This window comes from Mytilus californianus, unplaced genomic scaffold, assembly GCF_021869535.1.
Source record: "Mytilus californianus isolate M0D057914Y unplaced genomic scaffold, xbMytCali1.0.p SCAF_12, whole genome shotgun sequence".
Taxonomy (NCBI): domain Eukaryota; kingdom Metazoa; phylum Mollusca; class Bivalvia; order Mytilida; family Mytilidae; genus Mytilus; species Mytilus californianus.
In genome coordinates, this window is record NW_026262604.1 from 20,366,283 (window position 1) to 20,427,230 (window position 60,948).

Consider the following 60,948-nt stretch of genomic DNA (forward strand, 5'->3'; position numbering starts at 1 on the left):
GATTCCCACATAGCAATTCCTCCGCGGGAATCGGATCCACACATAGCAATTCCTCCGCGGGAATCGGATAAAGATTTTACCTACCAACCTTTACAAACTTTTTATTAATTGCTCCCCTGGATTCCGATCCCTCCGCGGTTTCGAATCGTGATACCTGGTGTTTTTGCAGTCCTTAAATTTTATGCATTAAAACTGACGCAGGGTAAACGATATGAGTGCCACTAACAAAGAACAATGAACATAAAGAAATCACAAAATTGTCTTTGCACAAGAGATAGGGACAATTTCTTCAGCGTTTATTTTTCACTAGCCTTAGGCGATTTTCTTTGTCCTTCGATCTTTACTAAAATTGTCTGTATCAAACGTTCATATAAGGTTTTAACATTTTGGCGCATTTTTTGAACAATTTATCAAATTATAAATAGCATGTTCTTCAAAACAACAATATTTATCGAATTTGGAAAAGTGGGCATCTAATTTGTGTAATCAACTCCTCCCAAGGTTTCTTGGACTTGGGAATTAAGTATTTTTTCAATGTTCAGTATAGAGCATTCGCCATTGTTTACGAACCATTTAGCTTTTATTAATCAGGGTGATCTATTGTTTTAGTATTATGACGTAGATTCCTTGTATTAAAATTCCGGTAGATTTTAACAACTTTGTGATTTTGACCCTTTGAGTGAAACAAATGCACATTTTGGGAAATTGGCACTACTTTGTTACAATAGGAAATTCAGAGGAAAACAATAAAATTTGACGTCACAACTAAATTAAGACCATGAAGAACTGAGATCAAATGAACCACATTTTGATTAATTAAAAAAAGTCAACAAGTCAGGAGAACGATAAATGGCTAAGAATTGGAGAAATATATTATACATTACATATGGAAATTCATATATTCAAACTGTATGCAAAAATCATGAACTTGTACTTTAAATTATTATCTTTTACAGATCTGAAAGATTTCAGAGGAAAGAAGGAAAAAACATTGAGTAAAATAAAGAAAAAATGTAAAATAGAAAGTTAAAAAAAAAAAGATACACTAGAAGAGGAAAGAAGAAAAAAAACTTGTAGAAAATTACAAAAAAAAAAAGAAAATAGAAAATAAATTAAAAAAAATGAAACGTGACTAATAGTCTTAATAATTTTTTATAGACGTGATCTCTTTATATATGTACACAATGGCTGGATTTATCCAGTTCGGCTGAAAAACTCCTGCTAAAGAGGTGTATCAGTTTGGATATTTAAATACGTACACACGTACACAGCCACGTCACGTCGGAAATGGGACATTAAATCCGCGCTGTATGTAGGGAGAGCACCAAATACTCCTTGTATATAAAGAGCTCTGGTTAATATGCTCTCAATATCCATGAAATGTTTACAACTGGACGTTTAAGGAAACAACAATCAATTATAATGGCGATGTAAAGTCTTGAATTTTATACATTTGTCTTTTGTCGAACTTCACAATATTCACAAATCCTAGGCTGTTCTCAGTTTCTTTTGTTTTGAATCTATATATTTATTGTTATCCCCGAAGTCCTGTTCATTCCCTCAGATGATACTGCATGACAGTTTTGTGAAGTTGAAACATTTTATCCTCCCAAACATGTATCAAGTTTGATCGTGTTCTTTCTCGTTGACACTATATTGTCACATCCAGTGTGATCCATTGTTCTCATTGACACGTAATTGTCATATCCAGTGTGATCCAGTGTTCTCGTCGACACTTGTCATATCCAGTGTTCTCGTTGATACTTGTCATATCCAGTGTTCTAGTTGACACTAAATTGTCATATCCAGTGTGATCCATTGTTCTCGTTAACACTGAATTGTCATCCAATTCGATCCGGTGTGGTCGCTGACCCTTGAGTTATATCCAGTGTGATCAAGTGTTCTTGCTGACACTAAGTTTGTTAATCTGACGATATGCAGTTTGATCATGTTTATATTGGGTAAACTTCTAAATCGTCGGAATAAAAAAAGCACGGTCAATACCATTAAAACTACTCGAGACCATATAACATTTTTATCTTGTTTTATGCCTTTAATTATAAAAAAGGCGAAATGATATTTCATTTAACTCTTAGAAGTAAACTTCGTCTGTTTTGTCATAAATCATTCAGTTGGGTTTTTCGTTTGAATTGTTTCACATTTTGACAATAGACATGTCGGACTATGGTTTTTTTTTCATTGTTAAAGGCAGTAAAGGGACTTTTTATTGTTTTTTAAGTCCACCTTATTTGGACTCGGGGTGGCTACTGGTCTCATTGGCTACCAAATCGCATTTCGATTTTTTATTTTGATTGATTTTATATTGGGTGTTTCAGACTGGGACTTTATCTGTTTTTCAATACCTGGTACAAAAAAAAATGTTATTACAGCCGATACTTGAAAAAGGGTAGTCGAAATTAAAAAAAAATGACGAAAAGATAAGACATACGTAAATGTAACCGATACCTACAGACGATTAATTGCTGTTAGCGCCACTTTCATCACTATTTATGCTACTTCATGGTGGTCAGTTTTTATAAGTAGAAAAAGCTGCCCGGAGAAAACTCCGACCTTCGTTAGAAAACTGACAATCCTAGGCAATTAAGATGGGAGTCGAGCGCACCTGCCATTGACAGGCTAGTGTTGCAGTAGTTCGACTACTTAGACCACTCGGCCACAGAGGCCCCTTCCAATGACAAAGACCTAGAACATCAAGGTCCGCATACAAGCTTCGAAAATAAGTTTCTCAAACTGCGTCAAACTTTTCGCCTTACCCAGTTGTCGAGTGGAATCGTGACTCCTATAAAGCTGAAATATTGTTAAACTATTTTCTTATTAGGGTGCTACCATTTGATTTTTATGGGGCTAGGATGAAAAATTTTGTCCTACATTTTTTTTTTTAGTTTTAATCTCTGTCCTGCCTTTTTATTTTCTACTCTATTCGGTCCTGCTTTTTTATTTAAAGTTTATCCTGACTTGTTTTTACCTAAATTGTCATCCTGACTTTTTTTTTTGCAAGTGTCTCATCCTGTCTTTTTTTTTACTCAAAACTCCTGTCCTGCCTATTTTTTTCAAATTTCATCCTAGCCCCCCCCCCCCCCCCCCTAAAAAATCAAATGGTAGCTCCCTTACCGACTTGACTCGAAATAGAAGTTAAATCAAGTTTGCAGTCGGTTCAATTTGGGAAAAATATTTACTGTTTTCCGATGATTTTTTCGTGTATAGAAAACATTAAACGATTAATCCCCCTTGTAAAAATAGTTTACTTATTTAAACTGCTCTTACTTTACAGAGTACCAGAATGTCCAACTATAGTGTAGTTAACCTGTCGAAAAATTATATACAGTGTAGTCGAAAGTCGATAATATTAAATTAGTCTATTGATCTTCGTTTTTGATGCACCTAATGCATAGTGATGAAGACTTGACCGCCAACATATATGTACCATGTACTGTACCAGCTAAACTTGTGATAAAGGGTATAAACATTTCTATAAAACTAAAAAGAGTATAAAATAGCTTTTCAAGGGATTATGGTTTTTTTGTCAGTCAGAATTTTTTTTTTTTAGTTTTCGACGCTATTTATCAAATTGGCTTTTTTTCAAAATTTAACACAGAATATTTTTTTCGTCAAATTGGGGATCAGAATATTTGTTTAGGAAAAAAACCCATAATTTTAGATATTTTTAGTTAATGTAGACTAAATTTACCATGAAGGGACGGTCACATCAAATAACTTAGTTTACATCACAATGTGAAGTTTTAAACTCATAAGCCAATTGCAAATAACGATTTTGACCCTGATTACATCTCGCTGAACATAGACAAGTGTTAGTGAGAAATAAGTACGCTTTTTGGTGAAAGTTTTTGTTATGGTAGTTGTCTTTATATTTTGGTTATGGCAACATCAACTTGGCACTTATATTCTAATTCAAACTAAACTAAGGGAGCTACCATTCGATTTTTATCGGGGGCTAGGATGAAAAATGTTGTCCTGCATTTTTTTTTAGTTGTAATCTCTGTCCTGCCTTTTTATTTTTCGCTCTATTCGGTCCTGCCTTTTTTTTTATTAGTTTATCCTTACTTATTCTACATAAATTGTCCTGCCTTTTTTTTTTTTTTTTTGCAAAGTTGCTCATCCTGCCTTTCTTTTTACTCGAAACTCCTGCCCTGCCTTTTTTTCAAATTTCATCCTACTCCCCCCCCCCCCCCCCCCCCTCCCCCATAAAAATAAAATGGTAGCTCCCTTGTGGTAGTTGTCTTGCTATTTTTGTCATGGCCACATCAACTTGGCACTTATATTCTAATTCGTAAACTCAAACGAAACTAAAATCTTAATCAAATAACCACAAACTTTCACAGATTTTGCAGAGATAATCCCGCTGCAAATGTTTGCACCTGTCCTAAGTCAGGAATCTGATTACAGTAGTTGTCGTCTGTTTATGTAGTTCATACGCGTTTCTCGTTTCTCGTTTTTATATAGATTAGACCGTTGGTTTTTCCGTTTGAATGGTTTTACACTAGTAATTTTTTGGGGCCCTTTATAGCTTGCTGTTCGGTGTGAGCCAATGCTCCGTGTTGAAGGCCGTACCTTGACCTATAATGGTTTACTTTTATAAATTGTAACTTGGATGGAGAGTTGTCTCATTGGCACTCATACCACATCCTCCTATATCTATTTAAGTACACATTTCATTATTCATACTTTTAACCACGCCAAATTCTGTGTGTGCCTGTTCCAAGTCAGGATCCTGTAATTCAGTAGTTGTCGTTTGTTGCTGTGTAACATATTTATTTTTTGTTCATTATTTTGTTCATAAATTAGGCCGTTAGTTTTCTCATTTTAACTGATTTACATTTGTCATTTCTGGGCCTTTCATAGCTGACTATGCGGTATAGGCTTTGCTTATTGTTGAAGGCCGTACGGTGATCTATAATTGTTAATTTCTTTGTCATTTGGTCTCTTGTAAATAGAGTCTCATTGGCAAACATACCACATCTTCTTATTTTTGTATTGTATAATAATATAGAAAGTTCGTGTAAATACAACGAACACTAGCAGCTGGTACTGGTTGCCGCATACTGGTGGTCAACAAATCTGAAAATGAATAATATAAATCATTATATTATTTATTTGGTAAAATTTTACGTCACACTTCAACTGCAATGGCTCGAATGACTTTAAGTGTACTCGTGCATTGAACACAATAACCTAACTATAAATAACCAAACACGTGTTAACTATAATGAACAAACAACAAAAGGTCCTTTTTAACTTTTTAAGTATAGAATACCAAGGGTTTGAGAAAACAGTGTCGTCCACTCTACACGTTAAAGTTAGTAATAGAATGATCTAAAGTAATGGTTTTCAGTTGCGGATCCAGAAATTTTCATAAGTGGGGGCCCACTTACTGCCTTAATGGGGGCCCGCTCCAGTCATGCTTCAGTTATTCCCTATATAATCAACCAAATTTTTCCCACAAAAAGGGGGCCCGGGCCCCCTCCCCCCTAAATCCGCCTCTGGCTTTGGGTGACTAAAGTCAAATATCTCCCACGAAGCTAGTTTCGATCATCCAGACGCATTATGAATAAAATCCAAGCGTCTGCTTAACCGAGATTACCTCTTAGCGTGAATAATTTAAACTCGCTTATAGAGAGACATGTTCATAATTATTAGCAAATGAATAAAAACCAGATAAAAAATAATTTTCGTTATGCCAAGCTTTTCTTAATCTGTAAGTGTGGGGTCGTGGGTGGCGGATCCAGTGTAGGGGCATAGAGGTCGTACCCCCCCCCCCACCCCTTTTGATCGCCAAAAAGAAAAAGAAAAAATATCATGTTGTTCACGAAATATATGCATTTTTAGTATAAAATCCTCTTCACTACATTCAATTAGCGGGAATAGCGCCCCCATTTTCAGAAATCCTGGATGTCCACTGATTCAGATTAGAACAAAGACATTTCTACTAGGAGTAAACATTAATGTGTCCGGGTAGTAGGGTGGCATGTCTTCCTGTGAACTGGTATTTTGTGACGAGCTCAGAGTATCCATCTAGTACAAGTCAGGTGATAATTATGTTCTCGTCCTGTTATGCGTGTAATATTTGTCGCTGGACGTTAAATACCAACCATTCATAAATCCCTCCTTTTTTCACTTTCTAAATTAAGAAATGTACAATTTGATTATATCTTGACTATAAATTATATAATGTGTGTTTTGAATATATGATACTTGTTTTTCATATTGAAATGCCTACATGTACATGTATTCCAATAAGGTTGGGTAAAACTTTATTCTATAATGCGTGCAATATTTGTCGCTGGACGTTAAAAAAATCCATCCTTTTTTAACAATCTAATTACGAAACGTACTGTCTATTTGATTATATAATGTGTGTGTAAAATATATGATAAAATTGAGAATGGAAATTGGGAATGTGTCAAAGAGACAACAACCCGACCATAGAGCAGACAACAGCCGAAGGCCACCAATGGGTCTTCAATGCAGCGAGAAACTCCCGCACCCGGAGGCGTCCTTCAGCTGGCCCCTAAACATATATGTAACTAGTTCAGTGATAATGGACGTCATACTAAACTCCAAATTATACACAAGAAACTAAAATTAAAAATGATACAAGACTAACAAAGGCCAGAGGCTCCTGACTTGGGACAGGCGCAAAAATGCGGCGGGGTTAAACATGTTTTTTGAGATCTCAACATACTTGTTTTTTATATTGGAATACCTAAACACTCTTAAGGTTGGGACAACATATTAGTATACATTTTGTTGTAAATAACAGGTGTTCAATATATCATAAATGCGTGAAAATCAATTCTTAAGTAAAAATATAACTACTTTCATTTAGAATATAGCAAAGTGCTCTCGACCAATGAAATTGTAGGATTGGGTGCCTCTTAATTGTGTACCTAGGGCTTAAAAGTCACAACATTATAATACAGGCTGAAAATTGCTCGAAGTGTTATACATTTGTCGTATGAAAATTGATATAATTTGTGCAGTAACATTTGATAACAGTTGTACAATGTTAAAATAATCCATAAAAGAAGTCAAACACGTGTAATGAAATTTCAAACTCCTGATGCCACTATATATAGTATCCCATTTATAAAATAAAAATATTTCCAGCTCAGGTGCTATCCTTTTGCTTTGCTATTTTCATCAAGTGTGTGTCACATATTCATACATCTTCCATTATTGCAACGCGTTCCAGAGTTTATCGATATCTTTAAAATTGCCATCAGGTATGCATGTACATAAAATAAAACATGTTGAAACTGACACATTCTAGCTGTAAGTGCCTGTCCCAAGTCAGGAGCCTGTAATTCGGGGGTTGTCGATTTTTTGCTATGTAACATATTTATTTTTCGTTTGTTGTTCTGTACTGTACATCAATTAGGCCGGTTTTTTTTCGTTTGAATTGTTTTACATTTTTGTTAATAGTTGCTATTAAAATGTAGCATGTACGACAGTTTTGTCATGAAATTGAATTAGTACTATTTTTTACATTACAAACCTTAGATCCGCTTTTGTCTGGCATGTTCGACCAAAATACCTATTGCTGAATGTAAAGTCACATATTTTATGCAGATTTAGGACAAGGTTATACTAGTATTTAATGATTCCCTTTAAGCAGATATTTCAAAGTTGACGATTAGGATGGATGGCTGCTTAACGTCCAGCGGCAAATTGATATGCATATTCAGGACGATAACATTTAATGTAATCTGAATATTTACCCTGCTTTGTACTAGACCGACACGCTGAGCTGGATTTTTATAATGCTGTTGCACAAGATAACAGTCCACAGGAAGACATATCACCTTACCCGGACACATTAGTCTGGCTCCAAGCCGACCAGTCTCTGCCCTTACTTCTTAATGGCGTAATTGAAAGTAACCAAACAGGAAACTGTGTATACAACTAAAACAATATAGAATATAGTTGGTGGTAATGCAGAGAAAACTTACTTGCAATACTGATTTATTGATTGTTTGCGTACAATGCCACTTCCGGTTTTTGGTGGGGTTCGTGTTGTTCATTCTTTAGTTTTCTATGTTGCGTTTTATATACTGTTGTTTGTCTTTTTGTCTTTTTTGTTTTTAGCCTTGGCGTTGTCAGTTTATTTTCGACTTTTAGTTCAAATGTCCCTTTGGTATCTTTCACCTCTCCTTTTCTGCACGCTTGGTTTTATCATGGCGGTCGGGTTTTTATTGGTAGAGGAAGACAGAGCACCCGTAGAAAACCACTAAATTTTGAGAGGAAAACTGGCTATCCCAGTCGAATACATTATGAGGGTCTGGATCGGAGGGGGTCCTCCATTTTTGTATTTGTTTATTTTTATGTTATTTTTCTCTATTCTTTATTTTTTTGTCAATTTTTGTCAATTTTTTATTTTTTTGTCAGTTTTTCTCTATTCTTTATACTTTTTGGCCTTTATTCTGCACTCTTGTCCATTAGTTTCTATTCTGTAGATCCCATCCAGATCTTCTATTATGGTTTTTAATGTTTATGCAAGCAGTTATTACATATGGTAGAGATTTCATTTTGATTTTATATATTGAGTGTAAAATTAAGATATGTAATAGCTAAAGGGTATATAACCCATAAAATACAGTCACTCACTGTTATCACTGATAACATATTTATAGGACTTTTAATCTTTAACAATTATGTATATGTCAAATGTCATTAGTAAGAAGTTATAACCGTAGGTATTTCAGATTAAGCATACGTGAAATAGCTAATTTAGATTTTTTTTTTACAAACTGTGGTTTCACGTAGCGTTTATCGTGGGAAATCATTTGCTCTTACAAATGTTATCCCTGTCGAGCAAAGGGCGAATTTTTACAAAACAAGACGATAATTATGTGAATATTTCTCACTAGTTTAACCCTCGCATATATCAATAAAGTATGCCTTGAGAAAAATATGATGAAAATGTTTTATATACACCTGAAAAAAAAAGTATCGCACCACCCTGATTTTTCTCATAAACCAAAATATAATAGCATGTGATATAATTTATCGCCCGAAAGTATATAAATTGTCCCATTTTGATATTGACAAGACCACAGTCATAAATGATTTAAAAAGGTTGAAAAAAAATAACTAATTTAAATAACTTTATTTTTTGACAAACAAGATGATGTCGTGGGTACTAAACATAGACAATACTTAACTTTGGATGCTTACAATAAGAAAACTTCAATATCGCAATTCTTTTTTTGTTTTTTTGTTTTTTGAAAGCGAGAAAATGATTGGTTCTCTCATTAGAAATTAATTTGTATAAGCTGTTTTCGCTAAATGTGTGTAATCTTTAAATTTATAAATCTTTTAATGTCAGTTATAGTTTTTGATAAGCCAAAAATTTTTGATATCAATCGTTAATTTTCCATTTGAAAGTGGTTTGCGGACTACTATTTTGCATTCTGGGGTGGGGGAGATGGGCAAGAGGATATTTTGCGGATTGACAATACATTTTTATCCGTTGATACGCATGTTTATATATGCATTTTGAGTTGCAGAATATTCATTTTCATCCTGTCTTATGCATGGTTACCACTTCCAGGTCTGGGCCCATATGCATAACACATCTTAACTTAAGTGTTCCTTAAACTTAGATTTCACTAAGAACTCCCTTAGTGAAGTAAAATTCTTAAGTCGTATGCAGAAAATTACTAATTAATAAGTCTTCACATAACTAAGGAATACTTCAATCGGAACCTTTCTCTAATTATCGTATGATATGTGTTTGCTCATCTCGTGTACTCATCCTTGTAAAAGTTTGTTTTGATTATTTACATTGATTAAACAATACATACCTTAAGAGCTGATGGTTAAATTGATGTTGGTATGTAAAACAATTCAATAATACGATTGTAATCCAAAAGTTTCCCAAACTTAATCTTTAATTCATCGTTGATGGGTGTTGCTGGATGGAGGGGCCTGTTTATTTTCTGGAAACAACAATATACTTTTAACTCTAACAATACATGATAAAGGTTTCAGTGGCGTAGCACTAGTGTAATGTGCTTACAAATAATTTTATAAAACATTTGTTTTTCAATAAGAATTTTACTATAATCGTTCAGCTTCTTGTGGGCTGCCCACCATCATCCCCTCCACCCCACCCCGGCCCCCTGCTTACAATTTTTTTCCGATGGATAGGCTGGAAATTTTACTAAAAGTCCTACAATCTTTACTAAAACACACATTATTAGATTCATATGATTACTGTAAGGTATTAAAAAAAATGTATCAACATCTTACTGTATTTCCGCATATTTCACTGGAAAGTTATCAATGCCTAAAGATGACTCAAAACTGCTTACATTCTATCTAGAATTTGGACAAATTTGAGCAATTATCCATAATGACAAGGCAGTTCTATTGGAAGTGATTATATAAATTTTCTTTCAGCTCGATAATTTAGTTAGGTGTAAAATCTTCCCTCTATGCCAAATTTGAAATGAGCAATAATTCGGTTTAGGTATCATAAATACGCTATATAAACTGCGAATTTAAGCACCCCATTTTTCTTAATTTTTTTGTTTCGCACAATATTTATGTATTCTTTGTTTTTGTCGAGCTTGCAACATTTATGTCACGAAAGCGAGACATATATATATAGTGATATGTAGTCAAACTTTCATGGAGTTTTAGGAAATTTGGTCAGAATCTTGTTTAGGGAGCTACCATTTGATTTTTAGGGGGGGGGGGGGGGAGGGGCTAGGATGAAAAAATTTGTCCTGCCTTTTTTTTTAGTTGTCATCTCTGTCCTGCCTTTTTATTTTTCATGATCACTATATTCGGTCCTGCCTTTTTTTTTTAAGTTTATCCTGACTTTTTTTAACCTAAATTTTCTTCTTAATTTTTTTTTTGCAAGTGTCTCATCCTGCCTTTTTTTTTTACTCGAAACTCCTGTCCTGCCTATTTTTTTCAAATTTCATCCTAGCCCCCCACATAAAAATCAAATGGTAGCTCCCTTATGACCAAAATACAGTACTAGTATTCAGAGCAAAATTTTGAAAATAATTATTTCCCGTATTTTACTGATAAATGGACTTAGACTAATAGTTTTTTTGTACATTCAACATCAAGATTTAGTTTGAGGTTAATGTTTTCAGTCATCAATAACTTTGTCAAACTCTATGGAGTTTAAGGAAATTTTGAAAGAAGCTTGTTTGTGACCAAAAGACAGTATCCAGGGCAAAATTTGGAAGATATTTATTTTCGTTTTTCTATATTTTACAGATAAATGGACTTAGTTTGTTTTACACATCAATTACTTAATCAAACCTTCATAGAATTTTATGAAACTTTAGTTAAGGGAGCTACCTTTTGATTTTTATGGGGGACTAGGATGAAAAATTTTGTCCTGCCTTTTTATTTTTCCCTCTTTTCGGTCCTGCCTTTTTATTTTTCACTCTATTCGGTCCTGCCTTTTTTTTTTTTTAGTTTATCCTGACTTTTTTTTTACATAAATTGTCATCCTGCCTTTTTTTTTGCCAAGTTGCTCATCCTGCCTTTTTTTTTACTGAAAACTCCTGTCCTGCCTATTTTTTCAAATTTCATCCTAGCCACCCCCCCCCCCCCCTCCCCCCCTCCTCCCCCCCCCTAAAAATCAAATGGTAGCTCCCGAAAGCTTTTTTTTATGAATAATAGGTAATGTCTGAAGCAAACTTTTAAAAATATATTTATTTGATTTTCAGTATTTTTCTGATAGATGAACTTCCAATTTTACTGCTCCTCAATGCTCTTCAACTTCGTACTTTATTTGGCCTTTTTAACTTTTTTTATTCGAGCGTCACTGATGAGTCTTTTGTAGACGAAACGCGCGTCTGGGGGAAATACAAAATTTAAATCCTGGTATTTATGATGAGTTTATTTACAACTCAAGGCCAAACTTGAATGATGGGATAGAATCTTTCCAATGTCACGAAACTCAGTGTAGTATTTGTATTATGGTATAGACGTAGGGAAATACAACAAACAGAAATGAAAAATAGAAGAAATCGTTTACAAAACTTTGAATTATTTCGAAATACTGAGTATTTTCTACCCCAGGAATAGATTACCTTAGCTTTATTTGGCAAAACATTTCGGAATTTTGGGTCCTTAATGCTCTTCAACTTCGTACTTTATTTGGCCTTTTTTAACTTTTTTTGATTCGAGCGTCACTGATGAGTCTTTTGTAGACGAAACGCGTGTCTGGCGTACACAATTTTAATCTTTGTATCTATGATGAAAGTATTGTTAGAACTCAATATTCATTTTTAAATTAGAGTTGATGAAAAGAGGCGAAAGATACCAAAGAGATAATTAAATTCACAAGTAGAAAAAAAAACTGACAATGCCATGTCAAAAAAAGAATTAAGACAAACAACAGTACACAAAACACAACCTAGAAACTAGAGACTGAGCAACACGGACCCTACCACAGTCAGGGATTTTTTCAGGTGCTCCGGAAGGATAAGCAGATCCTGATGAATATTTCACAGCCTTTCTGATAAAATAGAGACAAACTGTTCAAACTACAAAATGATTTTATGACTTCATAACATTAATTACTAGTATTACATTCAAAGTGGTTTAAGGAGTGAGAAAATATTGTTATTGACTCAATTATGAGGTAAGGTTGTTTTTTTCTTCTCTTCTCTTCTTTTAAGTTATCTCGCATATCTGTAAAAAAAACAATAATATTTAAAGTACATGAACATGATTATTGTGTTACGTACGATATTTTTACATTAATAAAGAGATGTTAAGTTTTTTTTTTTGGTTAAAGACTTATTTGATAATGATGATACTATAAAAGGGACAAGACAAATTGGCAAATTGTTGTGGGTGTACACATCGTTGTGATGTACATTTTCCTTATTGTTGTGGTTGAACACAGGTTTGTAATGTACATTTTCCTTATTGCTGTGGTTGAACACATTTTTGTGATGTACATTTTCCTTACGTGCGGGATTGGAACTCACAACCTCAACAATCTTGCATGATGATGAGTAGAAAAAATGTCACATGCCAATTTGTCTTGTCCCTTTTATAGTATCATCATTATCAAATAAGTCTTTAGGCCACACCAATTTGATTTATAGTTCTTCGGACAAAAGCTCCAAAAAATATGGGGCGAGCGAGCGAATTTTTTTTGATTGTATATATTTCTTGAAATTGAGTTTTGATGAGGCGGGTGCTCTACAAGTGGAGCGAGCGGTATAATTTTTTTTTTAAATTGTGCAATTTAGATTTTATGTTCATGTTAAAACTGGGTTACTTCAAAGAAAAAAGAGGAGAAACATGATCTTATGCATATAATTAGATGTATGTGTGCCTGTAGTACAGTCTATACCATACAAAACTTTCTGGTTCGCTTTGATTTAGTATAATTTTGATTATTTTCGTAAAATAAGCTTTGACTGTGTGAATTTTCATTTAGATTCATACATGTGTATATACATGTATTAAGGAAGCATAGCGGATGAAGTTTAGCAAGAGGTACTATATAGGTTAGGTAAATATTATTGTGTGGAATACAATTAAAATATGAGTATATTAAAAAAAAGCCTTGAAAAATATTAAATATCTTTAATATCGTTGTTTTCATTATATGGTAATGATTGCTTCTTGTCTGCTTGACATCTAGTTGGAACTAGTTTTCCATATTATGATCAACATAATGAGTGAGGTGAATAATATTTCAACAACATCCTGAGTAATAGCTGTATTGCTATGCATGTAGATCTCAGTGTAATGAAACATTCCCTTAAAATACCTCAAGTCCTTCATCCATATGCATATGAATTATTCTGACTTGGCAAAATACATTTTCCTTTTGCCCGTGAAACCTGCAAGGTATTTCAAACTGGAATTGATTGCACCAATAATACATCCCTAATTATTATTGAATCCGGGTCCGTTCGCCCTAGTACCTGTTCTCCCCGGGTCCATTCGCCCTGATTTTTATTTTTTCTAATTGTTGTCTAGTCGCATAATTTTAAGTATTTGAACAAAATATGTTAAAGTTTGTTGAAAAATTGACAGAATATTTATATTGCCACAATCAATTTATCATTTTCCCTTTGATTTGCAGAGTAGAATACTGGAATACAATGTATTTATCTTTATGGATATTTGTTAACAAAATAATTGTATTCAATCAATCACGAATGTATGCAGTATAACGGAGACTAGTCTCAGAGTATAAATAAATGAACTTGTAAATCCGTTTCATGATTTACAGTTCGTACATCATTGTTTTTATTAATTTCAAGCTGAATATTTTATCAAAACAAAACGTTTGTTTTTATTATTAATCCATCAAAAGACAAGTATCACAATAATCAGTGATCCGAATTATTTTGTCATTAAACAATTAATGATCCTAAACAAGCCATTAACTTTTAAATATTTCCATGTTTCCATAAATTTCAAGAATATATACCATATAAATATCTGAATAAGTTTATTCAACTTCAATGCCCTGCATGTTTATATTTTTTTAAGTAGGGCAAACGGACTCTTTTGGCGAACGAACTCAGGGCGAAAGGACCCACGGCGAACATGTTATTAGGGCGAACGGACCCGATACCATTATTATTAGCATGTCAATCCCAGTCCCATTTTGGTCTTGAACGTTGGAACTCTTAAATTTTCCCTAACAAAAGAGTTCTGATGCATGTCAATAGACTAACAAGGGGATATGGAGTTTTCATCAAAATAAGATTAATCTGTCTTTTTTTTAAATCATGTGAATTAAATATTGATTTCATCCACGACAGATAACCCTATCTATGTCTGTTGTAGTTCCAGATTACTCTGACATCCAACGACTGACAAGCTGGGACCGTAGGACAACACCATATCTTGTCTGGCAAAGCAGCCGTTGGACGTTAGAGTAATCTCAGACTATGTCTGTTGAACAGCTGAAACAATGATCGGGGATGACAATGGATCTAACGAGTACAAATGTGATCGTGGTCATCTAACGACAGATTTTTTATTTTGTCTCCTAGAACAGGTCTTCATGAATAAAACGAAATGCATTTCAAATAACTGTGTGTTTAATAACTACTGGTACTTGTCCTCGGCAATGAACTGACACAACTTCGTGTTGGCATCCCGTTTTTTGACCTTTTATTTACAAATCGATTTATTACACGTGCGTTTGAATCGGTTGGAGCAATATGTGCACAAAAAAAATGTCAAGGATAAACTAATTTTGGAGCGGCATGCGGCCAAAAAATTTGCAGAAGCGGTAATTATTTTTTTTATTGAAAAGTCAATTTCTCCAAAACAGAAGCGGGAAAATCCAAAGAACTATTAATCAAATTGGTGTGGCCTTAACAACAAAAAAAACTTAACCTCTCGTTATGAATGTAAAAATATCGTACGTAACACAATAATCATGTTCATGTACTTTAAATATTATTGTTTCTTTTACAGATATGCGAGATAACTTAAAAGAAGAGAAAAGAAGAAAAGAAACAACCTTACCTCATATTTGAGTCAATAACAATATTTTCTTATTCTTTAAACCACTTTGAATGTAATACAAGTAATTAATGTTATGAAGTCATAAAATCATTTTGTAGTTTGAACAGTTTGTCTCTATTTTATCAGTAAGGCTGTGAAATATTCATCAGGATCTGCTTATCCTTCCGGAGCACCTGAAAAAATCCCTGGTCTGTGGTGGGGTCCGTGTTGCTCAGTCTCTAGTTTCTAGGTTGTGTTTTGTGTACTGTTGTTTGTCTTTTTCTTTTTTTGACATGGCATTTTCAGTTTTTTTTCTACTTGTGAGTTTAATTATCTCTTTGGTATCTTTCGCCTCTTTCTCATACACTCTAATTTAAAATGAATATTGAGTTCTAACAATACTTTCATCATAGATACAAAGATTAAAATTGTGTACGCCAGACACGCGTTTCGTCTACAAAAGACTCATCAGTGACGCTCGAATAAAAAAAGTTAAAAAGGCCAAATAAAGTACGAAGTTGAAGAGCATTGAGGACCAAAAATTCCTAAAAGTTTTGCCAAATATAGCTAAGCTAATCTATTCCTAGGGTAAACGACGTTTACGTGTTTTGTACTTCCGACATCATGTTTGGTCAAATTTTAACCAGAAAGCTTCCAAGGTTATCTCCCTTTTTGGTTTTATCATCTCTTCAATTTTTTTGAAAAGTGTTGGATTTTCAAATATTTTTGTACGAGAATCACTGAAGAGACATTAATTGTCGAAATGCGCATCTGGTGCAGTAAAATTAATACCGTCAATGTTATTGTTATTCCAAAACGAGAAAGCATGAAAACGATATTAATACCATACACAGAATCTCATTTTATTCAATATACAGACGTAACAGTAAATCTGACAACTTTGAAAAAATATGCAGTTTTAGCTTATTGTTCACTAAAAAGCCATAATACAATAACTAAATGTTACGATATCTACAGCTGTATGTCGATAGGCAACACGACGGGTGCCACATGTGGAGCAGGATCTGCTTACCCTTCCGGAGCACCTGAGATCACCCCCAGTTTTTTGTGGGGTTCGTGTTGCTTAGTCTTTAGTTTTCTATGTTGTGTCATCTGTACCATCATTTGTCTGTTTGTCTTTTTATTTTTGGCCATGGTGTTGTCAGTTTGTTTTCGATCTATGAGTTTGACTGTCCCTCTGGTATCTTTCGTCCCTCTTCTAGTACCCGTAGGTATTATCAGCTCTGCAGCCAGTGCTTCGATACTGGCATGATTTATAACATTCATTTCTTAAAGAAAATATTAAGCAGCTTTGGGTCCAATGACTGCAGTAAGATGCCGAACTAAATACGTTGAAACTGCCAAGCCCCCCGGAGCACCACTACGAGGCAAAAAACGAAAAACGACCAAAAGACAAATAACGGTACACAAAACACAACATAGAAAAATAAAAACTGAGAAACACGAACTCCATCAAAAACCGGGGATGATTACAGGTGCTTCGTAAGGGTAAGCAAATCCGTGTCTACATGTAGCTCCCGTCGTCTCGATGTCAATGATACATCTAACTATAATGTTCAACATACATAACGAACAAATGAATATATTCTCTTTGCTAGCTTCTTATTGTCAATGAAAATTTATTTCCGCCTACTTTTGAATTGTTCGTCGTAAATCCTAGCTAATGTCTTTGAATTTTAAACACATGATATTTATAAACACATGGTAAATTAATACTAATTTGCTAAGTCACTAAATTAAAGAGCATTTTAAATTAACATTCCAAAACGCTTAGGTCACTGTGTCTGGGTGAGAAAAAAACATGTTTAGAATGATTTTTATATTTACAAACCAGAAACCTAAATAAACTTAACGCATTTTTGATATTTAAGGAATGACTGTAATATTTTTTCTGTCTATGAAGAAATAACATAAAAAATGTGGTGCACACTGAATAACCCGCGTAGAGGGCTATTTTAAAGTGTGCACCACATTTTTTATGTTTTTTTCGAATAGACAGAAAAAATATTACAGTCATTTCTTATAATTTAATTCTTAATTCCATTTTAAACCGGAGTAAATCATGAAAATACGATGATTATGTCAAGGTCACATGACAAAATTATATGTATATGAGCTGATAAACAAAACAACGTCAGCCAATCGGAAGACGCGTTACATCCAAAATTAAATTATTGCGTAACAGCTCTGAATTACGGGTTACTGTTATGGTGATACACTCGAGCTCGAGGATGAAATGTCTACAAGCAGTGGTATTAATCCACTGGCTTTGAAAGTTATCAAAGATACGAGGTTTATATTTTTAGATAGAAAAAAACAAATAGAAAGAAAAGACTTATAGTCAACTACAAGGCAGACTGTGGATTCAGTGTAATTCGTGGGATACCAATGTTCGTAGATTTCGTAGATACAGTTCAACCACAAATTTAAGAGTTCAACGAAAAACACTACCTGCGAAAATAAATGAATCGACAATACCTTAATTCTAATATTCGTATTAAAACTGTTTTTTTACGAAAAATTTCATTAAATTTCCTAACTAAAAATTTGGACATTGATTATTCATAGTTTTGACTTAGTACAAAACCGGGCGGCCAATATTGCAATTGAAAGATTTATATTGAACCAGGCATTGCAACGTATCAAACCATTCGCTTGTATTCAAGACATTTCATTTGAAAAAAATTGCCCATTGTTATATATCAATATCTAATTTTCTTATTGTTAAAATTTGATATTAAATGATAGCCGTATCTATTTTTTATGAAACCGTCAAAATATCAACAATTATTTTAAATGGTAAGGTTTAAAGAAAGACTAAATTGCAACAAGCGTCAACTCGGACTTAACATATTCATTAGCACATACTTACAACTTCTCGTCCAATCAAATTGCTTCTATTTGCCTTCTAAGTTTCATAGTACATATTTTGCCCGTGTACTTAGTAACTATGCTTACATCCCAGCTCGTTTGTTCTAACAGGATCTAACAGGGGCGATCTGAGCCGGATCACCCCTACCAGATCACCCTACCTTGAGTTTCTTTGTTTTGTATGCTTTCTTTTGTTCTGTAACATTTTGGCGGGAATGTCGAACACACAATAAAACTTGGAAACATTTATGCGGAATAAAGACTAACTTTCGAAATATATTTAGAAAAAAACACCACTAAATTCCCAGTTTCTATGCGGGGAATCGAACTCAAGACCTCAATCATATGAAGCCACGACTGGATACAAACTCCCTGTTAATTCAACATATTTGAACATTGTATTCGGGGCTCATAAAGGGTATATACTATATAGTAATATATAAAGTATATTATAATTATTGTATGGCATTCTGAACTAGATGTTATGAAGCGTAAGTGTTTTTTTATATAGTCTAGAAGAGCTGGGATGTAAAATCGTTATCCCACTCGGACTTGGTGTGTCATTGTAAGATCCCCTCTGGATCTTAAACTGCCACACCGCGTCCTCATGGGATAACTATTACATGAATTTAAAACAAATTTGCCACTGGCTATTTTGGAATAAAATGCTATGTCCCATATTAAAAAAAAATGCTTGTAATTAGTTTTCAGGACACATTGATTTTTATATATCCTGCTATTAAAATCTTTGATTTTAAAATATATTTTTGACAATTGCAAGTTTCTATCATTTAAATAGAGAATAACTAATATGGTCCTTAATACCTTGCTTATAGTACAACGCTATCATACAATTGTGGTAATTTATCATCCATGCAATTACTTCGTACACAAAAAAGTATGTACTATGAAACCTAGTAAAGGGAACATAAGGCAACTCGATGATATTTTTTTTTTTAACTTTCGAAAACTTTAGGAACTTGATACATTTCATCATAAATTGAAAATCCACGATAATGTCTGAAGGGAATGTGCCACCTATATCTATATTTTGATAAATCTTTTGGTTTTTACTTTGAAATGAAAAAAAAACTATAATCATTCAAATTGATCTATTGTACATGTAGTTGCTTTAAAATGCCTAACCGCAAAACTTTTTATGGCACATATATCTATATTTTACAAATTTATTATAGCTTTAGTTTTACTGTGAAATTGATTTTTTTTTCAAAACATGTATAGCGCCTATCATATATGCCTGTTTTGGTCAATTTATTATTTCATCTTAGCATTTAAATAAGTTCATGTAGAAAGACACCGCTATATATAGATATACATACCTACGCCAGCAGCTACCATCTTTTCATTCAAGATACTTATGATAGTAGTGAGTAAATTTACAAAACATAAGACTTAGTTAATGAGCTGCGTTTTACAAACACCTGTAATTCAAGTAGTCAGCCAAAATAAACTGTCAATAGACCAATTAAAAGATTACGTGAGTTGTAAATATGTGCTAAATTAGATAGTCTATGAAAAGGTATATGTAATAGTTATCCCATGAGGACGCGGTGTGTCAGTGTAAGATCACCCGAAGGCCGGAGACCGGAGGGTGACATTACACCGACACACCAAGTCCGAATAGGATAACTATTTTACATCCCAGCTGTTCTAGATTATATAAAAAACCATTTACGCTTCATAACATCTAGTTTAGAACGCCACACAATAATTATAATATACTTTATATATTACTATATAGTATATACCCTTTAAGAGCCCGGACACAATGTTTAAATATGCTAAATTAACTGAGAGTTTACATCAGTCGTCCTGGTTTATGGGTATGAATCGTGGGTCTATATGCTAAAGGTCTTGAGTTCGATTCCCAGCATAGACACTGGATTTTTTCTTCATAAATTTTGATAGTATATCTTTTCCGTATGAATATTTCTAAGTTTTTTTGTGGATTTGACATTCCCGCCAAAATATTACAGAACAAAGGGAAGCATGCAGAACAAAGAAACGGAAGCAAGGGTGATCTGGTAGGGGTGATCCGGCTCTGATCACCCCTGGTAGAACAAAGTAGCTGGGATGTAAACTTTGAAATTAAGTGATCGGGGCAAGCCCCTCGCTCTAAATTTCATAGTATATACCTTTTCATAGACTAACCGATACTTAAACATAACTAAGTATTATCTGCCCTATACTTATATAATAAAACTTAAATTGTAAACGTCGTTTAACTCTAAATGCCGTTTGTGCAACTCATAGTTCCATAGAATATGTTTTTCATATATTAAATTACTATGCATGCATGGACCACAAGGGCGGTATTCATGGTATTGTAATCAAGATATTAAAAAGTATAATTGCCATCGGCTATATTGTAATAATTTTTTGTGACACAAGCCATATGAGGTATGTAATTAGTTTTTTCAATGATATTTATATATTCTTCTATAAAAATCCTTGATTTAAGATAAAACAAATTAAATACAAGATACTGTGGATTCATTAATATTCGTTTGATACCAATTTTCGTGGATTTCGTGGGTACAGGAGAACCACGAATTCAAATGTTCAACGAAATACAAATTTTCTAAAGGAGTGAATGCAAACTTTGCCAATACCACGAAATTAAATATCCACAAATATGCAAGTTTTCCTCAAACCACGAAAATTGGTACCCACGAAAATAAATGAATCCACAGTTCTTTGAAATTAAAACTGTTTTCGTAACACGAAACCATATAATTGATCTATTGCAAGCTCAATCTGATACCTATCAACTAAATTTTCTATGGTTCACATATATCTATATTTTGATAATTCAATATAGCTTCAGTTTATTTTGAAATATTAACTGTTTTCGTAACAAGAAATCATATACTTTATTTTTTGCTAATTCATGATGCCTATCCACTAGATTATCTATGGACCACATATATCTATATTTTAATAATTTAATACAGCTTCAATTTTAATTTGATTTTAAAACATGATTTCGTAACGTTTAACCTTTTCTTTATCTATTACCATTTCATTTTAATGCCTGTCAACTAGCTATAGATTATCTATGGGCCACATATATTTTTTTGATAAGTTAACATAGTTTTAGAATTACTTTGAAATACTTTGAAAAAAAAATGTTTTCAAGGGGGATGAAGAGAAGCGAAAAGTACAAAAGGGAAATTTAAACTCATAAGTAGAAAACAAACTTGCAGTGTTTGGCAAAAAAACGAAGAACGACAAACCTGTTGATAAATCTTATTCGATGAAAAAATGAAGGGATTGTAGTTACTACAATTGGAACATATCCGTCGTCGTCATCTGGGAAGCAGATATTCCTTAACAAACTCGTGATGGCGTCCGTAAAATTTTCGAAGGGATTATTTCAACTTCACCACTTGGAACTCTTTCAAAATATAAAGATCACCCCTGGTCATCTTAACATATATAACATATATAGAAGTAGATATATCTTTATTTCAACATTCGTATATACACCAGCAGCTACAAAAATGTACCATCTTTTTTCTTTCTGGAGTCAAGTAAAATTGAAAATCACAAATGTTAATGTTTAAATGAAAATAAACCGTCAAGTTTCCAATTTGTGTTTGTTGCATAAGATCTTATAAATCAATATAATTACTTGAACATATATGACAGCTATGATACTAGTGAGTAAATTAATATTTTATATAAAACTTAAAATTTAATGAGCTCCTTTTTACAGACACCTGTGAAACAAGTAGTCAGCAAAAAAACAACTTTTTTTTAAAAGATCAATTATAAGATTGATTTAGTAGTCAGTACAATGTATGTGCTTTGTAGATAGTCAATGGAAAGATATATATTTGGTATAATGAAATTAAGTGTTCATGGCCAAAATATTTGTAATTTTGTAAGCTGAATTCATGTATTTATTTATTTTTGTCAGAAAATAAACGAGGTGAAAACTTTTGATTAGTCTGTTTTGTTGGTTTATCGTACGTATATGTATTAATTAATGACGTGATAACTTCTCATCATGTCGTAAAGGTTTTCCTTGAACTTGAGATAATCATAGCTTTTAAATGATATACAATACAATCTTTTTCATATCTCAATAATGTGTCCTTATACATGTACGCTCCTATTAAATGAATCGTTAATATGTTGAGCGTGAAGACTTCATTTAATTACATTTCTTTTCTATTGCAGTCTTTGGAAAATTGCCAATTTCATTTTACCAATAAATATTGAAAATTTACTAAACAAGTATTGATTAAATGTTCATAAATAAACTAGAAATATAAATATTGTTATAATACCAAACACTAATCACGATGTTTTTTATATTTAGATTCAGAACAAAATGAGCGTTCTTACCAAAATCGATACAAAAGTTGTTATTAATTTATTTCACGTGTCGGTCTATAATTTTTCATCTCTTTTCGTGGTAGTTTTCGATGTTCTCCTACATCAATTGCAGTATTACCATATATTCTGAGTGTACCAAATTAATGCTTTTATTACGTCTTATTCTTCAGTGAGAGTGTTGTGTGCTAATGCTAGAGATATATAGAATAATGGCATTTTTGTTTTTATACTGATTTTACCAGCATGAATATCAAGCGAACCCGGTAGGGAGAAATGTTATTTGAGCTGATGAAGTCTGTATCTAAATCTAAAATGCTATTATTCTTTTTATCGGGAATTTGTCTTGACACAATGTTTTGTTTTTTTTTTTTTGTTGAGAATATGAAATAAAATTAATTTGTTAGTAAAACTACTTTTACGCGTACAAAACGTTGTGATTGCTGTTCGGTTGTATAAATGAAGTCGCGTGCATTTCAATGATAAATTGACGCGGATTAACATGCACACTTGACGTTGCAGTACTGTTATGTGACGTCATTGCATAATATGTTCGAGTATCAGGTCCTGCACATGATATAGAAAAATGTTAGGCAGTAAGATGAAAGGAAAAATGCACAAAATGCCGATAATATACTTTACCTGATGTTAACCGGTATCTTGAACGCATAAGCTACGCCATACACAATGTGAACTGCAGCAGCGATGGTCAATAATTATGTACAACTAATCATCTATCAGACACATTATCACATGACACATTATTAATTTTCAGTTAATATTGCCAATAAACAATTCGAGTTTATATTTATTATTATTACAATTACACTCAGGCACCAAATGTGTGCAACAAAGGCAACGTAACCATCATAATGCAATATGAAAATAACAAATTGATCAAACAATACTTCGGGTAAAACAAGAGATTTTTAGCATTTGTAAAATAAGTTCGGAATAGAACTGGAGTAGAATCGAATTTTCCAAGATAGCTTAAAATGTGTATGCACTTCACATTTAAAGTGTTATTAGCATTTTTTTTCATGTCAAGTTGTGACAAATCATTGCTGTTACACCATTTTCCATGGCTAGCGTAAATTCTTAACGTGTCTGTCAGGAGCCTGTGATTCAATGGTCCTTGTTTATTGCTGTCTATCAAATTTTTTTCTTTTTATTATTGTTTTGTCATAAAAAAAGGCCGTAAATGGTTTCATATTTTGTCATGAATAAGGCCAATGGTGTTCTCATTTAAATGGTTTCATATTTTGTCATGGCGGAACCTTTTAAATCTGTCTATACGGTATGAAATTTAACTCATTTTTGAAGGCCGTACGGTGACCCGTAAATGCTTAAATTCACACCATTTGAACTCTGGTTCTGATTATCTTTTGTTTATACAAGTAACAGCTTTCAAAACGTATTGGTTCAAACCTATTCAAACAACTTCATCGAACATTAAACATAAATTCGTAATCGTCGGCGATATTATGTATTTGAGGCGTTTTTTAACATTTATCATTCAACTGAGACCTGATTCTGAAGAGATGGGTTTTCAGAATGAATAAAAAGAAATTGGGTTTAACTTTAATGAGAGATTTAAAAGCTTGCTACCTAAACATGTATGTATAATTTGAATGTCACTGTATTCTATGGGATCTTCTTAATATTCAAAAAATAATATTAATTTTATAGAATGATTTGAAAAAAAAAATTACCGTACGAAAGATGTTTTTGTCATTTATGAATTCGTAATAAATGCAAAAATGTTAAAAGCGTGCACAGAGTTACTTTATGTATATGTATTTCATTAACATTGTTATCAGTAGAAGATCGTTTATTACCACTTTAATTTGATGGAAATTACACGCTTCAAATTTAAATGTCATTAAGACTTTTCTGGTTGTCCTTTTTTATTCTTCCTTTTTTGTCTTTCTGGAAAAATGGGGCTAGATAGATCATTACTTTTATTCAAGATAACCTTCGTATAGGTCGAATAATATATATCCATCCGTTAGTTTCACTTCATTGGTAATTCTTTTCCGCGTCAATTTGCATTAAATAACAACATATATAATAGATATAAGAAGATGTGGTATGAGTGGAAATGAGACAACTCTCCATCCAAGTCAAAATTTATAAAAGTAAACCATTATAGGTCAAAGTACGGTCTTAAACACGGAGCCTTGGATCACACCGAACAGCAAGCTATAAAAGGCCCCAAAAATTACTAGTGTAAAACCATACAAACGGGAAAACCAACGGTCTAGTCTATATAAAAAACGAGAAAAGAGAAACACTTATGAACCACATCAACAAACGAGTGTCGTCTGAACATCAGATTCCTGACTTAGGACAGGTGCAAACAATTGCAGCGGGTTTAAACGTTTTAATGGTACGAAACCTTCACCCTTATCTGAAACAATAGTGTAACATCACAACATAGAAAGACACACTATAGGATATCAATTGAAATAGCTTTATTCAATCAAAAGACATACTAACACCAGTGATAACCCATTTTAAATATCAACGGAATAAATCTACACTTTGGCATCTTACTATCCATAACATTACGTCTGCATATGTCAAATATCGATCTTCTATAGAGATACTTTCATATTAAAAAATCAGCATATTATTTAATATTTATTTAATATTAAAAATTTATTTATTCATTTATTAATATTAATCAATCCGACTGAATATTTAATTTTAAAAAGAGATTTTTTGATATTAATAAATGATTTTTTAATATTAAAAATTCATTTTTTTAATATAAAAAAATTCTTTTTTTAATATAAAAAAAATGACCGGATTTTTTTAATATTAAAAATTCGATTTATTAATATTAAAAAATGATTTTGTAATATTAAAAAAATGATTTTTTTAATATCTATAAATTATTTTTTAATATTAATAAATAAGGAATAAATTCCACAACGGCTTGCCATAGATACAGACACTGAATGAAACTAATAATGTAAAATTTTTCAAAAAATTTCACCATTACATAAGGTTCAAAGTTGACATGACATTAATAAACATCAAAGTTGTATTGTAAGATGTAATGTGCATATTATTAGTATAAAGTAGTGCAAAATCTATTACCTCTTCTACTTTACTATTAGCTGTTAGTACTAATTTATTGATTCTGAAATAAGATACATACTTAAATTTAATTTAATAATTTATCATTAATTTTGTCCTGCTCTCTAATGCTGTTACTTGCTCGCTAATGCTGTTACTTGCTCTGTAATGCTGTTACTTGCTCTGTAATGCTGTTACTTGCTCTGTAATGCTGTTACTTCATAAAAATAAAACAGAGAAATAGGAAAATACGATCAATAATACTGAAAAAACAACCAGCTGAACATTTGCTAGCTATATTTTGTTAGCTATCTATCCAGGTTAAACTCAAAATGTCCTGTACCAAGTCATTAATATAGCAGTTGTTATCTAAAGTCCGTTTCTATGTATGTTGGCGTTTGCTTTTGTTGCATTTAAGTGTTTCTGTTGTTCCATTGTTTTCCTCTAATAGTTGACGTGTTTCCCTCAGTTTTAGTTTGTTACGCGGATTTGTTTTTGCTTAATCGAATTATGACTATTGAATAGCGGTATACTACTGTTGCCTTTATTTATGGATTTTCTCCTTTTTGAATTACCTTGGAATTCGTTTTTTTTTTTTTTTTTACTTTTTTTTCTGAAAAATAAAAATTGTCTGCAACACATTCATACTGACACTGTAACCCAATCACTATAATTTCCCATAGCCAGTAAAAAAAAATTATTCCGCAGTAGCCAGTAAAACAAACACCTAAATAACAAAAGGGAAAAGATTAGAATAAAAAACAACTACCGAAGTATCGTTTTCGCAATAATACAGATGCAAACAATTTCAAATAGAATTTTTTTTCAGAATTTTAAAAGTTGATACTTTTTTCCTGAAAAATAAAAATTGTCTGCAACACATTCATACTGACACTGTAACCCAATCACTATAATTCGCAATAGCGAGTAAAAAAATAACAAAAGGGAAAAGATTAGAATAAAAAAAACCAACTATCGAAGTATTGTTTTCGCAATAATACAGATGCAAACAGTTCCAAATAGAAAATTTATTAAGAATTTTATGAGTTCAATCGTTTCTTAAAACTTAACCTGTCGTACTCTTTCAAAATTTGATTTATTCAGAAAATTTATTTTATTTAATGTCAAGTATTTGGTTACGGGGTGTAATCTTTCTGTCACCTCGATTCATTAGACGCCAATATTTACTGTCGAATTATGTAGGCATGCTTAAATAATGAAAATATGAAAAAAGATACAAGCTGGTTTTAATTTCAAAAACTCTTTGTATGTAAAATACTAAAGTGTGTATATTCAACTGTCGTTTTGATAGATTTTATGGGCTTTTAAATCTATTGACTGTTGTATCAGAGATGATGTAAACGTTTTTTGTTAGGTGCTGTTCCCCCTCTCCTCCATAAATCAGCATTACTATTGTGTTAGCGTAAATATGACTCTTAAGATAGAATGAAGCCATTATGCGTGAAATGAGTTGATTAGATATAACTGATAATTAACAAAATCCCTGTAGCAACGTGTGAAATTTGTCGTCTTATTTCGTTTTGTTTTTTGGTTTTTTTTTGGCTTCTATAAATAAACCGAAAAAATATTTGGAGTAATCCCCGGTTACAACTTACGTGATAGCGCGAACGGACGCCGAACGGATAACTTTTTGCAATCCGTTCATGTCCGTTAGACGTCCGTTCTTATCCGTTAGACGTCCGTTTATATCCGTTTCATGTCCGTTCAGCGTCCGTTTTATCCGTCGACGTACGTTCTCTCCGGTGGAACATTTTGAGCATGTTCAAAACTTTGCACGGACGTCCAACTGATGAAGTGTCCGTTGAACGTCCGGTAGGCGTCCGTTTTTTTACGGAACTCGTCAATTCTGTTTCCGTTCTGTATTCGTTACTTGTCCGTTATACATCCGTTGGAGGTCCGGTATACCAATTTACCAACGGACTTCTACCGGAAGTATAACGGATAAAACAATTGATGAACGGATGTGAAACGGACATGAATGGAAGGATAACGGATTAAACGGGTACGTACCGAATGTAAACCGGATAAATGCCAATTGAAAATTTCGTGTCAGAAATGCCAATTATTGGTATGTCAGATTTTTTTATTGGCATTTTTCTCCGACATTTTTTTTCTCTGACATTGTTTTCCTCTTCTTTTCGACTCCTATCCTTTGGCGGCATTTTGAACAATAAACTTAAACCAGTTACACGGAAACTTTTTAATTATTTTAAGGTCATGTGTATGTGATTTGCGTGTATTGTAATTGCCACCTATAATTTTCTGCTTATCTTGTTCATCCGTTTTATCCGGTACGCTTCCGTTAGGTGTCCGTGTTATGCGGTACTCGTCCGTTGGATGTACGTTCGACATCCGTTCTGTCCTGTACGTTTCCGTTTCTCATGCGTTGCATATCCTGTGTGTGTCCGTTAGGCATTCGTTACGCCTCCGTATTATTTGGTTAGTACACCAACGGACTCCCAACGGATAAAATTTTGTCAACGGAAATCCTTTTATTCATTCGTTCGGCGTCCGTTCGAGCTATCCGGTAAGGTGTGACCACAGTATAAAGTTATCATTTTTTCTGGCCCGTCATTCATAATTACCTTCTGTCCAGGTTGGGGTCTGTATGAACGAACTTGTACAAAAGATTAAACAGAAATGTGTGTGATGAGTTTTTGCCGTCAATTGTAGATTTAATATCCGCAAAAGCAGTTTTACCAATTGTGCGGAGCATAGTCAGTTTAACAGACATTTGCAACTGCCAAATCCTAAATGATGATTCCATTATTTCTTAATCTATATAAAAACTAGTAAAATGTACAATAAAATAATTGAATTAGCCCAAATACGTCGAATGCGTTAAGCAATATTTAATTGCAGACGTTATTCTATAGAAAAGGCGCTACAAATTATATTTTACATGTTTTATTAGAATAATTATTACTGGTTAAATAGATGGCCCATTAAATATCTGTCACTTCATAAATGTCATATCAATAAAATGAACTAAACTTGCGAAATAAACGTGAAAGAGATAGAGACGAAACAGCACAAAAAAGTCATCAAATAAATGAATCAATAAATACTTTAGTGCAGAAAGCAATTACAACGCCATAGTAACGAAAACATTTTTAGAACATGACAAATCAAATAAATAAGCCTTTTAATTTGGTACGCGAGACGCTAATTTAATCTGCATTTTACTCATTAGAATAACTCAAAACAAAAACAGTTTGAAAGTCAAATGAATAACAAAGATGAAAAGCTTTGAAACCCAAATACATAAAAAATGTTTGCTTAAAAAGTCATAGCATAGTTCGGGAAAGATAACGATAAAAACCAGGTTAATTATACCAATATAAATTATCATTTCAATCAAAAGTCATTAACAGAAAATATAGCATAGGGACATGAGTTCTAAAATTTCTTTAAAATAAAAGCCAAAACACATCGACCTTGGAAAGATAACCCGCAGTTTTAAATGGTTGACCGTTTGAATAAGTAGTCAATGAATACTTATATGACTGCTACTTATTTCTTTGTGAACATAAAGCATAATTTCTTTCTTAAACACATTCAGTTTTTAAGATATTTGAAAACATTATTTTTAAATCCTGATAGTTTTTAAGTGGAGTTAAATACATAATTGACACTGTAATTATTCTTTCATATAAAGTTTCGAATATCTATGCCGAGGTTTGCGTGTTAGTTTTGTTAAGACTTGGCATGTCAACTAAGGGCTAGGGTAAAGGTAAGGGTCAATCGAACCAGTATAAAAAAGATTTTCTCTATAGTAGGCCAGTTCATACCTATAGTAGTCATGACTCGCCTTGCGTTCATTTTGTCAGTATTAGTACTGGTCGTTCAGGTAAGTGCCTATTCTAAATTCAGTTTTTTTTTAAGGGAGCTAACTACGTATTTTGTTATCACTCGAACCAAAACTTATCTAGAGATTTCTCAAATTACCAGTCACGCAGATACAAAAGACCTACCATGTCTAAATCAGGATGATGGTTAGGTTGGCAGGTTTTTTTCGGCCATGTTTTGAAATTCTTCTAAATTGCCTGATTCTCACAAAGATTGGCACTTAGTTCAGTTGGTATTATGCCTGACTATTGAGGTTAACAAATAAAGTTTACGCTAAAATGATCTCTACAATGCAAGTTTATTGTAAAAAATCAGTTTTATTCTAATTTATATATATCCTAGGCCAGGCTAGTAAGATTACATATGGAATCTACAAATTCACGAATAGATTTATTGTAAAACTTAAGTTTTTTGTAGAAAGTCTTCTTAATTTATTTTACTTATATACATGTACATGTTAAGTAAGTTTTTTTTACTAATATCTCTTTTTCTTTTTAAGCCATATATTCAAGGTTAATATTATTTCTCATTTCAATTGGTTTTGATCCTGATCATCGATTTGTTTTTATTTTGATTACCAATACACATATAAAAGTATTGTTGAGATTAATTTTATTTCACGAAGTAAGTTTTGTTTACCTCTTATCATTTTAAGCTATACTTTTTTAAATATTCATATAGAAATTTAATCAGCATAATTGATCACCAATCATGTTACGTTGACAAAGAAAAGAACAGGAGAATAAGAAAATATTATCAATATTACTGGAAAAACAACCAGTTCGACTTTTGCTAGTAATATTCTGTTAGCAAGCTATAAAACCAGGTTTAACCCTCCATTGCCTTCGGAAATTATGTTTCAAATCAGAAATATTGCAGTTGTATTCCTTTCGTTTCGTTGATTGATATAGTCTAACATTCGATTTTTTCACGTTTTATGGATTTTCTCCTTTTTTCGAATTTACCTTGAAATTCGGTATTTGTGTTGATACTTTTTTCTGAAACATAAAAATTGTCTGGAACACCTTTATATTGACAACGTAACCAATCACAATAATCCGCAATAGCCAGTAAAACAAACACCTGACATCGGACTTGGACTTCTCTTATACTGAGTTTTACTGTGCGTACTGTTGTGTGTTTATTTTTTCTACACTGGCTAGATGTATAGGGGGAGGGTTGAGATCTCAAAAAACATGTTTAACCCCGCCGCATTTTTGCGCCTGTCCCAAGTCAGGAGCCTCTGGCCTTGTCAGTCTTGTATCATTTTTAATTTTAGTTTCCTGTGTATAATTTGGAGTTTAGTATGACGTCCATTATCACTGAACTAGTATACATATTTGTTTAGGGGCCAGCTGAAGGACGCCTCCGGGTGCGGGAGTTTCTCGCTGCATTGAAGACCTATTGGTGGCCTTCAGCTGTTGTCTGCTCTATGGCCGGGTTGTTGTCTCTTTGACACATTCCCCATTTCCATTCTCAATTTTATTACCTAAAAAACAAAAGGGAAAAGATTAGAATAAAAAACAACTATCGAAGTATCGTTTTCGCAATAATACAGATGCAAACAATTTCAAATAGAAAATTTGTTCAGAATTTTAAAAGTTGATACTTTTTTCCTGAAAAATAAAAATTGTGTGCAACACATTCACACTGACACTGTAACCCAATCACTATAATTCGCAATAGCGAGTAAAAGAAAACACCAAAAATAACAAAAGAGAAAAGATTAGAATAAAAAAAAAAACCAACTATCGAAGTATCGTTTTCCTATCGAAGGTCGGTGGTTTTTTCTCCGGGCACTCCAGCTTCCTCCATCAATAAAAACTGTGTTTTTTTAGAATTTCAAATGTGACGTCACTTTGTGCGTTGAGGCTTTGGCTAACTCGGCTGTGTATTTTTTTATGTGTTGGATTAAGTTGTTTTATGTAATGTATCCGTTTTTATTCTGTAGTTAGTCCTCACTTTGGTTTTATCATGTATATCTATTATATAGTCATTTTATAAAATTTACTGTTTGCAAAATTATAAATTATTCTAAATAATCAGGATGTTCTTGACCCAGACAGAAAACCCTGGTCGTGTTAGGCGCTACTTTTTGGAAGTTTTGGTCCTCGGTACTCTTCAGCTTTGTACTTGTTTTGGCTTTCAAACTTTTTTCATCTGAGCGTCACTGGTTGGTCTTGTGTGGACGAGACGCACGTCTGACGTATTGAATTTTAAGCCTAGTACCTTTTGTTAGCTATTATTCGTGTGTTTCTTTGTCCTATATGTTCTCCCATTTATTTGTATTGTGGTCCTGTCATGTGATGATGTCGTTTTGATGTTGTGTTTGACGTTGCCATAAAAGCGGGAGGTTTGGCATGCCACAAAACCAGGTTCAACCCACCATTTTTTTCTTAAAATGTCCTGTACCAAGTCAGGAAAATGGCCATTGTTATATTATAGTTTGTTTCTGTGTGTGTTACATTTAAATGTTGTGTTTTTGTTGTGTCGTTGTTCTCCTCTTATATTTGATGCGTTTCCCTCAGTTTTAGTTTGTAACCCGGATTTGTTTTTAACGTCAAGTATTTGGTGACGAGGGAATCTCTCTGTCACCTCGATTCGAAAGACTCCAATATTTACTGTCGAATTATGCGGGCATGCTTACATAATGAAAATATGAAAAAAAAGATACAAGCTGGTTTTAATTTCAAAAACTCTTTGTATGTAAAAAACTAAAGTTGGTATATTCAACTGTAGTTTTGATAGATTTTATGGGCTTTTAAATCTATTGACTGTTGTATCAAAGATTAGGTAAACGTTTTTTGTTAATTGCTGTCCCCTCTCTCCTCCATAAATCATCATTACTATTATGTTACCGTAAATATGACACTTTAGAATAGAATGAAGCCATTATGCGTTAAATGTGTTGATTATATATATAACTGATAATTAAAAAAATCCCTGTAGCAACGTGTGAAATTTGTCGACTTATTCTGGTTTTTTTTTTGTTTGCTTCTATAAATAAACCGAAAAAAATATTTGGAGTAAAGTTATCATTTTTTCTGGCCCATCGTTCATAATTACCTTCCGTCCAGGTTGGGGTCTGTATGAACGACCTTGTACAAAAGATTAAACAGAAATGTCTGTGAAGATTTTTCGCCGTCAATTGTAGATTTAATGTCCGCAAAAGCAGTTTTACCAATTGTGCGGAGCATAGCCAGTTTAACAAATATTTGCGACCGCCAAATCTTAAATTAATGGTCCTATTATTTCTAATTCTGTATAAAGAATAGTAAAATGTACAATGAAATAATTGAAATATCCAGAAAACGTCGAATGTGTTTATGCACTGTTTAATTGATTGCATACGTTATCAAATAAAAAAGAGCTTTACAAATTATATTTCCTTAGAATAATTATTGCTGGTTAAATAGGTGGCCCATGATATATCTGTCACTTCATAAATGTCATATGAATAAAATGAATTGTTCTTGTGGAAAACAACATGAAAGAGATAGAGACTGAACAACACAAACAAGGCATCACATAAACGAATGAATTAATACGTTATTGCAGAAAGCATTTACTATGCCATAGCCACGAAAACATTTTTTGAACATAACAAATCAAATATATAAGCCTTATTATTTGATAATCGAGACGCTCATTTCATCTGCATTAAACGCATTAGTAGTTTGAAATCAGTTAAATAACGAAGATCAAGAGCATAAAAACCAAAATCACCAAAATCACCAAAAGTGTAGGTTAAAATAGTCTGTCAAGACTACGTAGCAATCGGCACACACCCGTAGCCAGGGGGGTCGAGGGGTTCGTACGCCCCCCCCCCCCCCTCCTCCCCTTTTGAAAACAAATAAGTACTGTTAAAGTCGACGTTCTGTTTGAATTGTAACTGTTAAAGTGAGCTTCGCGAGTCCATGTAACTACCCCCCCCCCTTTTTTTGGAAATTCTAGGCTACAGGCCTGCGGCATCGATTCTACACATTTTGCCACCACGAATCATAGCTCTTCATATTTATTCGATCATTATATAAAAAGTGTCAACTTCAACGTGATGACAATATTTCCCCACAGAATTTACCTGAGCCTCTACTTTTAGCTTCAGATGAATAATGTTGAAACATATGAACCTCTAAACCTCATAACCGACGTACACATGTATGTCTTTTTAGCATGGTTCAGGAAAGATAAAAGGCTTTATTAAAAGGAGTCAGAGGATTCTTGTATGGGTGTTATTTCTTCTTATCGCACCGCGGGTAAATTATCACGTTGTGATTGGTTTAACGCCGTCACGTGGTGACCCCTATGGACCCGTAGGGGGTTAGTAAATTTCATAGGGGGTTCGTGACGTCATGTTTTTTGTTAATGGTGACGTCATCTATTCATGTTGTTGTGTTTTACTCTTTATTTTTCTACAAAACGCAGCAGAAAATGTCCCGCGTGCGATAAATTCGTTATACGGCTCACTACTGACCCCCTACGGACCAAAGAGGGTGAATAAAATCCATAGGAGATTCGGCCTACGGCCTCACCCCCTATGGATTTTACTAACCCTCTAGAAACGTAGGGGGTCAAAAGCGAACCATATAACTTATATTGTCAGCATTAAACAATATTTCTTTCTTAATCAAATCCAGTTATTTAACATATTTGATCAAATCCGATACTTTTGAAGTTAAGTAAAATACATAACTGACAATGTAATTATTCTTTCATATAAGTTTTCGAATATATATGCCGAGGTTTGCGTGCTAGTTTTGTTGTTAAGTCTTGACATGTCAACTAAAGGCTAGGGTTAAGGTTAAGGTCAATCGAACCAGTATAAAAAAGATTTTCTCTATAGTTGCCCTGCTCATACCTATAGTAGTCATGATTAGGCTCGTATTTGTTTTGTCAGTATTAGTACTGGTCACTCAGGTTAGTGCCTTTTCTTCATTCAGTTTGTATCAGGAGAGCTCACTCCGTAATTAGCTATCATTCTAACCAAATATTATCTAGAGATTTCTCGAATTACCAGTAACCAAGAAACTAAATCGAATATAAATCGTCGCGAATATGTAAAACTTGGAAGTTTCCTTATTTAACTGCATCAATCAAATTTGAAAATAGCGAAATTAAATCGCCGCGAAGTAGGCTAATAAGGGCTAAACGCGAAATAAAGTATCCGCGAAAATAAGTTGGTTTACAGTATCCTAGGCCAGGCTAGTAAGATTTCATATGGAATCTACAAATTCACGCACAGATGTATTGTAAAAGTTTTTTGTACAAAGTCGTTCTTAATTTATTTTACTTATATATATTTTAAGTAAGTTTTTTTTTATTTATATCTCTTTTTCTATTTAATACATATATTTAAGGTTAATATTATTTCTCAATTCAATCGGTTTTGAGCCTGGTCATCGATTTGTTATTATCTTTATTACCAATACATGTATAAATGTATTGTTAAAATTGATCTAATTTCATGAACTTAAGTTTTATCTACCTTTTATCATTTTAAGCCATACTTTTTTAAATATTCATATAGAAATTTAATCAGCTTGATTGATTGTTAGAGGCAGTATCAGGAATAAATCGCTGTGGCTATTTTAAAGGAATTTATTCAGTATGCCACAAATAATATTTCCAACATAAGGGAACATGGATTTATTTGGGAAACAAATTTAGTTTCTTTAAATGAAAACATTTTTTTAATGTTTGAGTTGGAAGCTTTAAGTAAAAAATTGATGAACAAAATGCACTTAAAAATATCCTAATGAATTATTGACGGATTGTTGAACTAAATAAGACTGCTCTTGAACGCCAAATCTATTTCTTTTAAAATTAAACGATTTTGAATAGTATGATAAACAGGAAAACAGATGGAGCAGGATCTGCGTACCTTCCCGAAGTACCTGGGATCAAATAGCGTTGAAAGTGGCGTTAAACACTAATCAATCAATCTTTTACTGCACAATAAACGTTTTACGATGATTACTGTATCTTCAGCTTAATCCAGTAGCTTAGTAGATCTGCTTTATATTTCGGAGCGAAGTTATCTTTTACCATTTTTAGGAGTCTAGCTGCTTTTGATTTTAATTATTTTTTTCTGTTTTGTTTTTGTTTTGTAAGTGTTGTTTTATTATTCAATGTCTGTGTTGTTGCTCTCGGTAACGGTTTATCTATTCTTTTCTGTAGAGACTACTTGTATTTCAACTTTTATATTCGGTTGTGCAACATGGCCAGATAATTTACAAGCACATATACTGCTAGTATTTTGTGCAGGAAGATTACCGATCTCTATCGTGAAATACCTTATAACCAGATATATCTTATCTGGAAAAATACGGCATGTGTTACTAGCTAAGCTTGATTTAGCTATCTGTTTACGTCTTTTTTTCTCGGACAAGACCGTTACCGATGACTTCTACCTTTTTCGAAGAATTTGAGTTGCTTTTGCTTTTAATTGATTTTTTTCGTTTTTAATTGGGTTAGTAATATTCAGTGTTGTTTCTATTAGTAGAGGTCTTCCCCGTTCTTTTCCGGAAAGACTACGACGTTTGTCATTAGTTATACAGTAACTTATAACTCTTCAAGACCACCTGGGCCCGTATGCATAAAGCTACTGAAGTTACGATTTGTTCCGAACGGACGGATTTTTCTACATGTTCTACGATAAATTAGTACTACGATCGGATATCTTAACTTAAGTAGCTTTATGCATACGGGCCCTGTTTTGTGGTTCTTTTTTTGTGCGATGATTGTGATATTTTCTCTTGGTTTTTCTTTTTGCAAAGTATGTAATTTTTTTTATCTTAGTTTTGCATTGTCCTTTGCTTTTTAAATTACTGTGAGGCACATTCTTTAAAAGGATTGATTTGTTTTTAATTACTGTGTGGCACATTCTTTAAAAGGATTGATTTGTTTTTAATTACTGTGTGGCACATTCGTTCAATTTTTTACGAGATCAATTATTTTAATGAATCCCCACAACTTATTCATGCTTAAAGACATGACATAATTACATTAATTGGAAAATCTGGGTTTTTTATTTATATTTCTAATATGTTAACCACAATTAGACGATATCATTTGGAAAGAACAATATAGGGTCAATTTGGATCGAACTTTTTTATGTTCATCAAAAACCTTTTTTACTTAGTTACATATATAAACCGCCAAACAGTAATGCAGAGTGGATTACAAAATTTCAAACAATGTTAACAAATGTCGATTAAAGATAAAGAAATCATTTATTTTAAGTAACTATAATATACATATATGCGTCAAGCAAAATTCTAGCTAAATAAGCTCATTAACAAAGAAACACTTTTAACTGGTCTCAATTGGTCTCTGTTCCTACTTTGATAGACCATAGTTATAGCAATGAACCAGATAATATTCATTTTATTTCTGTTCCAAAATATTCTAGCTTCTCAATCATGAACTGCTTCAAAAATCAAACAAATACACGTTTTCATATACTTCGCTACGTTAGTTTACATCATATTTAGCTGACAGATACCAAATGATATCTATTTCAAATACATTTTCAAAAACAAATATTATTGTTGTTCAGTATGAGGAAACTGCAACAACTTTCTATTAGTTAGTTTAATGAAACTGCAAAAGAGGGCAGCAAGAATAATGTTAAACGAACATGATTACAGCAAACCAATTACAAAAAGAATACATTATCATAAATCATTACTAATGTATAAGGCAAAGAATGGTTTGGTTCCGGAATATTTGTCAAGTATTATTTAATCAGCTTCTGCAACCAAAAATACAATACAAGATTTTCATCTTCGGATAATTTTATAATTCAAAAACCAAATACAGAGTTGTAAAAATCTAGTTTCTCGTACAATGGACAAAAGTTTAGAATGGTCTTCCTAATACAATTAAAAAATCAAACACATTATTAGAATTTAAACATAACAACAAATCTATGTACTTTTGACATTACCATGATATTTGTACTTTATCAGGGACAGTCTATACTAACGGGACTGGTCACTTATAACAATGTCTATACAAATTTGTAGACAGAACTGTGCCGTCACTGATGTCACGTGACTTCATAGCAAATCATTTCACATTTACGAAGTGTTCTTCATAACTATATGTTCATGTTTAATGAAGTAACATTTTTATGAAATATTTTACATTTTGTCATTGCAAAATGCTGATTTTTGAAAAGATTTCTCGGATAGTTTTTAAAATATAGACCTTTGAACTTAAAGGTATTTTGTTAGTAAATCTCAAGTGGCCGCCATCTTGTTCAATATGTATCCCCTTTTGCACGACTGGAGTGTTCTTCAAAACGATATGTCTCAGTTTAATAATTTAACATTCTTTTAAAATCTTATATTTTTTGTTATGGTAAATGGCTATTAATCTGATTTTATATAAAAAAAAGTATTGAATTACAATGTACTTTGAAAAACGCAAACAACTACTAGCTTCATGTATCAGAGCTACGAAACTACCTTTATTTTTGGGTGGTAGCTCTACACGGGAGGCGTAGTTATTTACTAGTAGTTAAAATCAATAGAGACGAGTCCCGTTAATATCGAAAGTCCATGATGCCATATAATAATGGTTTATCGAATTTAAATTGTATTGCATCTTTATTTATCATTGTTATTAAATTTGTATTGTTTAATTTTTAATGTAATTATTATTGTATTAAGAGAGCTTTATTAAAAATTGGTGTAATCCAAATGAGTTACTCTCTAAATAAAATTATCATTATTATTATTATTATTTAAAGGTCTATGGCGACGAAAACGACCTACTTCCTGATGACGCAGGAGAGGATATACTTTCACAAGATCGATTATACGACTTAATGCTAGATGACCGTGGTTAGTGACTTAATTATAATACAAGAAGTAGCAACATTATCGGTACCAAATGTAATTAAGATGCTTTTTAAAAGACGTTTATATATTGATAATATATAAAAACATTAACGGTAACAATTTTTCTGCACCAGATTTGCATTTAGACAATAAATGTCTCTTTAGTGATATTCTAGACCAAAATATTTGAAATTCCAAACATTCTTGAAAGAAAGAGGGGCTTAGAAACCAAAAAGGTCAAAGAGTAGAGCCAAAGTAGGGCTGTGAATCAGAGCTTTGCCTAAGGGAAAAATATGAATTAATTTCAAATAATTTCCATAATTTTGTTACAGCAAATTGTAATCTAATTTAGAACAGATTATTTCTAAGTTACCGACTTCTCAACTTTTGATTTCCTTGTTTTTTTATTGTTTTGGTTTCTGGAAACAACTCATATGGAGGACACTCGTACAAGTGTATCCATGCCTTAGAAAGCAATGCAACGAGCACGATGTTGTGGACTAAATTAAAGCAAATGAAACGAGCACAGTATAGTATGTCCTTTTGAATCTTACAATAATTTCTAGTGTGTAAGTGCAATACTCCTTTTAATGTGAATTCATTATTATTCGTTGGATACCAGTTTTCGTTGATTTCGTGGTTACAGGGAAAACACGAATTTCAATGTTCAACGAATTGCAAATTTGCTGTATGATTATATGCAGACTTTTGGAAAACCACGAAATCAAATATCCACGAAAATGCAAGTTTTCCTCAATCCACGAAAATTGGTACCCACGAAAATAAATGAATCCACAGTAATGTAAAATGGATTGCAAATAGGTAATAACAGGATGATTATTGTAAATGGCTTACGTGAATGGTCTCTCCATTAGGTGTGCCCTTAACATAAACACAATTTGTATTATCAACACGTGTTTTTTTTTTGTTTTTTTTTTTCATTTTTTTTCCATTTTTTTTTTCAATCGTGTACAGCCGATTTTGCAATGCAATGGATTTTATAGTCCTGTACAGCATATTTATACGGTGTGCATTTAAACGATTGAAACGTTTGTGAGTGAGATAACGTTATTTTACTTTATAGGGGTAAATCCATGTAATATACAAGAGTCCTACTTAAAATGTCCAGGTGAAAATTATTGTTACAAAGACCAGTGTCCAAGTGGTCAGCATTGTTGTTCGACGCAAAAATGTGGAAATATATGCCGTAAGTATTTACTTTAGTACCGAACCAATTCATTGTCAGTATATATTCAACGTGTTCAACAAATTCTTAAAATGATTTAATGATATAAACAAATAATAAAGACTGGTTTCCTGTCCTTGATCTGTTTGGCTCTGTGTGCAAGGGTGACTCCGATCCCGTATGTTGCAAGGTAGATAACCAGCCTACAAATGAATGTAATAACGATGCTTTTTATAGAGGTTCACTGCTCTGTCTCAAAATAACAAGCTTTTTAAAAGACTGTTATATATTGCCGTATCAGAATAACGGAACTTAAAAAGCAGAAAAATAAAAGGCACGTGTCTTTGTTGTTGAGATATAAGCCATTGAAACTTTGACGAGCATTGATTCTCTGTAGATTTTCCATATATTTGACATTGACACCTTTTTTCCTTCAAAACTATGAAACAATAACAAGGCTTTAATAAGATTTTCAAAAATGGCTTTATAACTATATGTAATAAAATTATTGATAGAAAAGTAGAGGTCAGCAAGCAAAATTATCTATGGCCTTACATGGATAAAACTAGAAGATTCCGAATATCTGACAAAAAGTCAAAAACAAGACTAGTGAATATTCTGAAGTAGGAAATGGGCATGTCACCACTTAGTTTAAAGTCATGCGCAGTAGAATTTCTTCGATTCCTAACTGTACTTGTTTTATATATATATTAGATGATATGAGAATGCTGTTATTATCAAAGTTTTTCGAATAGGATAAAATGTTCTTGTTTATCTTAGTCTCACTTACCGAAACCGTTTCATTTTGCAAACAAACGTCAAGCTATATTTCAATGGGAAATCGAATGTTAGAAAAAAATATCGCCCTTGCAAGCACTGACAACTGACACTGTCTTATTTTTTACAAGAAAATGTTCTTGTAAATAATTATAATAGAGAAAAAATAGAATTGAATGATAATAACCACACTGTTCCTATATAACAAACGACAAGAAGAGCAGGCTATCGAAGTTTTGTATAGAAATTAATTTGAAATTTTGCTATGCAAATAAATTCTGTACCAATTTCTTTTTTCTGCTGGAACCACTTAATATTATCTTTAAATGTATAAAAAGTGACCAGAGAAGTGACAAGAGAAGTGTTGTTGAAAATATTACAAAATCGATTGATATGCAGCAAATATTAATAGTTTTTGAAATAAGTCATCAGACAAACTCAAGCGGGTTTTCCCCCAATATGCGCATTTAATGCGAACAAAAAGAGAAAACCGAACAAATATGAACAAAATTGTAAAAAACAATGTAATAAAAAATTGTAAAATATTTAAACAGATATTATTTTTTGTGAACATGTATTCCTTTTAATTCTTAACTTGAACAGATAAAATTTTCACTCCGTATATTCACCGAAAGACATTAGTTTTCTTGAAGTACCATTGACGATAAGCATATCGGCGTGCTCGAAAAGTAATGGTAAATATATGTAAATTTTGGGAATTGTATCATACTAAGGACTATATTGAACACTGAAAATTGGTTTATGGAAAAAACTTAGTTTTTTTATATACATTACTTTTCAACGTTTTGAAGAAAACATAATTTTGTTGCAAGAATGTCATTTCGACAGATTTTTACAAGTATCTATTAGATTTACAAACGCTGGATCTTAATTTTAAAACCAGACATTTTCGATTCATCTTTTCGTCTATCTGATTTCACTGTATTTTTGTAATGCACTCTAAAAATGTATCAATCAGTACAAATTAAGTTATTTGACATAAATTTTTTAGTTACTTTGACGTTTAGAAGTTTCTTTATTCATCATATAAATGAAATGAGTAATTAATTGTATTAATTAACTGTATGAAATTATTTTTACTTTTCAGTTTCTCACAAATTATATTTCTGAAGTTTACATGTTATATTTCAATATTTCTTCTTCAGTCTGCAAACCACACCCCGATAACTGTTCAAAGTTTTGTAGTAATGGACACAAGACCGGACCAGATGGCTGTTATACGTGTGATTGTGAACCATTTAGTAAGTTTATCTGTTATTAAAAGGGGTAGACATACGTAAAGGGAGATTACTCTTAAAAGAAAATACCTCTTTAAGGGAGATAACTCTTTAAACCAGTAATAGTAAGTCTACCAATGCTTCTTAAAAACACAATCGTGTGATCAAGAATTGAAATAATCTGTGTTACTAATAAAATCTTGAAAATAGCTGTTCTTAAAGGGAGATAATTCTAAAGGGGAGATTACTCTGAAAGGGAGATAACTCTTTAAATCAGTAATAGTCAGTTTTACAACTGTGTCTTAAAAACCAATCATGTGATTCAGAAATACAATAATCAATGTTACTTAGAAACTTAGAATGTATAAATGAAAATGGTTGCTACAAACGTTACAGTGATTTTTAAGGAAGTTTACTTTTAAAGGGTGATAACTCTTAAAGGGAGATACAAATGGTTGCCCCATACATAACAGTGTATTTAACCTAAGTCTGTCTCATTATATACACATATGAACAAATATTTGATCAGTAAAAAATATGTATTTTGAGATATAGTATGACATCCAATGAGATAACTATTCAGAAAGGCCAAAAGACAAATATTTGAACAATTACATGTCAATGTTCAACCTTTAACAATGAGCAAACCCTATACCGCATTATAAGGTATAAAAGGCATGTATGAAAAAATGTTAAACGATTTATAAAAGAAACCCAAATATGTATACTGCATCAATGAACAAAAAAAGGTACGACCGTCAGCAACCAACGTCATGGTTTACTTTTACAAATTTTGACTTGGATTGAGAGTTGTCTCATTGGCACTCATACAACATCTTATATCTATTATGTACTAGATCCCCCTTTCCACTATCCTAGGTTATAAGAACAATATTCGAAAATCAGTTGTAGATGAGAATTGAGCACAAAGTCATATAACAAAACTGCAAGAGAAACAAAAAGCCGAGCTTAAAGAGTCCAACGGATTTAGGAAAGAATATTGCTCATCGGTTTAATAAGTCCTTGTCAGAAAGTGTAGTTTTAAAAAAAGGTTCGAAGTAGATAAATAATCTTAAAAAAAACAACACAAGTAACCTTAGTGTATAAACGTCATAAAAATATTTCACTACAATATGACATATTTTCACAAGTATTTTTTTTTCCAGATTTAAAACGACTTCTAAGGAGATTAATTGACAAAAAGGACAAACAGTCATCTACAGAAGAGACAGGGTTAATGTAAAAGACAGGTACAAACAAATAAATCATTCAGATAAATGTAATAAAAAGCGAGCATTTTCTTAACTGCATTTGAAGCTTCAAAGAAAGAAGTCCTATCGAAAATCTCATATAATGTCAGACAGAAAATTCTTTTTGAAAGTTAATGTGTTGCACATTCTAGTTGGAAAGGATAATAATGAGCTGTTTCATTAATTATAATTAATTAAATCCCATCTTTAAAAATTTGATGATGATGATGATGAATGGCTGCTTAATGTCCGGCGGCAAATTAATATGCATATTCAGGACGAAAACATGTTAATATAATATGAATATTAACCCTGCTTTGTACGCTGAGTCGGATTTTTAACGTGCTAGTTCACAAGGTAACAGTCTGCAAGAAGAAATGTCGCCTAACCCGGACACTTTACTCTGACTCCGAGTCGACCCGTCTTTGGTCGGCTCGTAGTCAGAATGTTTAGCAGAGAAGCAGCAAATATCAATTTTAATGTCTTTGGTTTGACCCGGCCGGGGTTTGAACAGAAGACCTCCCGCACTTGAGGCGAACACGCTACCACAAGACCACCAAGGCGTTTAAAAAACAATTAAAAAAAATTAATGAAACTTTCGTAAAACCAACTCAATTACAGAGAGTAATGCCGATATGTACATGCTGTATTAGAGAAGTTCGCTGATTTTGTTTATACTTTTTGTTAGATATTCAGAATCATCTGACTTTATCCATTAAGTGCCATTCATAAAATATTTGTTATTTTTTTTAGTTTATGACAGTTACAATAAAATTGCCACAAACATGTACACCAAGAAAAAAAATAAGTCAATAATAGTTATAACATAGGTATCTACCCAACATCAAACAGCACTTTTTCAAAATAGTCTACACTTGTGGTGACGCAATAACAATTGTATGTAGTATTGAAAAAGATAATTTGAAGCCATGCAAGAAGGTACATTATAAAGGTTATGCATTTAAACAGATAAAGGGTAAACTAAAATGAGAGCCACGAACAATAAACAGCTTTATTGCACTCCTAGAGATTACATTATGGTAGATTTACACATGAACAGTGACACCATTCAGAATTTTGCATTACAATAAAAAGAGAGGAGAACATACCACAGAGATATTCAAACTCATAAGTCAGGTACACACTGACAACGCCATGGAAAAATACCGGGGGCCTAGGTGGTCGAGGGGTTTATGTAGTTCACCTATTTTATCACAAGCCTTTCACTACTAAGGTTGTCATTTTGAACCCGGCACGTGACAGGTGCGTTTGATTCCAATCTTAACTGACTAGGATTGTCAGTTTTCCTGCCGAATGTTGCTGGTTTTCTCTAGATAGTCTGGTTTCTTCCACCAATAAAAACTGACCGCCACGATATAGTCAATAGCGCTGAAAGTGGCGTTAAACACCAACAGTCAATTGATCAGCAAGCAAAATAACGAAACATGAAGAACAGATAAACAACAGTCTATTAAAACAACATAGAAAACTAAAGACTCAGCAACATGAACTCCACAGAAAACCGGGATTGATTTCAAAGTATAGAAAAATGTATACATGAATTCGTCTTGCCCTTTCACGCCATTATAACCAGATTATTCGTCCATCAAACAGAACGTTTCTCTCTATCAATATGATTAAACTACAGATCTTTTGTCCACGCCATTTTACGATAATTTGACAACTTTCCGTTCTATTTTCTGTTTTAAAATCCTTTGAGATGCTCTGGTTTTGTCGTCATGATAGAATATCTTTGAAATTCGAAAGGCTGAAATTTCATTGGCTGATTATTACAAAGACAGAAAGTAAAATGGTACATTGTCAGATCCTTGTTAGAAAGGCATGAACATAGGAACTGTATTATATTCAGATTACTTATTAAAAACAATAGTGTACACAATAAGCATGTTTAACAGCTGAAGGACGCCTCCGGGTGCGGGAGTTTCTCGCTGCATTGAAGACCTATTTGTGGCCTTCGGCTGTTGTCTGTTCTATGGTCGGGTTGTTGTCTCTTTGACACATTCCCCATTTCCATTCTCAATTTTATTATGTACCTAAAATATCTTTATATCTTTTACAGGCGTGCAAGATTACTTTAGAGGAAACAACATAACGTATAGTTCAGTTACAAAGTGAAACCTATATAGACAATTAGGTTTTGTTTTCGTTTCAATCAGTCGTTAACCACTTTCAATATCATCTAATGTAATGAAGTCGTAAAGCATATTGAAAGTTGAACAGTTTTTTGTCTCTTTTATAAATAAACTTAGTTTTTAATTTGTTTGAATTTTTTTACATTTGTCCTACGGGTGTCTTCTATAGCTTGATAAGTGGTAGGGGTTTCGATTATTGTGAAGGTCATACGGTGACCTATAATTGTTAAATTCTATATCTTTTGGTCTCTGGTATTCGAAACACAATATTCATTAAACATTGTTTTACAAGACGATTTTGTTCTAACAGGTTTCTTTTTGTTCAAATTTGAATTTATTCCGTTTCAATGGTTCTCTATCATTTTGCTCAGCAATTCATATTATACAGCATTGTGACATGGTACAGATTTCATCCACATTTATTAAGTTTGATTTAAGAGTTGTTGTTGACATTAAAGTGTTTTGATTTTGTTATTGAAAATTTTACCCCTGTTAATATATTTCAATTGTCGGATCAACAATACCATCCTCTTTTTCCTCAATGATGTCATAACTAAATAAGACTTAACAATTGTACATACCATGAGCAACATGACGGGTTCATCTAGTGGAGCAGGATCACCTTACGCGTCATGAATACACAGATCCACGTAGTTTTTGATGGGATTTGTGTACCTTAGTCTTAAAATTATCTATGTGCTGTTTGTCTTTCGTCGTTTGTCTTTTCGTCATTTTCTTTTCGTCATTTTATCTTTTTGTCGGCTTTCGTTTACAATCATAGCGCTTTTTTCGGTAACCATTGTCAACACAATAAACAGATCATCATTTTTCGGCATACATGTTTATATGTTAAGAAATATCAACCGATCGATACAACATGTACAATACAAACATGTTTAGCTCATTGGTTGCGTTTGCCAGAAAGAATAGAATTTATATGATATTTTGAGTGCATTTCTTTCTAACCAACATTTTGTAAACGTTGTGTGGCGTTTGTTGTTGTTCTCTAAACGCTACAAAAGTAGAAACAAATACATCGTGAAATCAGTGTTTACTTCCAATAATGCATGCACATGTTGTTGGTAAACAGACTTTTTGCAAACGTAGAAACAAATACATCGTTTAAGCAGGTTGAAGTAAGAAACAAATGTAGCGTTTGTACTAACAATCGATGAACGACAAACTGTAGACGCATTTTTAGCAAATGCATAGTTTGTCAAAGTTTATGTAAACTTTGCAAACGTATGTTAGAAACAAATGATCAAAACATGTGCGCGCTTAGCCGTTTGCATCGTTTGTGTTAGAAAGAAATGCACTCTTTATTGTACGAGATCTTTCAAGTGGAAAACCTGATAATCATTTCTGAGTGATTGAACTAAATACGTTAAAACATTAATTTAAATTTAAATGGTGTTTATGTTCCTCAATCTTTGTTTTTTTTCTGTCGACGAGGGGGTTTTTAACGACTTTGACTACACATGAGGGTCTTGCACGGTCGGAAAATATCTTTTTTTTTTCAGTGTAGTGTATTATAGAATAGTTTGTCTATTCGTCAATTTTTGTTGGCGTTAGTTTTGTCTTCTTTCTTCAGTTGATGGCTTCCCTGTCACCTTCTTTCCATTTTTAAAAAGGAAACATAGACGTGACTAATAAGAAGTATACAACAGAGGTACAAAGAAGCAAGATAAAACGCTTTCTATCTACAAAAATCCAGTAAAACTTTAAACAATGGATACTTCGTATAAAACAATATTTATATCAAGTGCTTCTTAACAATAACTCTTTCTGCATCGTCTGTGACACTCATGGCATTATCAAGAAAGAAAAAAAAACTGATGGTCAAATTCGTTTAGGTCATGTGATTCTTTGTGTTTCGGGATTTTGTGTCGTGAATTGAGACATCGTATCCCCTTTGTCGTATATATTGACCTGAAACAACGTATAATATTGGCGATAGTTCGGATAAGTCCTCATGATATTGAAAATATTGTGGCCAATCAAATGATGATTGAATATTTCTTATTGTACCTTAAACAATGTTTTTGGAGGGAAATGAATAAACCCAACTCATACAAAGTAGCTTCTGTTATTGAATGGTTCAAAGCCATAGCAAATTCAACTTTTATTTCAACAGAACTTTCTCTTTTTATTTGTTTTACGTTTGTCATTTCGGGGCCTTTTATACACTACAAAAGTCAAAAAGTCTGAAAAGACCAGTTTTTGTCTGAATTTGCATGAATTTTTACTCGACATTCTGAATAATTTTTAAAAATTCTTGACATAGAATGAATTTGTCTAATTAGGTTCTTGATTTTTTCTTGACAAGTGTCTTGACAGTATGAACATTGTCTTAAAATTTCTCGACACTTCCTTATCATCTGATAAGAGTCTGGATTAGTCTCGACCAATTCTTGACTGTCTTAAATTTGTCTCGATCTGTCTTGACATATTCTTGACCTTCTTAATAATGTCTGAATATGTCTCGACATATTCTTGACATTCTAAATAATGTCTGAATATGTCTCGACACATTCTTGACAGTCTTAAATATGTCTTGACACTATCTCAACAGTATAAATTTCGCCTGAAATGTGAACAGACTTATTCTGCACTGTTTATGACATTTTATTGCTGTTATATACTCCTTTTTATTATGGCTAAACTAAACTTTGAAGAATCAAGGATTAATTTGGTATAGTAAGATACCCTTTTGGTGCAACTAAGTTGGAATACCCTGAATAATCCCCCATGTAGTTTAATTTTGATTTATTTTCATTAAACATTTAAGTACTAGTAATTGTTTTCACTTGGAATATAAGTCGAAGGTATTGACAAACAGCATTTAGATTTTTGCCGTTCGCAAAACTGCCAGTCAAATTTGCTTTTCTAAAATAGGTGTCTTGTATCTCTTTTGGACCCCACAATTCATCTTTTGGGTTTGTGGGGCTAAAAAAAGAGGGGGGGGGCTTTTGTTTAGGTCAAAGAATTTGTTCCCATCTTGATTCAAAAACCTTATTCATTTTTTAGAACAACCCAAAACATTTTTTATTCAAATTTGAGTGTTGAATTTTATAATTTTTTATCAAAAATTGTGATAACTCCTTCCTGAAAAGAAAAAAAATGTTAAGATCCATATTATGCATGTCTGTTTGAGAACCATTTCATAAGACCGATGATTTCTATAGAAATCATTGATGGGACCCATTATAAATAAATTTTTTTTATTATTCCTGGAGTAGATAATAATTTTCTTTTAATCTTTAGGGATTATTCAATTTGTTTTTATGTTAAAATAATTAACTTCATAATTTTGATGAAGAAAATCCATTTCAATTCAATTTTTTTTTCATTAAAATGATGATTTTCATTTTCATCTATCAACAAACTTTTTAAATTGTAGTGGCATGGTTGGTCAACTGATAAGTTGTATGGCTGATTACAGTTAAAGCAATAACTTCTATTTGACAGTTGCGTGTACTCTGGGGTGTGGAATACCTTAATTTTATGGGGAACATCCTGTCCATGTGTAATACTAAATATATTCCAACAGATGACATTACACAAATTTTTCTTCTGTTAAATGAATGATTTGTATATTATCATAATCTGCTATTTATATAAACCACATTTTGGTATAATAATTATTTACCATATCAACATTGAATATTATGAATGTAGAATGAAATATGTCTACAGTATGGTTGGTTTGAATCATTTAATTTATAAGATTTAGGAATCAAAATTTGTAATTGTTTAAAAACCCACATTGAAATTGTTTTATATCAAAACACCCACATTTGAATTATTTTATACTTTAGATTTCATAGCCATATTTGCATTTGTAAAAATATTTATATACCTAAATTTTCAATTATTTTACATGCCCAACTTTTATTTTTGTTGTAAAGAAGTGTAACTTGAAACAACAGTATATCATATAAAGAGAAATAAAGATTAAAGTTATATCATGAATATTGGTCATGATTTGTAAAACTCAGAACTGTCAAGTAAATTTAAGACACGATTCAAAATGTTCAGAATATGTCAAGCCATACTGAGAAAAAAAAAGAATGTCGAGAATATGTTGAGAAATTTCAAGACAGTATTCAAATGTCAAGAAATTTTAAGACCATATTCAGAATGTCGAGAATATTTTGAGTAAATTTCATACAAATTCAATATAAATGAGAATTTGTCAAGAAAAATTAAGACACAAGTCATACTTTTGGAGAATGTCGAGTAAAAGTTCATGCAAATTAAGACAAAAACTGGTCTTTTCAGACTTTTAGACTTTTGTTGTGATAGCTTAAAATACGGCGTTGGTTTTGCTCATTGTTGAATGCCGTACGGTGGCCTATAGTTGAAAACTTCCACGTCACTTGGTCTCTAGCGGAGAAATGTCTCATTGGTAATCATACTACATTTTCTTTTTTTTTCTATAAATAACATTTTGTGGTTTTTTTTTCCTTCCGAAATCACATGGATTTTATTTTGCAGATTTTCTTACCTTTTTAGAATAAAATGTTGAAAATTAGCTTCAAAAAAGCAATTTCAGCTTTATGTCAAATATAAGTTTTAGAGTTATACCATATATTATTCATATATGAGCTGCGTCGGATAGAAATCGACCTTATGCAAGTGCACGTTGACATGTACATGTGTAAGACGATGATTGATTATATAACATTCAAATACGAAATAAAAGATGAATTTTGAACTGCTTTGTAGGGTTCTTATGCCAACTCAATTTCCAAACAGTTACAGGCTTTCCGTGGAGATTTTTTCAACCCGAAATAGGTTTACAGATGTATTCGAATTCATTTGCATAAGGTCGATTTCTATCCGACGCAGCTCATATGTTGACAGGGGGTTTTGGAAATGATTATTATGGCCTGGTAATATTGAAAATAAATGTATTTGCTAAAGACAGAATGAAAATGAATATTCTGTTCAACTAAATGCAAAATGCAAAAATTCAGGAAGTAGTTGTGTACAAGAATAAAAATCAATTTTCCGCGGTAAATACATAACCGGACTAACTTAAAACTAAATTGATTTTTCCATTCGGAAATATTTCCCCTATAAAATAGTCGTTTCCAATTGCTAATGTATTTTTTCTTTTTTCTTGTGTGGCAAATATCTCTCAAGATGTCAAAGAAAAATTCTGGCCATAGACCACATCATCTTCAAGTCTTTGAAGAAAGTTTGAAAATATTATAAAATATGGCTTGTTGCATTTATCAATTACGTCGAATTTCAAAGATTGATTGATTGTTTGTGTGTGTTTATCGCAACTTTCAGTACTATTACCTATATCTTGGCGGTAAGTTTTTTTTATTAGTACAATATTTCTAAAATAAACCACCGATCTTAGGCAGGAAAACTGGTAATCCTAATGAATAGACTATTTTCATATTACCGACTTTTGACTCCGGATTATATAATTTGTCGACTGGTTACCTTGGACATCATGGTACTCGGACAAATAAGAGCAATCAAAATAAGTAAAATCAAACATATAATCGGTGTAATTTGAGTGGAAAGTTTACTGCTTTCCGATGACTTTGTAGTGAAAAAATATTAACCAGGTAATTTTCCCCCAAAATTGTACCGATTGAAAGCTTGGTTTTACTTCTTTAGCTTGCTCTTACCTGACTTGGTACCATGATGTCCAAGGTAACCAGTCGACAAATTATATAATCCGGAGTCAAAAGTCGGTAATATGAAAATAGTCTATTAAGATCAGAGTCAAATGTACCTGCCAGGTGCGGGGTTCGATCTCACAACATATTGAAAGGATAGTGATTGCTGTAGATAAACTCCTTATTCCACTCGGACACCGAGGCCCTGAATTTCCAAGTCAAAAGTTCCAAAATAAATCTGGATAAAAATGAATACAACAATTTAAAAATTTCATGCTTCCCAACCACTTTTCTGGATTTAACGTCACTCTCAGCAAAGAACAAATTGAATTAAATCATAATAATTGTCAGGAATGCAACAACTTAACATATTGATGTACTTTATGAGCTTGTTAAATTTTATCAATCCCGAATATCAATAAATAAAAAAAAAACATGTATGCAATAATAAAGAAGTAGTTACCATTGCAGTGAAATGTGACTGAACTCGGTTACTAGTATTATGTAAGATTCGTATCCGGGGAAATAAGTTATTTTCATTTTAAACGAATTTTTGATTTTTTTAATGTAATTCAATTTAGAGACGGAAATTTTATGATATTTATCTGTAAATAGTTTTAAATATTTACTAAAAGTATATTTAGTACTAAATCTTTCGTAAGTTCATCATGTTCATATAACCGTAATATTTAAGACCAAGGACATAATTATACTCAAAAACAAAAACATAATTAATTTGTAGATAACAGTTACTAGGCTATTCAATGTTTAATGTTATAAAGTAACTTTAAGTGTATACGATTGCCGTAAATAAAGGCAACAGTAGTATACTGCTGTTCGAAACTCATAAATCAATAGAGATAAAAACAAATCCGGGTTACAAACTAAAACTGAGGGAAACGCATCAAATATAAGAGGAGAACAACGACACAACAGAAACACAACATTAAAATGTAACACACACAGAAACGAACTATAATGTAACAATGGTCATTTTCCTGACTTTGTACAGGACATTTTAAGAAAAAAATGGTGGGTTGAACCTGGTTTTGTGGCTGGCCAAACCTCCCGCTTTTATGGCAATGTTAAATATAACATTAAAATGACAACATTACATGGCATGACTACAATACAAATAAATGGGAGAACATATAGGACATTTCATTGTATAATCCATTTAGTACATATTGAAAAAAAGTAATAGGAATAAAAGATGGGTGTGTTAAATCCTTAGATTAAATTGTTTAATTAGTGGTTGGGATATTGGAACTATTTTGGTTCATAAATGAGCTTCTACTGACCAACTGATAACAAACGAGAATAGGTAATTATGTTTTGAATTTGAAACCATTTGAAATCATTTATTGGCAATTGTTATCGTATAGTTTGTTTCTGTGTGTGTTGCATTGTCGTTTGTTGTTTGTTCACTTCAGTGTTTCTGTTGTTTCGTTGTCCAAATGTACTATATTGTATTGTATACTTGCGTAATTCTCTGTCCGTAATGTTGTACTGTATTCATGTCATATAATGGTGTCATTTTAGTGTTATATTTAACATTGCCATAAAAGTGCGAGGTTTTGCTAGTCACAAAACCAGGTTCAATCCACCATTTTTCTTAAAATGTCCTGTACCAAGTCAGGAAAATGGCCATTGTTATATTATAGTTCGTTTCTGTGTTTGTTGTATTTTAGTGATGAGTTTCTGTTGTGTCGTTGTTCTACTCTTATATTTGATGTTTCCCTCAATTTTAGTTTGTAACCCGGATTTGGTTTTTTCTCAATCGATTTATGAATTTCGAATAGCGGTATACTTCTGTTGCCTTTATTTAAACTAAATTGAATTGATTTATAGTTAGTGTAATTTTGTTGTTTTTTTAGATTCATTTTTGTTTTGTTTTGTAGTTCTATTTTATAAGAAATGCTTAAAAATTATCCACAATAACACACCGTTGACATTACACCAAAGAGTAAGTGATCCCGAAACATTTTAAATTAAACAATCCCTTCCGCATAAGTAATTGTCACCTCAAATGATATACAGTTCGAATTTAGAAAAAATGAAAACAACACGTTTTCCAAAAAGGACTTTAAAAATAGCCAGTATAAATAAGAAGATGTGGTATGAGTGCCAATGAGACAACTCTCCATCCAAGGCACAATGTATAAAAAGTAAACAATTTTAGGTCAAAGTACGGCCTTCAACACGGAGCCTTGGCTCACACCAAACAACACGCTATAAAGTGCCCCAAAATGACTAGCGTAAAACAATTCAAACAGGAAAAACCAACGGTCTAATAAACTCATCATAGATACCAGGATTGAAATTTTGTATTTGCGCCAAATGCGCGTTTCGTCTACAAAAGAGTTATCAGTGACGCTCGAATCAAAAAAAGTTAAAAAGGCTAAATCAAGTACGAAGTTGAAGAGCATTGAGGAAAAGATACTAAGAAATAGCTAAATCCATCTAAGGTCAACTTTGTCTGAGATAGTCGAAACCTTAGTTTCTAATGAAAATTTATCAACGGATAGAAAATAAACACAGTCATTTCATTGAATCACATGTACATGATTTTGCGCATGTATTTAATTCTGTTTTATAGTAAACTTTTGTAGGAATGTATTTTTCAAAACAAATGAAAGCACATCTAAGTCATTTAATTTCTGGTGGATACTTGTCTCATTGGCAATCATACCACATCTCCATATTTTTACAACCAACAGAGAGAAACTACAGAGAATATAAAGAAGCTGTAATAATTTTGGTCTTCAATAAGAAATTATACGGTCTGTTCGAATATCCTTTAGTGATCAAAATTACAGTTCCTCATTGCAATTATACGGTCTGTTCAAATATCCTTTAGTTATCAAAATTACAGCTCCTAATTGCAATTATACGGTCTGTTCGAATGTCCTTTAGTAATCCAAATACATCTTCTCATGGCATTTATACGGTCTGTTTGAATGGTTTTTTTTTTTTTGTATTCAAATATCTTCATGTTGGTATAGTGTCAAAATGTCTTAATTCAAGAAATATAAGTATTTTTATCAGTTCAGTTGTTGTTATTAGTCAAATATAATTTCACGTAAGTAGACGGAGCTTAGTGTAATAGTTGTTTACGTCGTACAAGTTGGTTCAGTATATCTAACGGGAAATGAATTTGATAGGCTTTTCAGTATAAAATTGATAAAATCTCGAAATTTACGAGACTTTGCGAGATTTGTGGATTTTGGAAGCGTCTGATCGAAAAACTATCGGATCTGCTCAATAAATTAACCACATAATTCCAAACGTTCAACAAATACAATGAATTGAAAAGTTTTATCGTAAAGATATATTTTGTCATATAAAATGACCAATATAAGTGTGATTTATTTGATGTGAAATGTTTTATAACGGTTTGTGAAATTCGCGGTTCCTGGGAATGCCATCGGCGCCATTTTTTTTATCACCCCGTTTGAATTCTGTACCATTCTGTGATGAAATGAATGCGACTATCACAAATTTAGAGTGACAGATTACAAGTTCGATACACTGGCATCACTTATTACTAATTTTGAACGACATTTTATTGATATTATCAGAAATTTTTCAGATAATAGCGAGTACGTATTTTACACATGTCAGTTCCGTATCGTGTCATTTATTAACTATGACCCGACGATGTAATTAGGTAGTGTCAAGTCCCGTCAATATATATGTTCCTGGCTTTATGAAAGGATTATTGCAGTATTGTTGATGTATAAACTGCAGTAATGTTGTCCACATAGGGAAACCATGTCGTATGAATATGAATAAAAGGAAATATTGGTATGTTTTTATGTTTGCTTAAAATTGACAGTAAATATTCCCATAAGAACAGTGATGAGTTTATAATTGACTATGCAAACATAAGAGCTAAAGTTGAGGACAAAGTTCACGATATAGATTATAATAACCTTGTGTTTATTACATGTAATGTCACAGTTTTCAGGAGTACTGTAAACCAACTAATTTTCGCGAGCGATTAATTTTCGCGACTTTCGCGAGTAGAAAAATATCGCGAATATGAATCGTCGCGAATATGTTAAACCTCGATCTTCTCTTATATTAATAAATCAAGGAAATTAAAACATCGCGAAAATAAAGAGCCGCGAAGTCGAATTGAAACAGCAAAACGCGAAATAAAGTACCCGCGAAAATAAGTTGGTTTACAGTATCATGTGTTCAAACTATAGATTAACTTTTAGTCAAATGTAATCATTGGATTATCTTATTATCAGTTGTATGTAAATGATACCCAGTTGAGAGAAAATTACAAATATTCAGTGTATTCTGTTAATATCATTACCCGGGGAAGACATTTGTATATTTACACGGCTCGTTAATGTGTTGTATACTACGAATAGAATATACGATACTTGATTTCTTAAAGTATCAATTACCTTATACTATTTTCAGTTCTAGTCAATTTAAAAGAAATACAAAATTGATGAATAGTTCACTGTCACAAGTATTTCAGCTTTTTTCGTAGATGATTATACCGTGTTCGTTTTGTTTGTTTGTCTTTTGTTTTTTTTATTTTTTTATGGTAGTTGCTGTTAAATTTATCAAATCATTAAACATGTTAGCTTTTAGTTTTATGTCTTCTCAATAGATTAATTTCATATTTCCAGTCTGCTTTTACATTAAATTTTAGTAATAATATGTGTAATCTACCTTACATCTAAATTACTACTTTTAAGGGGTGATGATTTTCAAGATTATTTATTACCTTTCAAAATAACTATCCTATGAAATATATTAACAAAACTTTTAATACACCTATCGACTGCGTAATAAAAGCAATTAGATGCTATAAAGAAAAAGTAAATTATAAGTCATTGAAGAATTGAATGATAACATAGAAAAGTGCTTCGGTCGCATGAAATTTGTAAAGTGTTGTTTTCCTTTGGAAAGCACTGGGTCGATACCGCTGCTGGTGGACTATCAGTCCCGGAGAGAATCATCAGCTCAGAAGTCAGTACTTCGGTACAGATATGATTTGCAACAAACCTTTCTTAAATTTTCCGTTTATCAATTTAGAAACTATAAAGAAACTAAGGTTTCAACTCCCTGAGGCATAATTGATCTTAGATGTATTTGATTTAATGAATGGCTATTATCGATTTTGAATTTATTGAACCATAAAATTGATTTTTGACTCTTCACATTGAATAATCCGCGAAGCGGAATATGTAAAATGTGAAGAGTCAAAAATTAATTTTATGGTTCAGTAAATTCAAAATAAATTATTGTCATTCATTATAAATAAATTTCTATCAAAAATAAGGCTCAAAGAGCTTTTTATATTATTTATATTAACAATAACAACGTACACACATGTTGGCGTATGAATACACAACGTCAGAGTGGGCGTGTCGCCATAAAAATTGACAGCATTGAAAATAAAGGTAATTCTTTTAACCAATCAGAAGAAAGTAAATACACCAAATTTATTTATTATCATTTTATGTCCTTTTTGGTCATATAGCTCCTCGTCTGTTTCTGGTAAATCCAGCAAAGCGCTTCAAACGCTTGAAATTTATAAAGTGTTGTTTTCATTTTTTATAATTGCCATAGTAACATGATAATATGATATGACAAACAATCGTCGACTCGGTGCGTTGTAGAGTTTGACATAATGTATAAATACATGTAACTGTCTATTGTTGATAAAAAGATTTAAAAAAAACATAAATACCGAACTCCAAGGGTAATTCAAAACGGAAAGTCTTTTATAAAATGGCAAAATCAAAAACTCAAACACATCAAACGAATGGAAAACAATTGCCATATTTTTGACTTGGTACAGGCATTTCCTCATGTAGAAAATAGTGGATTAAACCTGGTTTTATAGCCAGATAAACCTCTTACTTGTATGACAGTCTCATAGAATTCCATTATATTGACAACAATGTGTGCGCAAAACAAACAGACAGAATAGGTAAAAATGTCAAAAATTTGGGTACAGCAGTCAACATTGTAATATATTCTTAATCACTATAAAAACAAATAACTATTTCAACTACAAAAAATGGCATATAGACACTCTATATACAAAGTGCATAAGCAAAGATGAAAGACAAGAATACAAAATTGACCATAGCATGATAACACAACTGAATGTTGGTTGTTTGAGTTATATGCATATATTCAACAAAACAGCATACCTACATTCAGCGATTAAGCAGAATAAAACCGACCAAGTAGTCGTGTTGAAATCCAGTAATCTATGATAATGCATCATACAATAGAGATTTGTCTAACCCTAAGACATCATCAGATTTATAAACCAACGAATATAGACAAAGCATAAAATGGACTATGCCAATATGAAATAACACAGATATTGAATCTAAACTATTGATAATACATAACGCACAACTAAAGTAACAGCAATATAAATAACATAGAAACTGTAGTAAACATTTCAGCAGTTTTTAATTAAATAGTGACACCTCTGTCGCTACCACTGACAACACATTTCAGAGTATAAGCCTCATTCGGTGGTATTCCATGAATTCAAATAAGGATAGGAAATTGGGTTTGCGATCGACAAATGGAACATAATGGTTGGAATTTGTGTCACAGATATTCCGTTAAGTGAACTATGTGCGATTGCGTTTGTTGAACGTAATAAATTTGCATACCAATAAAATTCAAAGTTAATCTGAATACACATTCTTCGAAGTTAATTTCGAATTGAATTTTCAACGATGTAAGATTTATACAGTGCGATCTGTTTGGATTCTCATATAATACAGGCCTTTTATTTTTATGCTTATACAATTTGGTTAGAACCATATGCCGCAATAACAAATATATATGCATAAAATTACAAATAATTTTTTTTGTAAAGTTTCTGTCAAGTTGTTTATAAATTGTGTGCGTCATCAACAACACTTGGATTAAAGCATGGATATTCATATTTTTTTCAATAGTAGAATGATCGAATGCTTCTGTATAAAGAACCAAAACTTGGTTATAGGAATATAAAACTTTCACATTTACAATAGGCAATGATTGATAAGTTTGGTATTGTCCTAATGTAAGACAAAGGACATGTATCAAACATTTACTGATTCATGCTTTCACTTTATCAAACGGATTTTATTACGAGTAACGTGACGGGCTACTTGCGGAGAAGAAATTACTGAAAATCACCACGGATCAAATTAATGCATTTCAGCTTTTGGCAGGGTTCATGTCACTTCTTTTACTGAGTGCTAGACTTCTTCATAACTTTAATTTCCTTTAGCCTTGTTAATTCAAAACTACGATCTATGAAGTATTGCTCCTTTGACTAATTTGTATCGCATGTTTCAATTTGGTTAATCAAATATGAAAATGAACCATTTGGTTTAAACAATATTTTATTCCATAAGTCAAATCATGCTATATAATATAATACAGTATAAACAATGGGATTCCGAAACAAGCAACATTGCTTATTTTAGTCTGTCTCCAAAAGAATGTTGACATACAATATAATGAATACTTGGAGCATGATCTGTCAATTGGAATATATTAAGAATAGTAAATACAAAGTAAGATTGATTATATAGTTTGAGAAACAAGAGGCTCTCAAGAGCCTGAATCGCTCACCTGTATTTCAGAGAAGATTTTTAAAACTTGATGAACAAATTGTGTAAAATTGTCTTTAAAGGGCAATAACTCCTTAAGGGGTCAATTGACAATTTTGGTCATTTAACTTTTTTGTAGATCTTACTTTACTGAACATTATTGCTGCTTACAGTTTATGTATATCTATAATAATATTCAAAATAATAACAAAAAACTGCAAAATTTTGCTAAAACTACCAATTCGGTGGCAGCAACCCAACAATGGGTTGTTCAATTCGTCTGAAAATTTCAGGGACGATAGATCTTGACCAATTAAACAATTTTACCCCATGTCACATTTGCTCTAAAAGATTTAGTTTTTGAGATATAAGCCAAAAACTGCATTTGACCCTTATGTTCTATTTTTAGCCATGGCGGCCATGTTTGTCAATGGATACAAACTTCGGATACAATTTATAAACAAGATACCCTAAGGAACATTTAGTTAAAGTTTGAAGGTAATTGGCTCAGTAGTTTCAGAGGAGAAGATTTTTAAATGTTAGCAAACTTGATGAACAAATTGTGTAAAATTGTCTTTAAAGGGCAATAACTCCTTAAGGGGTCAATTGACAATTTTGGTCATATTAACTTTTTTGTAGATCTAATTTTGTTGAACATTATTGCTGCTTACAGTTTATATATATCTATAATAATATTCAAAATAATAACAAAAAACTGCAAAATTTTGTTAAAACTACTAATTCGGTGGCAGCAACCCAACAATGGGTTGTTTGATTCATCTGAAAATTTAAGAGCTGATAGATCTTGACCAATTGAACAATTTTACTCCATGTCAGATTTGCTCTAAAAGCTTTAGTTTTTGAGATATAAGCCAAAAACTGCATTTGACCCCTATGTTCTATTTTTAGCCATGGCGGCCATGTTTGTCGATGGATCAAAAATTCGGATACAATTTATAAACTAGATATCCTAAGAAACAATTAGTTTAAGTTTGAAGGTATTTGGCCCAGTAGTTTCAGAGGAGAAGATTTTTTAAATAGTTTACGACGACAGACGACGACAGACGACCGACGACGACGGACGCCAAGTGATGGCATAAGCTCACATGGGGCCCTTCGGGCCCGGTGAGCTAAAAAGGGAGAAAAAAAAAAAAAAAAAAAAACCAAGTGATTGAAATGAGCTAAATGAAATGCAAGGAAAACATATAAATGATGCTTTCATATTATGGTGTGAATCTTTTACTTTTCAATATGTATTTTTGTATCAATACAAAAAGAGTACAATTTTCTTCATCAGTTAAACAATCTGACCCAAAAAGCAAAATATTTACATCAATACGCTGCGGAAACTCAGCAAGAGAATTTAGTAGCACTTGGCGTATATTAGTATAGTAAGGACACGTTAATAAAAAATGAGAGCTTGTTTCTATAGCACCACTTGAACCATTTGCACCTCCAAAATAGCGGCAAAGGGAAATAACTCCAACTCAAATGATGTCATATAGAAACTTATCTATAGTTTTACCGTTGTTTGTCTTTCGTCCGTTTTGCAATGGCATTGTCTGTCATTTATCCACCAATTTTTTTGATTTTCTGATTTTCTTTTTTCTTTTTTAAACTTTGGCTGAACTTTGCCACTTTAAGGTCCCTTTTAGTAATACTAGTATAGCTCTTCACGTGATAAGGTCTTATACAGTCTTGGCTTTCAACTGTTTGGGTGTCAGCGTTCCTGATGAAAGTAAATCCAAAGAAAGCTATTCAGACGCACAAAATTAATAGACTGTTTTTTTTTATTTACTCAATATGTTGTATGACTTTATCATTTTAAAACAGCAATGGTAATTCGTAAAAAATAACTAAAATGAAAAAAAAGTCAGTTTTTCTTTTTTTCGATTTTGATATACAGACTGCGGATTGCCATGGTGAATAGAGCATGCGTAGTATATGCTTTAGTTTGGTCTGCAAATCTACCGATCTTGTCCTAGTTCCAATTGTGACATTTTGAATGGATGGTGATTTGCATGCGGATGAATCGGGCTTACTACTTTTGGAAATCATGCGAGTCCTCAGATTTTTTTTACCTTGATTTGTATATTCCAAATGGATATAAACATAAGTAAAATAGTGTTGCCTCTAATTTATATCAAATATCTTCGAAATGACTTTTTGCTAGATTAAACATTCTACTAATATCAATTCTGAAAGTTATGTCTCGAACAGCTTTTGAGACCATAACAACACATTGATTCATGATTGATATTGATTGAAGTGTAAACACACAAAAAGCTACAATGTATGAAACTCTCTCTCTCTCTCTCTCTCTCTCTCTCTCTCTCTCACACACACACAGACACACACACATATAAAGTAGCATTGAAAAGAGGTTAAAGTTCTAATGATTTGAAAAGTTAAGTACTTGAAAAAGACCATACGTAAATATCACATTTCAGACGATGTTTATTCAGTAGAAGTAACTGGTTATTATGTTTAAAGTTTTTAATGAAATATCACGATCATTCCTAAACTTTGATCAAAACTTGCCACGTCTG

The 60,948-nt window shown here is 32.3% G+C and overlaps 1 protein-coding gene and 1 long non-coding RNA gene across 3 annotated transcripts in view; both read left to right on the forward strand.

Annotated features, from left to right (window-relative positions):
* LOC127721510 (uncharacterized) overlaps positions 1-1,127 on the forward strand; it is an 8,738-nt gene extending 7,611 nt beyond the window's left edge. The window contains exon 7 of the long non-coding RNA XR_007991271.1: positions 957-1,127. This is a non-coding gene — a long non-coding RNA (uncharacterized LOC127721510). The remainder of the gene's footprint in view (positions 1-956) is intronic.
* Positions 1,128-29,626: 28,499 nt separating this feature from the next.
* Positions 29,627-45,284, forward strand: LOC127721508 (uncharacterized). Of its 2 annotated transcripts, XM_052228274.1 has the most exons (6): positions 29,627-29,707; positions 38,462-38,555; positions 39,637-39,759; positions 41,682-41,777; positions 42,920-43,003; positions 45,084-45,284. In XM_052228274.1, exons 1-5 carry the CDS (start codon positions 29,660-29,662, stop codon positions 42,994-42,996), a joined length of 438 nt encoding a protein of 145 aa, XP_052084234.1. In that variant the 5' UTR covers positions 29,627-29,659; the 3' UTR covers positions 42,997-43,003; positions 45,084-45,284. The 2 variants fall into 2 exon arrangements, with proteins under 2 accessions (XP_052084234.1, XP_052084235.1); XM_052228275.1 differs by lacking the exon at positions 39,637-39,759.
* The last annotated feature ends 15,664 nt before the right edge of the window (positions 45,285-60,948 follow it).

Excerpts from the sequence above, each read along its gene's own strand:
- LOC127721508 (XM_052228274.1), top strand. The coding sequence starts at position 29,660 with ATGACTCGCCTTGCGTTCATTTTGTCAGTATTAGTACTGGTCGTTCAG. Across the intron at positions 38,556-39,636 it reads CTTAATGCTAGATGACCGTG|GGGTAAATCCATGTAATATA; the intron begins GTTAGTGACTTA and ends TTTACTTTATAG. Across the intron at positions 41,778-42,919 it reads GTGTGATTGTGAACCATTTA|ATTTAAAACGACTTCTAAGG; the intron begins GTAAGTTTATCT and ends TTTTTTTTCCAG.